This window comes from Lissotriton vulgaris, chromosome 5 (assembly GCF_964263255.1).
Source record: "Lissotriton vulgaris chromosome 5, aLisVul1.2, whole genome shotgun sequence".
Taxonomy (NCBI): Eukaryota; Metazoa; Chordata; class Amphibia; order Caudata; family Salamandridae; genus Lissotriton; species Lissotriton vulgaris.
Genome location: NC_141693.1, coordinates 1,379,857,036 through 1,379,929,124, shown reverse-complemented (window position 1 = coordinate 1,379,929,124; position 72,089 = coordinate 1,379,857,036).

Sequence of the window (72,089 nt, the reverse complement as noted above, 5' to 3'; positions counted from 1 at the left end):
CAATGCCAGGACTCTACATGGTGGTCAGGCGGCGTAAGCTGCAGCGAGCAGCACAGAACAGGGGTAGGATCCAGGAGCGGATATTCCGGCAGCGGGTCACCCTTCTGGGCCAAACCAGGGAGCACATCTATGCCAAGTACCGGCTAAGTGGCTCAATGATCATTAAGCTGATCCAGGACCTAGACCCCCTGCTGCAGCATCCAACAAGGAGAACCAATGCCGTCCCCACCCATGTACAGGTATTGTGCAGCCTGCACCTACTGGCTTCCGGAAGCTTCCAGGGGATAGTTGCTGTCGCTGGGGGCATATCCCAGCCCACCATGTCCCGCTGCCTCAATAGTTTTCTGGATGCAATGCTGACCAGGCTACACCACTACATTTCATTCCCAACCACCCAGCAGGACTTAAATGACACCAAGCTGAAATTCTACAACATTGCACATTTTCCGCATGTAATTGGATGCATTGACTGTATCCATATCCATATCTGCCCACCAGCACAAACGGAATACATGTACCGCAACCGCAAATCCTACCACTCCGTCAATATCCAGATTGTGTGCAACGCCAAGAATATCATCACGGACATAGTGGCACAATATCCGGGCAGCACACATGACTCCTTCATCTTCGGCACAGCGGCATTCACACACGACTGGCAAGGGGAGACTTTGGCGAAGGACACCTACTGGGTAAGTACACAAGTCCCCATATACTATACTTTCATCATGTATCTGCGCAGAATAGGCAATCACCCTGTGCTCATTACCCGCAGGTGACAGCACCTACGGTCTACGTGAGTACCTCCTCACCCCATACCTCAACCCAGCCACACCGCAGCAACGGCGTTACAATGCTGCACACATACGGACAAGAAATTGCATTGAGAGGACATTTGGCCTATTCAAGAGCTGTTTCCGCATACTGCACAAGACTGGTGGGCCATCAAATACACACCTGAGGTCTGCTGCTGCATCGTGGCCGTGTGTGCAATACTCCACAACATTGCTACCAAGCGCAGGATACCAGTGGAGATATCTGGCAGTGAGTCTGAAGGTGACAACCGGCCACCTCCACATGTAATGTCATGCACGTGGACAAGATCCTGCTGAAGGACACAGGCGCCACAACCACATCACTACGAACTGTTTCTAGTGCACACATTCCACTATCACAACACTACACCCATGCATGACGAATGTAATAATGACATGAGTGTGTATCAAGTTTGACCATTCATCTTTATTGTTAAATCACAATAAATTGGCCTTTAAGTATTAAATTGTCTGATGGAGAGAGTATTGCTCCATACCTCCCCATGCTGGGGTAGGGGGTTTGCAGGGGTTGACTGCATGGCCTCCCTCTGAGTGTTAGAGTCCTCACGGATGGTGACGACGAGACGCCCCAAGTCGTCTCTCCGCATCCTGAGGGACGGTGTTGGCCCTACTTCCTGATGTTGGCGGTGGTAAGGAGTTGCTGCTGTTGGTCGACGCAGCCTCACTTGCATCGTCAGCCCCCTCTGCTTCTTCCTGGGCAGTGGCCTGTCTGCTGAGCACAGCTGCGGTGAGTAGGTCGAGTGACCTGGCCACATCCTGGCAACACTGCACCATCTGGGCCTGCATGGCAAGTGACCTTCGTGCCAGCTGAGATGTAGCATTGCCAACTACATGATTTGACCTAGTGTAGGCCGATAGGCGGGCCAGTAGTTGGCGGTGGCGTCGATGGGTCATGTCTTGCTGGGATACAAGCAGCTGGTTGTTTTCTCGCACTGCTGCGGTCATCTGGGCAATGTGTTGGCCGTTTGCCTGCATCTTTGCGAGCATTGCTGCCATTTAGGTCGCCTGTGTGCGATGCACCGCCAGCGTTCGATGGCCAGGCCTGGGTCGGGTGTTTCAAGTGCCCTGGCAATGCCTGCTGTGCCCTGGCGCTGCTGGCGCCTCAGTGCGCAGGTCTGTGACCTGGAACCAGGTGTGCGCCTCGTCTGCCTCCGAGGCGCTGGTGGTGGAGCCTTTACCACTGCTGTGGCTGTTTGCTGTGGGGTTGGCTGCACTGCTGTGGCTGCAGGGGTGGCCCTGTCGGCACGGGGTGGTGGTGGTGTTGGTGGTGGTGGGTGCACTGCTGTGGCTGCAGGGGTGGCCCTGTCGGCACGGGGTGGTGGTGGTGTTGGTGTAGTGGGTGCACTGCTGGTGGCTGTGATGTGCCGGGCTGTTGGGAGGACTGGCCCTCACCCTCAGTGTCCTCCTGGCTCTCAGCGATGTGCAGCACCTCGCTGTCCGTGCTTGCTTGATCACCTGCACCTGTAATGTGAAAGGTTGCATGATTAAAGTTATGTATCTTGCACAGGCAATGTTGATACATGTATGCAGCCTTGCTTTCCCTGACTGGCTTTTGGTTTGACTTTGCATTGAGTGCTCTGGCAGTGTTGGGCTAACTGCGGGTAAATGATTACACTACAACTTCCACAATGCATTTGGGCTTTTTTGGTGAGCACGGTCTGCATTGTTGGGGATGCCATGTTGCTAGCTCAGGACTTAAGGGCATTGTTAGGGGACTGGGTCGCAGTGGCATGGCACTTACCTTCAGTTTGTTGTTGGCTGGGTTGAGATGAGTCCAACTGAAGGACCCCCACGCAGGCTGCTGGCGCAATGGTGTCCTCAATCAGGTCCTCCAATGGGGTGTTAGGTGTGGCTACAGGTTCCCCTCCACCGGTGGCCAGTTGCTCCCCAAGCCTCACAGAAATCCGCTCCTTGGAACGTCCTCTCAGGTCGTACCAGCGATTTTTGATGTCGTCAATGGAGCGCTGGGTCACACCGACAGAATTGACCTTTGCGCGGATGCGCTGCCAGATCCTGCGCTTCTCGGGCTCTGGCACCCTCTGGGAGTCTTTTCCAAAGAACCTGGCATAGTCCTTGCAGACCCCCTCAATTAGGTGCTCCAATTCGGCTTCAGAAAATTTTAGTTTCCTCTTCCTCTCCTGCCCACTGCTCCCTGCTGCATCCTGGGACATCTTGGACACTTTCTTTCAGGCTGGGGTGCTGCAGAGTGTTGGTTTTAGTGCTCCTCAGTTACCTGCTGCCACTCCCTGGCTCTGTGTTCTGTTTGGTGGTGTGGTGAGCCTACTTCCTGGTTGTGATGTCATCAGTGGGCTCGAAATGCGACTTCCCATTTTTGCGATCTCGCAGTTAGCAAGATCGCTATTTGCGATATCGCAATTTCGGCATAGGAAATTGCCGATTCAGCGATTATTTTGCGATTGCGGAAAGATCGCAATCGCCAATTGCGATCTATTGCGATTCACTTTTTTTCCTCGCATTTGTACATGAATACCATTCTGCGATTCTCAAAATGTGATTCGCAAATTTTCGCAATTTTCTAATCGCAGAATGGTAGCTTCATGAATCTGGCTGTTAAGGTGGGTGTGGGTAATAAGGCTGAACTTAATATCTGGGTAATTCTATGTTGAGCAATATCTTTAATTTGCCTAGTTTGAACATAGAATGTGACTGATTTAATATTAAATTGCTTTTATCTTTAGCTGTAATGAATATTTTAATGCAGGAAAACTGGTAATATGAAATTTGTATTTCTTCCATTTGTTCAGATCTTAGTTTTTTTATCACGTTTTTTAATCATTTGGACTATGTATAACCCAGCTAAGAAATTTTTAACTGTGTATAATTAAATGTTGTTTGTTTTGTGCTTTTATGATTTTATCTTGAATAAAGGTGTTTTGGACTGGGCTGGACTGGTTCCCTTTCCTTTGGTATTACTGAATTTCTGAAAACGGTCATAGGGCTTCAGCTATTTATAAGTATTTCTCCCTCGCTGACTCCTCCAGAACCAAATCCAAGTCTGAGCTTCTATGGAAAAGAGATCTAGGAGTTTCTTGGACTACCCCTTTTTGGAATAAGGTATGGGCACAAACATATAAAATCTTGCGGTCTGCTGTTATTATACAATCTCTTTTTTGTTTATCATCGCCTATATTTTACTCCTTTGCAGTGCTCCAAATTCTCCTCTGATACCCCTGCTAAATGTTAGTCTTGCAATTTTTCTAATGCAGATTTAATGCATATCCTATTTAATTGTCCTAATACTCGTAATTTTGGTAAAAATGTGACCTTAAATTAGGAGGATTTTTAATTTTGATAGCCCCTTCAGTATTCTTTATATTTTTCTGGGAACATTGTCCAATTCGCTCATTCCCTCTTTCCCTATAAATAAATTATTGGACAATCTGTTAGCGATAGCTTTTCCTCCAATCAGTTTGAAATGGAAAACATCAGATCAGCTTTCCTATAAGGTATGGTGGGATTCGTTGAGTATCCATAAGTTAGATACTATATATACTATACAAAATGCATAATGCGCAATTGTTATTGTTACCTCTTAGCTCATATCTCAACCAAGTAGATAGTAACGTATCAAGTATTGTATCCATATCTGTATCTTCTGAAAGTTTTCATAACCCATGAATTTTTTCTCTCTGTCCTCCTTTTATATTAAATTACATTTTATGATATGTGTTTGGAAAAGATTTTTATGATATGAAGTTTTGCTAGAAGCAAACTGATGTTACTTCTGACAAATATTTCTGATTCATCATAATGTTCTTTCATTATTCCTCCCTTTCTGTCCTCTCCTCCCTTTTCTCTTTCTTTATAAATACTTGTATGTTTTTTTATTGATATCTAATACTGGATATTCATTTTTAGGTCAAGCATAGGGACAGCGCAAATTTGCTGCTAGCTCTTTGAGGCACCCCGTAATAGGGAATGCACAGGAAGCCCTGCCCACCCTCCGCCCATATTTGTCATTGGCTTGTGTCATTGTCCTTTGTAAATGCTGGCTTCTGATTCGTAAATAGACTTGTGAGGCCCTCCTTGGTAACGCCTTGTCTGCATTTGTTACCACCGATAACAACTGGACCTTTTACTTGGCTTGACACACGGTCTGCATTATAAGTGGGTGAGCACCATTTTAATTATTGATAGTGATGGGGACAATGGCGGCTGATTTTTTTATACTGTGCTATTCCGCTCTAAATTCTATGCTGAGCAAGATTGTTGTTTTTAAACTTTGAAGTTGTGCACGGCACCCGCTTCAGGTACACCGCGCTCCGTTTATTATTTTTGCTTTTAGACTTTACCACTGAGCATGACGCCCACTTCAGGGACACACAACTCAGTTTCATGTTTTAATATTTTTAATTGCAGTGCAGTGCATTTTTGTGTAACATCGCATGGAATAGGAAATTACTGTATGGGGCCGATATGTTTTTCTCTGCTGTAAAACCACAGGGAATCCCTTATTACATGCAGCTTACCTGCATACATTTCATGTGCTTGGAGTTTAGGAAATGGGTATGGGTGAGTAGAGGAGTTTTTAGCAGAAGGAAGCATTGTGCCGGGGCATCTGTCTCCTACTGTCACTGGTCAGGCTCTTCCAGATCTGGTAAATCCTGGTGTGGAAAAATTTAACAGCAAATAATTGGGCAGAGCAAAATGAATGTCTGACATGTAATCAGGTCTGTGGTTAGGGAACATTACCGAGCATGAACCATCCTGACCTCATTGGTTCAATCCCTTTTAAAGTGATCACTTTTTTTAAATAAAGAACTATTCAGTAGTAATGTTTGTCAACACTGGCATCTTGTGGATGACAACCTGCCAAAGGTGTCTTGTATTATATGGATATACAGAGGTTTCTGTGCCTCTTGCGAGGAGTATGTCCGGAAACACATATACTCATCTGCTCTGTAATCCAGTCTAGCTTCTGCTTTCTATAGATTCTGTGTTGGGCTAAGCCCCTACTTTAGATGTTTCCATTCACCAGGCAAAGCTGTGCCACTGTCCTGGATTGCATCAGAGATGCACGGGTCAGCCCATCCTCAGAGGTTTTTTAATGTCAAATGTACAATTTTGGTGCATTGACTTCCTTCTTTTCTCAGTCTCTTTACTTTCAAAATGGATACTGCAACAAATTTGATTCAAGAACTTCAGGCCTTCCAAATAGCGGGCATTTGTTACATGTCCTTCTCGCTGATTTGCCTTTATTGCTTTGATGTCTGAAACATATGTATCATTTTTTTTCTACTTGCCGAAAGGTGGCCCATTCTTCATAAACTGATGCCAGAGCATGGCCTGCTATTTACCCGTAATCCTCTCTGAGTACTAGACTTCTCGTCACGTTCATCACAAAATAAGGGTGAGTATTAACCCTGCAGACAGAAAATTTACCTACCCCATCCCTTCCTCCTCCATTCCCCCAGAGGAGTAGACAGAAAATGTAAATACCCCCCACTTCGAACTAAAGCTCTTAGAGTACCAAGCAAGTGAAGCAAGCCATCGTGGCCCTTCCCAGAAGAGCTCTCTCTTCCACCCACGTATCTGACTGTTCATCCTTTTATCCACCCACCGATATTCACCATTTCACCTGTGCATTCTGTCTTCCATTTAGTCTTTCATCCATCAGTCAGCCTTTAAACATTCCATCCATCTACCCATCCATATCCAAATCCATCCCTCTATTACCAATCCTATCCATCTATTCTTCCATCCCTTTTTTTACCCATCTGTCGTTACATCCATCTACCTACTAATTCCCTCACACATCCGTTCAGTTCCACATTCATCTGTTCACTCACACATCCATCCTTCCACTCACATCCATCCTTCATCCGTCCTTTCATGTTAATTTTGAGCTTTCGTTTGCCTAGTTGAAGACAGAAGAGGCCTTCAAGACCTCCAGCTCCACCCCTGCTGTGACAATGCCCCTACCCCCATCCTTCCACTCATCCGCTGAATGACCAAAATATAGAATCCAAAAAAATAGACAGGACAGAATATCGACTCCAAAATATGGATAGGGCAGAATATTGAATTACCAAAATATAGTTAGTCCGAATATCAAATTTGGGGTAGGAAATATCGATTTCCATAATATCGATTTTTTTTTTAGTATTATGTATGGTAGTATATGTGCTAAAATTATGTATTAGTTTTGTAATGTATGTTTAACTTTTTTGAAGTAATTCATGTTATGTAAATACAATAGGGTGGGAAGTAATTTAATTATAGTAAATTAAATATTCATTTTTATTCATATTTATTGATAATTACTTGCTTGCTAATTAATTTTTAATTGGTAATTACTTTTTGTTAATTGGTAATTCATTTGTATTAATCGGTAATTAATTTTTATTAATTGATTAATTGGCATTTATGTTAGTTTTCTTATTTATTATTTGGAGCGGGTAGTAGGTTTATAGGGGAATAGGGTGGGAAGTAATTTAATTGTAATACATTTTAAACTTTTATACATTAATTTAAGTATGTTTTATGTAATTGTTTTTAATATTTAATTACTTTTATATTATTTTGAATACATTTAAAAAATTTGATATCTTAGTTAACTATATTTTAGCTTTCTTTATTTTGGATTCAATATTTTAGTACTTACCTGTTTGTAGATAGGGATTCTATATTCTGCACTTCGATATTTTGGAGTCAATATTTTGGGCATTCTATATTGTGTCCCTCGATATTTAGTCACTGAGCCCACTTATCCATCCTTTCACTCACTCATCTGTCCGTGTTTTCACTCATCCGTCGATCCATCCATTCACCATTCCTTTCAATTATACATCCATTCTTTAACTCATCCACCCACCCTTTCCTCAATCCACCATCCCTTTCACTCATCCATCTGTCTGCACTTTCATCCGTCCGCGCTTTCATCCGTCCACTCTTTCATTCGTCCAAGCTTTTACCCGTCCACGCTTTCATCTGTCCATCTGCCCTTTCATTCATCCACCCTTTCATCCATCCACCCTTTTACTCATCAATAAATGTGTTCACTCGTCCATCTTTTCACATATATACACATCCTTTTACTCACCTATTTGTTTGCTCATTCCTTCAACCACACCCTCACTCCATCCATCTATCCTCCCTTTCACTCACCCATCCATCTTTCTCTCATCATCCACCAACTCATCCATCCAATCCGTCATCCACTGGCTCTGTGAGGCATGCTGTATTAGTGTATGCACTGGAAGACCTGCCTACTCTCTGCCATATTTGTCATTGGCTTGTCCTTCGAAAATGCTGGATTCTGATTCGTAAATAGGCTTGTTAGTCCCTCCTTGGTAACGCCATGTCGGCATTTGCTACCGTCCATAACGACTGGGCCTTTTACTCGGCACGTTACACTGTATTCATTATAAGTGGGTGAGCACTATTTTGTTTATTGACAGTGATGGGGACAATGGCGGACGATTTTCTTATGCCGCAATATGCCCCTCTAAATTGTATGCTGACGCCGAATGCTTTAGGTACACCGTGCTCAGTTTACATTTTTTTTTTTACTTTGATGTTGAGCGTGGCGCCCTCTACAGGGACACAGCGCTCTAATTATTTAAAAAAAAATGTTACATTATTACTGAAGACAGCGCCTGCTTCAGCGACACCACGCTCGGTTTAATTTATTTTTTAAACTTTAATAGTGAGTGCAGCGCCCGCTTCACAGACACCACGCTCTGCACTGCAAAAGGTATTGTTTTTGCAAAACTTTGAACTATTAGTAACCTCAATGACAATGCCTTTTAATATTATAAAATCTTATTGGAATATTAAAAGCAGTGCTTTAAATGGGCCGGTACTCACCGGTACTGAGTACCGGCACTTTTTCTTTTTTTCCCCTTGAGTACCGGCACTTTTCCTAGAAGGAATAGAGTACCGGTACTCATGGGACTTGACTTCAACCCAGGCAGCGCTTCCATCATCCCTCCAGTGATACCTTTTGCAGCACCTTTAACAAGCACTGCAGGGAGTTAATCACAGACACGGGAGCGCTTGTCACCAGGAACCAGCGTGAGCTGATTTGGAAGTTTTCAGAGCGGGCGAGGGAGGGGGTCTGCAGACTGGTTATCGGATCCATTGTTCTTTTCACAGTTGTGCTGAGAGGGGCTGAAAATTCAAATGGGTGGCCGGGGAGGGGGCACCGTTCTTCCGCTTTTATAAAGCAAGTGCTTCACTGGCTGCCATTACAACTTGATTTATATTCCCAGAGTCCCTCTTCATTCTAAAACCGTATCTTGTTGTGAAATGTGTTATTTCTGTAAACTATGATAATGCCTCATACGAGTAACAGTAACTCTTTCCAGAGTGCAATCACGTAGGGGGACGACGAGGCATAGCGTCTTTATTTATATCAGAAAAGGGCCAAGTGTTTGTATACCTGGTTGAGAAAACAAGTTGAAGGAAGGAACTGAACTCTGGCTGCTGTTTTAGAATGAGTAACAGGAATGAACACAGCTCATTTGGAAGAACACACTCTTCGGATACCCTTCAATTTTACTTACATTATTATTTTTTTAAAACAAATGTTCATTAAATGCTCGATGTCACTGTTGCACAAATAAAAGACACACTCCACAAATAGACAAGCACCTAGGCAAACACAGTAGTGACGCACACAACACAGTAACGGATACATGCACACAAACGATAATGCACAGACATAGATGAGTGCATACTGCACAGATGTACATGCACCAAAGATTCATGCCCAAGCATGCACACTCAAACACTTGCGAAAACCACGAGCACGGACACACAGCACACACATTCCATCATTAGACACACACATACAACATGCACACGTACAATTAAACACATACCAAACGCATACCAACTCACACAAGAAATATGGAGCTTCTATTGGTCACCTTACAGAATCTTGCTGCACCTTTCTTTACAGCATAACATTTGATAACGTCACATTTCCTTTATGGTTATCTTGATAAATAAATACCACCTATAGTGTGTGCTGTACAAACTGAGCAAAATGCACACAATTGATGGACGGAATGCAGAACAAATCAAAACATTACTGTTTTTGTTACATAAAGCTTTGTGCTACCTGCAGGTCAAAAGTTAAGATCCTTGTAATGTAGCTTAGTGAGTTATGACCCTGCAGCAAGGACCTGCCTGCAAACAAGAAGTCATATGTTTAGAACCTCACTATTATTTCCTCAATCTTTTCCTTTTTTAAAGATACTAAAAAGGCTACTTTGGGTAGTAAGAAACACTTATCAGTAAGTGCCATATATATAGTGATTAGTGAGATAACTAATGGACATATACATCCGACATTCTAATTATGCGGGCAGATTTTGCGCATACAACCATGGCAAAATCAAAAAGCTAACCCCTCCCCTTGTCCCACCTTAGCTCCTCCCTTAACTCCGCCCACTGCTCCTTTTGGTGAGTACCTGCACTTATTTTTTTCCATTTAAAGCACTGATTAAAAGACATGTGTGTTCTTGACGTACTATTTGATGGGTATGGAATCAAGATATCCGCACATTTTAGAACATAATTGTATGATTTACTAGCACAAGATCACTGGTAGAGCGTTTAGATGGCTCGAACAAAATACTTTTTCGGAAGTCTTTTAGAAATCGACAAATAAAACATCATTGACTGTGCGCTTTTTTACAAGACCTCACAGCCAGCGTTTACATTCCTTGCTTAAGCAGTAAAACGCATTTACTTTCGTGATATAAATACGATTATGTGCATGGAAAAGAAGAATGTATACATATGCTAAACATCAGATAGAAGCATAAAAGTCATAAATAATAACAAAATCAAGATTCATTAAAACACATCATAACACAATTTAATTTATTTTATGTGTTTCCATATGTATTAGTCAACTAGTACAATATGAATGAGAAAGGGCAGCAGACAGCTCCTAATAGTTTAAATGTTTGTTGGAGACGTCTGTTTGCCATTTATTAATTCGAAGTTAATTAACAATTAAGTCATGTTTTGGTAGCCGAGCTGTGAAGCAGCAGCCATTGTGTCTGTACCGTGGTTGCATTGAACCCAGTTGCAAAAAAATGCTCAGGACACTAGTAACCTTGATCGCCCACGAGGCTTAACAAGTATACGAATATGTTTCACCTATGTGAGAGCTATTGGCTTTGCCAATGTCTGTTAGCCATGTTGTACAGCAGCGTGGCAGCTGTTTAGCATGCCTACAAGTTATTAGAATGGCGTAGGGGAGAGTGGAGTACAGTAGAGTAGAGTAGGGTGTCATAAATTAGAGTTGTTTAGAGTGGCTTAAAGTAGACTGGCATAGAGTGGACTGGCAGAGTAGAGTGGTGTAGAGTGATGTAGAGTGGCATAGAGTGATAAAGAGTACAGCGGCGTAGAGGGACGTAGAGTGCAGTAGAGTGGCAGAGTGTGTCATGGCATGGAATGGCGTACAGTGGAAGGAAGTGGTGTAGAGTGGAGTGGTAGAGAATGGCGTAGAGTAGAGGGGAATGGTGCACAGTAGACTGGTCTGCTGTTGAATAGATTGGCATAGAGTAGAGCGAAGTAGAGTAGTGTAGAGTGAGTAGCATACACTACACTTGAATATCATGGAGTAGAATTGTGTAGAGTAGAACTGTTCTTGGTGTACGCAACTAAAGCATCAATAGAGATGGCGGATAGGGTGAAAACATCATAAATAAGAATCTGTAAAAACTCTGAAAATGTGTACTTAATGAAATAACATGCAAATACACAGCAGTGCCATGTATTGATTAATTGTAAAGAAAACCCCACGTAAAATGAAAGTGCATCTTTTGAAAGCAAGAAAACCAATCTAAAATAAAAGCACACATTTTGAAAGCATACTTTAAAAATAAAAATGTATATTTGTAAGCATTACTCACTAGGAAGAACATGTACTTGGTCCATGATCCAGGTAGTGCGTACATAAGAAAGGAAGGGGAACCTATTGGAGACAGGCAATGGAAAGATTGCAAAGGAAAGTAACAATGAAAACAACCAGTTGTATGCTGTGGTACGCTGTGTAGTATTAAACAATACATCTTGCAGCACAGGGACTGTGTAAGAGAGACCTAAAAATGACATTGATTCGAATGCCTGCGCTCAAACACCAAGGATCTGGGCAGGTGTCAGGTATGTTCAAGCAATTACACATTCACCTTTTCCTTTTTTTTCCGAAGGCTTTGCTGGAAGAATCTGTAATGTGCATAAAGGTCAAGAACACTGGCATTTCAAGTGGATTGAGCTGTAAGTGTGAAATTATACCAAGCTTTGTATTACTTATGGCCTCTTTTTTCTAATGACATTTCATTAGGATGCAAGTGAAAATTGTTCCTTCTAATCAAAACGTGAAGTTCAGCTTTGAGAACTCCATTGATTGCTCTAGTATTAATGTATTGTGTTTTGTGAAAGATAATCAATCACGCTGTCAAAAGAACAAAGATGAGGCCAGCCAATGAAATTGTGGAACAAATGCAACCCACACCGTCTATTCATCTACTTTTACTGAGTATTTAATTTCCCTCTGTTGCCCTCTGCTGGATATTTTAGATGTACTATCTAACGTAGGCACTTCAGAGAACTGCCTAGGACATTGCATGAATGTGCATGTATTTGACAGGGTTCTTAGGAGTTTAAGAACACAAGAATAGCCTCTGCCATTTTGCATCCGATAAAAAAAATATTGGTACTATAGGCACTACACAAAAATTCAACAGCCTCTGTGGCATTACTTTGAGTGCTTGTTAGTACAAGATGCTAATATTGTCACTCCTAGAAGGGAGAAATGCTGGTCTGGCATTAAGGTTTGACCTTGGGTGCAGTAGAACTATCTATTGAACAATTAGGCACCCACCACTTTATATTTTAAGGTCATTTCAGCTAATTTGACCATTGCTGCAGTAAAAAGGCAGCAACATACAATACATTTTTTCTAATGCTAATATGAAATACAAAGCAGCTTGATCTTAACTATGCAAAGCAGCATGTTGCTTGCAGTGATAAATGGAGGATCAAAGGATGAGTCCACTTTTGGACTGTGGCCCACAGGTTACAGACAGACATTGTGGTGTCGGGTCAAGTTCATTTAGAACCATTGTCGAAAATGTTGATCCATCTGTTCAGAATAGCACAATTGAAAACGAAATTGTGTGAAATGCGCCCAGATTAGATGCAAAACCTCTAAGATAAAATGAAAATATGGCAGACCTGACCTCTAGAACCTCTACTGATGGATTAAGTGCAGAGTAAATTGCACGGATTTGGAAAATTTGAATCCTATCTACCTAAACAGAAAGATAAACATTCTGTGTGACAGCATGCAAGGTGGTATGAATACAGATTTTAGAACAATGTGACATTTTCCAGGAGAGCTGCGTGCTCACTTGATCAATTCAGGCGCCGAAATGTGAAGACGGTGCACGTGGATGCGTCTAGGTCAGAAGAATGGTAAGCAAAACACAACCTGGAAGCAACAGCACTTGCCAAGAGAATCATGAGATTGGCCTGGTGGTAATAGTGGGTGACAAGTTAATCACGACTGCCCTGGCCACTGCCTGCGAGGCTAGGCATGGACCTGCATGCATAAAACGAAGGACAGAGCGCAGCTGTAAGCACAGCAATTCTGAAATAGAAAAGAGGCCTTCTTAAGGCGATCGTCCAACAGCCTATGCAACATAAGGCCTCTTGTTCCAGAAACCCGAGGTGTTTGATTTCTTCCCTGCACAATATGCCACTGCACACATTAAAGCTATTAACATTTCACTAAAAACTCACATTTAATAGAAAGAATTTGAAGAAAGCAACTATTTGCTTATCACCCCAAAAATAATTCGTGCTCATACGGTGCGAAAATATTTCTGTTATGTATTTATGATTATTTAAATGGTGTGCGAACATCCCTTAATCCCTTCGTTAAAAAGATGTTTCTGTGCACCAGGCCAACGGTATCCTAACACTTCCGGTAAAAAAAAACATAGTAAAAAAGGTATAAAAGTACGAATTCATGCAACATAAATATAAACAAAATACAGTTAAAAAAAATGAGCTTCAGATCTTTAGATCCTGAGTCACTAGACTAATTGTAACTTAACACTATAAAGACACAATGTAAAACAAATCCAAAAGTATTTATTTTAAGATAAGAAACAGAAATAAAATGTAATCACAAAAGGAAACAAATACAGTCAAAGTGAACATACTGGAGTCAAAATACCGTTAGCATTTCAGATACAAGGTGAAAAGATAATTCCCAAAATAGTGATCAGCAGAAAAAAGTAAACAACGGAAATTATAGGCTGACACAGCAAGCCTTCTCCCACCCACAACTGGGTTACTTTTAGGGGCCCATTTGGATGATGGGAGGATCGCCCCCCTCGGGCCGGTTTTAGTTGCCGCCGCCCCGTTGGGGGCGATCTGCCCGCCATCCACACAGCAAAGACCCCCACTATATTATGATGGCTAGGGGGTCTCCACCGCTTTTCCGCCGGTCGACTCGTCCCGTGCCATCCATATTACGATGCTTGCTGTCAATGGCTGTCTGTCAATGGCCTTTCCACGGCGGCGTTGCCATCATGGAAAGGCCTTCGGTCTTTGCTCTGGGGGCCCGTTGCGGGCCTCCAGGGTGAAGGAGGGTGGGCAGTGCACATGGGGGGTACCTAGGGTACACCCCTCATTGCCATTCACTACGTGGCAGGCACCATGTGGTGCCTGCCATGTAGTGCATGGCAGTGCTGTGCACAGTCCTTTTCCGTTGCAGGTGGGTCTGCAGCCATCAGAGCCACCCGCAATCGAAAAGGCCCAGGATGAGCCCGCCAGTGTGGTGGGCGTATCCTAATGTGCATGGCCGGACCGCCGCAGCATTGGCGGGCGGTCCCGTGCTCCGTTACGGTTGTGGGTGGACATTATCCACCAACCATCGTAATAGGCCCCTTAGTCTCGACGAGTAGCCAGGCAGCAACTTTGACCATTCTAAGATTATTAAGCAGATACATGTTACCTCAAGAGATGCCAGGGGGATAAGCCTCTTCCTGGAAACCAAGGACAACCACTACTGCCTCCCACTCTCTCCCATTCCCTGCCAATTAAACCTGGGCCATTGGCGAGCGCATATGACAGTGGCAATGATTAACTGAGGGGGCACTTTTCCACGCACCGCGTGTGTCGAAAGGTGCTCTACTAGCCTCCACTGGCGAGCTTAAAGAGAGACTGTAATGGATGGTCTTCTAGGATATGCATGCAACTGAATGAAGTTTGTAGCTGTAGGTGCAAGTCTGGGGTACGGAATAGCCAAAATTGGGAGAAGGGAGGAAAATACCTGACGGACCCCATCCAGATTCCCTGTCAGTGGGTCCATATTCCTGCTTGTGACTCTGTAGCGCAATCATCTCCTCCAAATCCCCAGCACCTTAGCTGATTCTAGATATGGCACTTGTTGCCTGTTAAAAATGCCTGAAAGTTAAACATTAGTTAGTCCCACCCTAGGAAAGAGGTTAGGTTCTGGTAAAAACCCGAGAGAAATTGCCCTCTGTATGTGACATAACACCACTTAAAAACAGTGATGATTGGAACACGTGCTTATCAGTCTTTCGAGGCTAAGTACTCCCTCTGGCTTCCTAGTATTAAAATTAAGCTTATGCTAAACTATAGTCTGTGATGTAATGGATTTCTATTCATTCTTCACAGTGTGCATTACTAGGCACCATCCCACCTTCGGTCTAACCTGGGGCAACAGCTCTCAATACAAGCAGTCCAACGTGTTGTGCAAGCAATCCATTGTGCACCTTCTGGGCTAAAAATCAGCTCTTAGTGAGGCTGCAGTGACCCAGGACGTCACCCAAAGTGGAAATATGTGGGACAAGCCTTTAGTGGGGAAATCAGCGAAGGTCACACACAAACATGTTGTGGGGGGACCAGAGAGGTTGGACCCAGTGAAGGGAAGAGATGTGTAATAACCCAATGTATGGGACAGGAAAAGGGCAGCCAAAACACCAGGACATAAGGGATTTTCTTACCACGTAACCACTTCATATGATCTAAAAAAGAGAGGGTGTAATATTTGCCAAAATACTATTCCTTTGTACTAGGTGGAGAATGCTGTATTTTTGTATTTCGTCCAAAAACACACGATAACGCCATTTCACGATATTCTCAACAACCAGCCAGATCGGCGATGCGGCCAAAAAAAGGTGATAAAGCACGTTAGCAGCAGGCCAATCAATCAGGTGTTTGTTCAGCGCGACTACACACCCTACTTAAGACCTGCTTTTTCTGGTCTTAAGTAGGACAAAAACCTGCAGTATAAAGGGAGCCCAGCCCAGAGCCACATCTAAAGACCAACAGATGCCATGGAGCTACTAATCATGTAGATTGGAGTCCCGAGGGGGGTTACAACACCCATCACCACCACCCCCAGGACCACTCCCACCCCCACGACCACCCCCCCGGACTACCACTGAGGCAGCGCAGAACAAGACAGCGGACCATGCAAAAATGCACCAGCCTCAGAGACTTGACGCCAGAGAATGTCATTGCCCACTACAGGCTCAAAAGGGCAATCCTCCACATCCCAACACACATTGCCCACAGGCTGACGGTACCAACACAGCGGACAACCAACATCCCTCCGCAGACAAAGCTGCTGGCTGTTCTGCACTTGTTGGCCTCTGGTATCTTCCAACCAACAACTGCCCGAGTTAGAGGAGTCTCACAGCCAGCCATATCAAAGTTCCTCACACCTGTCTTGGATGGCATCATCAGCTTGATACTCCAGCACCTTCATTTCCTCCACAACGCGCAGGAAAAGCTGGAGACCAAGCAAGGCTTCTACGTCATAGCTAGCTGGCTTTCCGCACGTGTTGCTGGCAATTGACAGCACACATGTCCTACTTGTGCCCCCTGCCGACACTGCACACAATTACTGCAACAGAAAGCACATGCATTCCATCAATGTGCAGGCAATAGTGGACCACCGGCGACTGTTCACCAATGTCATTGCCAACTTCCCAGGCAGTGTGCATGATTCCTTCATTTTCCGACAGTCCATCATCAACCAGCGCTTTAAGGATGGCACCTAAGGAAATTTACTGCTCGTTGGTAAGTACCAACGTAGCATACCACAACCCTCAACTCCACAATCATACAACTCACAACTCTGGGAATGCACATTTAACAAAATCAAATGCAACATGCTGAACAAAATGCCCACCTACCAGACACAACAACACAAGTAACTGGGGTAACAGAGGCCAGACATGTAGACCAACCATCCACCAATGCATAGCCCCTCAGCAACACAATTGCAGATTGTGGAGAGAGGTGGGAACCAAGACTGTGCGAAGGAGGCAAGGGACCCATGCATAAGAATGTATACAATGACAAGTGTGGCGGTGATGTGCTGTACAGTCTTGAGTATGCAGAGCAGAGACATGTCCATGTGGACATATACTGCTGGTGTTTGTAGAGTTGTGGACAGTGGACGCAACCAGGTTACCTTGGGCAGTAGGGGAAGTCCTTGGACATGTAGCTATGTTACCACCCTTTTAAGTGTAAGCATAGTGGGCTGGGCCGGCGTACGCCAGTCCAGCGTAGGAGTGTGGATAAATACTCCGGGGCTCTGGGAATGGTCCACTTCCGGGATGGCCACCAAAGAAACTCAGAGTCACTAAATAAGTTCAAAAAGTTTATTTTGACTATAATGATTCATAAAACAGTATGCAAACCACAACCAGCATCAAAATGAATAAAGCCAGCATCATCAGTACTGTTACAATACCATAAAATACAAAAGGGGTCGTCATTTTATAAAGACTATGAAAAAGGCAAAATAACTAGGCCTAATTACCCTCCCCTTGGCAGTAAGAAGTTATTTTATATAAAAGAAGATCTCTAGGCGTTATTAGCGGACCCCCTATATGAAAGCCTAAATGCAAAGGTAGATAGGAACAGCAGAGCTCAACTCCATGGAACAGCTTTATTCTAGTGTGTTTCAAAAACATGCAACCATGTTATATCAAAGCACGATTCTTCCATATTGCAGCTGTTGCTAACATGTTTTGTCTAGGTAATAGGGAACCGAATAACTAGAGACATTGTTGATCGACCTTGCACATTATGTTCAGACAGAATTTTAAGGGAAAGCTGAGAACATGAAAAACAATCTGTTACCATGTACAGGGCACAGGCAAAGTGTTGCGAAAACAAACTCTAGCAGAGGCATGCGCAAATGCAGCAGCATAGGGCAAGCAACTCATGCTAACTTAGCAATGTCGACAATGTATCCACAGGGCCTCATATCCCCATATAACACCCTCCCCCCTGGTAGGTCAATAGGATATAGACAGAAGAACAAAAACAGAGTTCAAAAGTCAGGCAGTGTTCAAAATATCAGTGAGGAACTTCCCAAAATAAAAAAAAATTTAATCGGAAAAAAAATGGAAAGTTTGTAGAAAAAGCTAAAGGGAAATCTAGCTTTTGAAAAAAGAGTAATTAACGCAGACAGCGAAGTTGTAACGACCTAAGCAGTTTTTCCACGAAGTTACGAGTGCAAACAAATGTAATTCCCTCTAACAGTTGATCCTTGTCATTGGTAGAATAAAGCGATGACATCTAATTAGTAAGTAGAAGGAACAATCATGGTCCTCATAAACAGGAGCATCCAAAACCAGAAATGGGTAACTTGTGTGATATTCAATGAAACTATGTTGTAGGAAAGTCTGCGCAGCCACACAGATATTCCTTTGAGCCATGATTCCAAGTAAAGCTGCACGCTTCATTTGACCATCTAATGTAAGCAAGCCTCAGCTAGGCTTACCAATGCAAGGGGTTCGCCCTTCTCTGCACAGAGTCCTTAGACCATAGGAAGAAGTTGGCACGGAAACTGGAAAATACAAAAGCAAAGTTTATTAAACCTTTAAAGGTGGTACTACAATCCACACAACACCCTTCAGTATTGTATAGAGTAGCACACCGAACTAAAGCACATGGCCCCTTTTATACACAATGAGGGGGCTCAAAAGAAGGCGGTACAAAATACAAGAGCAGTTTTATGTACATATAAGGACATATTGGAAAGCACAATCGATGAGTGGGCGGAGTTAACAGTCTTCAGAAACTAGTAAACACATTCCTATCTGGAACTAATTAGTAACAGCCGCAGACCCTACTGGGCATTTCTGGGCATGCTGGAAGTGGGGGATACTAAATATAGCCCGTTGCCGGGCAGACTTCAGGTGCAGTTAACAAGGAAGTAGGACAACGCACATGATGAGCACATGGCAATGTATAGCATACAAAATGGCAGCTACGAATACAAAATGGAGTCGGTTCATTTAATACGATAATGGTCAAATACAGCATGTCTTCGGCTAATGCTTACCTAATCGCCGTTGATTTACAACAGACGACCCTTTCAGCATTAGCTGAAGACATTCGACTTCCTAGGATAAGCTAGATACTTATCCCCTATATCAATGACCATCATATCAGCTATCTCCTTGTTTAAATCATTCTGCAGTTTAACTTCTGCAACATTTCTTTTGGTCGGTATGCAAGCAGTAATACACATAGAACATATCATCGGACTACACTGGATACACATACAACAAGGGAAGATTATTTCAATTATTATACATAGAGCAGTCAGTACTTTCCAGTCCCAAGCAGAAATTAGAGTCCAAAACCATCCTGCAAAAGTCCACGTACCATTTTCTGTATGGAGGTCTGCAGCGATCTTATGAAGTTTGTTGATCGCTTTATACACTGATGGCGTATGATCTGGAATAAACACGCAGCAACAACTACCTATAAGGCGACATGCACCACCTCTATCTGCTAACATAACATCCAGAAGCATTCGGTTCTGTAAAGCAACAATTAAAGCAATTTGCAATTCTTCGGTGAGGTTTCCTAGGGCTATAGCTTCTTGATCTGTAACAGCTTCTACAACTCTAGTTAATCGTCGCACTTTTCTACTATTTAATGCAGCTCCCACAAAAAAGAACAATCCTAAATTAAAATCTATGTATTGTTGTCGGCTAGTATCTGTTTGATCGATATCATCAGTATTCAAGGTCCTCTGATATCGATTTACAGTAATATTGTTGAATAATTTAAGATCTCGATGATACAATGGAGGTGCCAGAAACACAGGGGGCAACAAAAATGACACATAGCAAACACCTGTCCATCCAGCTGGCAATTGATAATATCCACGATTCCCGCACACAAAGTAGGTGTTATGTGAAGCTAAAAAGGGACTGTTATCCAACCATCTATATTTAAAACAGTAATACAGTCGCTGATCCCAACAGGAATATGTCCAATGCTCTGTACACATAATTCAGCTTGTGCTTGAGTAACAGAGATAACAACATGTTCACTTTCAGCAGAGTCTCTTGTATTAGTGAAGATATACGGCGTTGAAATATTATCCGGTCGATATTCCTCCAACTCCCATTTAGTTCCATTCGCTTGGAGATACCCATTTTTGTCTTGATGACACTCTTTGTTCAACCGGAAAAGCAGTCTACCCACTGTGGGCTTCCTAGTGGCAAAAAGCAGAGTATACCAGGCTCGACAGGAGCCATTATGCGAAAAAGGAAGAGGTATAAATGGTGTACCTCCTTTCTTTTGATGTGCAGGCATCATCCCACAAATCCAACAGTTTGTGGCATTTGTAGCAATGTGGTATGGGAGCGTATAGAAATCTTGCTCCTCAGGTGTCGGTGTAGTAACAACAAACAACTCACGAGCAGGAGTTGTCTCCTCAACAGACCATGTTATTGTTGCCACAATCGCCAAGACAAAAATAAACCCTACAGCACAAAAAATCTTCTTTTTTTCCATTTTAACAAAGCACAAAACAATTCTTCCTGAAACTAAAGTAGTTGTCAGAGCTCTTACCACTGGGCAGCCGTTGATTTCTTCACCACGGGCCAAGACGGGTGTCACTACTCCAATGCAGGGCTGATACCCCCCTTGCCACATCGGCTCTCCGTTTCACTAACCCAGGGAATGCTCAGACAACTTTCACAAGCACTGCAGACCCTTTTCTCGGTCTCAAATTATATCTCGTTGCTACAGGGATTGTCTGGTCCGGGAAGAACTCCTCCGATTCATCAGGTGTCACAGCACAGCCTTTCTCCGCAGTCAGAACCTCTCGATGGTCGGTCAACACAGCAGGCTCCACCAAAGTAGGAAATACTGGTCGACAATGGGTACTGTAGATCTAATTTTTCCGGTTCGTGACTCGAACTGCTGTCCTCGTGGGGAGTAGCACTTGCTCTGGTCCACGCCACCTCGGCTCCAAACTGCTCGACCTCTCAAAGGACTTCAGGAGAACGAAATCACCAGGTCGTAGATCATGGCCTTCACCTGTAGATCTGTCAGGAAGTACTTCTCGAACCTGTTGATGAATAGAAACCAAGTTATCAGTTAACTGTGCCAAATAGTCATTCATTAAGACACAAGGTACATCATACACAGAACTTGGTTTAGGAATTCCCCAGATATTCAGAGGTCTACCAAACAGGATCTCATAAGGGGTGAGACCTGTTTGAGAATGAGGCACTGATCTAATAGACAACAATGCCAGTGGCAACGCATCTGGCCAAGTCAGAGAAGTAGAAGCCTGTATCTTGTCTAATTTCAGCTTCAGAGTAGCATTGTATCTTTCCACTAATCCTGCTGATTTTGGGTGGAACACTGCATGAAACCTCTGTTTGATCCCTAATCCTTTCAGGACATACTTGATAACGTCCCCTATAAAATGACACCCGTTATCACTCCACAAAAATCTACAAACACCATAACGAGGGAAAAATTCCTTCAAAAGCACCTTTGCCGTAGTAATTGCAGTATTGTCCTTTGTAGGATACGCCTCAATCCATTTACTGAAGGCACATACCACCACCGAGACATACTTCAGATTATTACAGCGTACAAGCTGAATATAATCCATCTGTAAAACATTAAAAGGTCCAGTTGGTGTAGCAAATCCTCCTGCTGGAGTTCTTGTCCCTTTCCCAGGATTGAATCGCAGACAAATCATGCAGGACTGTACTACTCTCTTAGCTGTGCTAGCAATTTCTAGATGCTCCCAAACTCCGTAAGCAATTTTACTATTGCTGAAGCTCCAACATGTGCTAGCCCATGTGCCATCTGAACCATAGGTTGTACAAAAGCTGTAGGCAACTTCCATCTATTCATCTGTTTATTTCGCCAAAAACCTTCATCATCCAACTCTCCATCCTTGGACCATAGGGAGCGACCGTTGACCCTGCCTCTAGGCTAGATCACCCCCACACGCTGCTGTTCCCAGCCTGCCTCCTCGCCCAGCTGATCCTGCCGCTGCTGTCACCTTGGACGACCCAGCCACCGCCGAGCCGTCCACCGCCTGATTTTCCAACCGCTGCCTCCCTGTGGCCCCGCCCCCCCTCCAGCCTATTCGCCGCCCCGCTCCCGCCACCTAGCTGCTCCTCCCTCCCGGCTCCTTACTTATGGAGACCACGAAGCGACCGCGCAGCGGACGCGCGCAGCGGACATGCGCAGCAGGTGTGCCGATTGTGCGCTGAAGGCGCGCCAAAGGCAAGCCTGTCCGCGCCCGTCCATGCCTGGACCGCGCACAGCACCAGGACGCCTGGCCCTCAACGATGCCAAGTCACCCGACGAACTTACGACACCGCCACCCTCCACACACTCAAAGCCAGCCGGAACCCCGCCTGCTACTGAGCCAACCCGAAACGCACCCACGGACCCTTCACCTGCCAAGCCTGCCAATTCACCTGCCTCTGAACCTGCACCGCACCCGCCAAGCTGAGCTCCAGCAACAATCACATCAAGTGCATCCTCCTCAAAACCCTCTCCGTCCACAGGCATGCCGTCGAACTCTGGAACCTCCTCGACACAACATCACCAGACGTCGCCCTCCTCACAGAAACATGGATGAACGCCTCCTCAGCCCCCGACATCGCCATATCCATCCCGGAGGTCTGCAAGATCACCCGGAGGGACCACGTCAACCAAACCGGAGGAGGCATCGCCCTCGACCACAGAAACACCATCCGCATCACGACCAACTCCGACAACACCCTCACCGCCGCCGAGCACCTTCACTTCCAGATTCACACCGACCCCAAGACCACCCTCAGAGGCCCCCTCATCTACAGACCCCCGGGACCACGCATATAATTCAGCGAAGCCATTGCAGACTTCGTCAGTCCGCACGCCCTCACCTCCACAGACTCCATCCTCCTAGGGGACATCAACTTCCACCTGGAGAACAACAAGGACTGCACACCGCCGCCCTGCTGGACAACCTTCCCAACCTCGGACTCAAGCAACTGGTGAACACCTCCACCCACTACGCCGGCCACACGCTCAACCCCATCTTCTCCTCCAGCAAGCACATCTCCTTCAGCCACTCAACTAGACTACACTGGACAGACCACAGCTGCGTCCACTTCAACTTCCACAAACCACGACCACCCACAACAGGTTCCCTGCAGAAGCTGGAGCAAGATCACCGCCGACCAGCTCACCACCGCCCTCAGCCAGAACCCTCCCACCAACACGACGGACCCCAATGAAGCAGCCTGCAACCTCACACAGTGGCTCACCAACTGCGCCGACGAACTCGCACAACTGAAGAACCCTCCCAGCAGGCCCGGCAGCAGGAAAGCCTTGTGGTTTACCAACGACCTCAAAAACTCCAAGAAAACCTGCTGCACCCTCGAGAAAGCCTGGCGCCACGACCAGACAGGAGAACACATGACCGCCCTCAAGAACGCCACCCGCAAACACCACCAGCTGATCCGCACCACCAAGAAGACAACATTCAAATAACGACTGGACAACAACACCCACAACAGCAAGGAACTCTTCAGCATCGTTAGAGAGCTCTCCAACCCCAGGGCCTGCAACAACGACATCACACCCTCGCAAGACCTCTGCGACTCATTCGCCTTGTTCTTTCATCGCATGATCGCCAACATACACGATAGCTTTGGTGCGATGACCACGCACCCAACCACCGAACCAGCGCCCCCCACCACCACCCTTTGCACCTGGACCCCTGTCAGCACCAAAGACACCACCCGCCTGATGAACACCATCCACTCCGGCTCCCCTACCAACCCCTACCCACACCACATCTTCAACAAAGCCGACTCCATCATCGCACCCCAACTCCGGAACATCATCAACAGCTCCTCCGCATCTGCCACCTTCCCGGTGAGTTGGAAACATGCCGAGATGAGCGCCCTCCTAAAGAAACCCACCGCGGACCCCACGGACCTTAAGAACTACAGCCCCATCTCGCTCCTCCCCTTTCCAGCCAAAGTCATCGAGAAGACGTCAACAAACAACTCTCCGCCTTCCTCGAGACCAACGGATCCCTCGACCCCTCACAGTCCGGTTTCTGAGAAAACCACAACACCGAGAACGCCCTCATCGCAGCCACTGATGACATCAGGTCCCTGCTCGGCAACGGGGAAACTGCTGCCCTCATCCTCCTGGACCTCTCAGCAGTCTTCGACACCGTATGCCACCGCACCCTGATAGAACGCCTCAGCAACACCGGAATCCAAGGAGCGGCCCTGCAGTGGATCATCTCGTTCCTCGACGGAAGAACCCAGAGAGTCCGCCTTCCCCGTTCCGATCCGCGGCCACCAAAGTCATCTGCGGCGTTCCGCAAGAATCCTCACTCAGCCCCACTCTCTTCAATGTCTACATGAGCCCTCTTGCAGCCGTCACACGCCAACACAACCGTAACATCATCTCCTATGTCGACGACACCCAGCTGATCCTCTCCCTCACCAACGACCCCGCCACCGCCAATCTCCAGGAAGGAATGAAAGACGTCGCGGAATGGATGAAAATCAGCCGTCTGAAACTGAACTCAGACAAGACAGAAGTCCTCATCCTCAGACCATCTCCCTCCGCCTGGGACGACTCCTGGTGGCCCCCTGCCCTGGGCACCGCACCCAAGCCAACGGACCATGCACGCAACCTGGGCTTCATCCTGGACTCCTCCCACATGATGACCAAGCAAGTCAACGCTGTCTCGTCATCCTGCTTCAACACCCTGCGCATGCTCCGAAAGATCTTCCGATGGATCCCCACCAAAACTAGGTCACCCAGGCCCTCGTCACCAGCCGTCTGGACTACGGGAACACCCTCTACGCTGGAACCACAGCCAAACTCCAGAAAAGACTCCAGAGCATCCTGGACATCCCTCGCCACAGCCACATCTCTGAAAGACCTGCACTGGCTCCCCGTCAACAAGAGGATCACGTTCAGACTCCTCACCCACGCACACAAGGCTCTCCATGACACAGGCCTGAAGTACCTCAACAGCGGCCTCACATTCTACACACCCACCCACCAGCTCCGATCCCCCAGCCTCGCCCTCGCCTCCGTCTCACGAATCCGCAAATCCACAGTCGGAGGAAGATCCTTCTCCTACCTGGCAGCCAAGACATGGAACTCCCTCCCTACTCACCTACGGCTGACCCTGGACCATCTCTCCTTCAGGAAACAACTCAAGACCTGACTGTTTGAGCAGTAGCGACACGCCCTTCAGCTCCTTGATACCCTATGGGTGAATAGCGCGCTATACAAATTCTGTTGATTGATTGATTGATTGATTGACCATTGCTCCCGTTCTTTGTCAGAAGCGGTCCTCTGTATCTCTAATACTTCTTTCCTAGCATTGTGCCACCGTTCAGCTTGTGACTTCACTACATACATGGAAGTAGTGTCAGGCTGCATCGCAGTCTCACGTGCCACTCGATCTACAAAAGCATTTCCTTGTCCCACTTTATCAGTCACTTTCTTGTGTGCACTATATTTCACTATAGCTATCTTCTTTGGATATGTTAATGCAGTCAAAAGATTTTGCACTAGTTCTCCGTGCATTATCTGCATCCTGTGTGATGTCAGAAAACCTCTTTCCTTCCAGAGCAGGCCAAAATCTTGCGCCACTCCAAAAGCATAGCGGCTATCTGTATAAATGTTCACACGCAAACCTGTACTAAGCTCACATGCTCGTGTTAAAGCTATAATTTCTGCTGCTTGAGCTGATTTCTGTGGTATGCGAGCTGTCTCCACTATTGTATGAAGCGTAGTAATTGCATATGCGGCTGAAGTTGTACCATCCGGTAACTTCAGACAGGACCCATCAACCCACAGTTCTCCATCTACATCTGGAAGGGGCGTATCTTGCAAATCAATACGACCCTTTGTCTTTTCCTCAGTCAGGAAAATACAGTCATGGGTTTCTTGCGCCTCAGGCTGAGTCGCCGGAAATGGCAACAACTTGGCTGGGTTCAGTGTTGCACATCTCTTCAGTGTAATATGAGGAGCTAACAGCGTCAGCTCATATCCTGTCAGACGAGCAGTAGTTAAATGCTGCGTCTGTTTGATTCAAAAGGGCATCAACAGCATGGGGTAGCAGCACTAACAGCTTATGTGATAAGACTATCCCTTCACTCTGGCGTATTGACACAGCTGTTGCTGCAACCGAGCGAAAACATCCAGGCAACGCTCGAGCAACGGATCAAGTACTGCTGAAAAATATGCACAAGGGCGTTGCTTATCACCATGTGTCTGTACTAAAACCAACAATGCACATCCATCTCCCTCGTGTACATACAGTATAAAAGGCTTTGTGTAATCTGGAGTACCTAACACTGGTGCTGAACAAAGGGCTTGTCGTAACTGTCGAAAAACATTCTCACATTCATCTGTCCATGGAAGGGGTATTGGAGTGTCTTTTGTCAAAAGTGCTAACAAAGGTTTAACAATGTATGAAAATCCCCAAATCCACTGCCTACAAAAAGAAGTAAGACCTAAAAATGCTCGTACTTCTTTCTGTGTAGAAGGTACTGGTGTGTCTAGAATTGCCTGAATGCGATCTGATGTGAGTGCACGCCCCTCCTTAGACAAAAGGTGACCTAAGTAGGTTACCTTTGGTCTACAATACTGTAATTTCTCTGTTGATACTTTGCGATGATGTGAAGCAAGGAAAGAAAGCAAGGACAAAGTGCATTGTTCACATTGTTCAGGAGTATCGGCTGCCAACAAGATATCATCAACATATTGTATGAGCGCCACACCTTCAGGCAGAACAAAAGAGTCAAGTTGTCTTTTTAATGCTTGGCTGTAAATACTAGGACTCTCAGTATAGCCTTGAGGAACTCTACAAAATCTATACGATCGATTATTGAAAGTGAAACTGAACAGATATCGGCTATCAGGATGAATAGGGATCAAAAAGAAAGTGTTCTTCAAGTCTATAACAGAGAACGGGGTTGCAGCAGGTGGAACTAAAGTAAGAAATGTTGTGATGTCAGAAACCACTGGGTATTGTGGCACCACTATCTTATTCACCTCCCGTAAGTCAATTGTAAATCGATAAATCCTAGTATCAGTATCTTTCTTCAAAATTGGGAGGATCGGACTGTTACAAACATTAAATGGAACTTCTTCAACAACCCCAACTTCAATAAGATCTTGTACAATTCATGTGAGTGCTTCTTCACCCTCCTGTGAAATTCTATCTTGAGGCAGACGTGGTAACACAGCTCCCTCCTTTACAATAATATGCACTGGAGGAATAACCATCTTTCCCACATCAGTATCTGAAGTAGCCCACAAAGTTTTAGTTAGGGAGGCTAATGCAGTATCCTCTTTAGCAATGCAAACTCTGTCCTTTACTGGATAATTGTCATTCAAAATCACACGTACTCCTTCAGGGGAACATCTTATTGTGGCTCTGAAATACTTGAGCATATCAAGACCCACAATATTGTCTGGTGTATTTGGCGAGAAACATGTTGACCGGACTTTAACACACTCCAGAAGAGAGTGGGAAACATCACTTTCCACTACTCTCCTCTAGGATATCGTTTTTAATTAAAGCAGTGGCCCTCCTGAATAAAATTGTCTCCGGTACCACTAGCTTTATTTTACTTCACATAGTTACATCTACCTTGAATCCTGGCCCCATACCCACACTTCATCTATACGGCAGTTGGAAAAAGATCTCCGCCAAAGAGCCCCTCTATGAGGTGTCGCCCGTTGGGTATTGCACCGCCGACCTAACGAGGAGCAAGCCCAAATGATGAAGCATGACACCTGAAAGGGTGTGTGAGGGCATTAAATCCAACAAAATGGATTCCCAGGGTGACCACCAGGTTACCCTGTTCTAATCCGCTTGCACTACAGACTGCATAAACTCCTTCCCTTTCATTAGGAACACCGCGACAATCTTTTGCATTCCATTGTCTGGACTATGACAGAACAGAGTGGGTGATAAAAATCATATCACCCAATAACAAATCATTCCATGTTGTGTTTAAAATTTGGGATAGGCCAAAAAAAGAAGTAGGAATAAAGGCTCATAATGCTTGTGATATATATATATATATATATATATATATATATATATATATATATATATATATATATATATATATATATATATATTATATATATATATATATATATATATATATATATATATATATATATAGCCTCGTAACACGGCGTTCCTCACGAGCACTCAGGCGCCAAAGGTACAGACCACACTCCACGTATAAGTCTAATAAAGTCGATTTATTCACTCCATAAATCCACGTGACGCGTTTCGCACTCCATAGAGTGCTTGATCACACAAGTTGCAAATGTTGATCTACATCTTTTATGTTTACATGTCGATCATGTTCAAAGATGGACTACAATTACGGGTGTAACATTATCAGTTTGTTCAAATGTCGCCATATTGGAACGGTATACATGTCACACCGAATTTGCTAATATTCATTTCATATTGAGTTTATCATTCAAATGTCGCCATATTGGAATGGTATACATGTCACACCGAATTTGCTAATATTCATTTCATATTGAGTTTATCATTGGATTATTAGGGTAAATCATATATTGTTTCAAGTCCATCTACCAAATATTCACTCATATTCGCCTAGTTGTTAGGATATCGTAATGAATTACTCGTGTTTACAATATGCATCATATCGCTACCCTTGTGTCCTGGTTGCCGATACGTAAGATTAAAGCCAATAATGGTGGTATTGGTGACTAAGGGTTCTTTATTTTGCCCGGTTAGTGTCCGGGGAGACAAGGTAACCGGGTCAATGATTGGAAACCGCCCTAGGTTCAGGGCGGAGCATGAGGTCCCGGTTGCCGCGGTAATATGGAGATGCCGATGTAATCGCGGAAGTGTGATCACCAGGAGAAGTCATGTCCTAGTTAGTGGATAAATGCTCCCTTAAACCCAGTTATGGAATGGGAAGTTGTTGAATTAATGCTTTGGCAATAATGGGTGTAGTCGCAAATAGTGCGATCGCAAGGGGGGGTAGTCCTATTAAATACATATTAAATACATAAAGGAGAGAAAAGAATCCTGGTTAGTGGATATAATCTCCTTGCGAGTAAGGGATCAAATTACATCTCTGGTTTCACATCTTATGTATCGGCCAAGGACACAGTTTGAGGGTATAACTTAGTATATTCTTATGAATGCAAATAGACCTATGTATATATTTCTTTTGTTCTATACATTTCGGTTGGTTAGCTTGAGGCAACACATGCAACTTATCCATATATTGTGAGATAAAGTAAAAAAAAAGAAAATTAAAAATTGATACTTTCGTCCAGATGGATGAAGGAAGACCACAGTGAAAGGTTTAGGGTGATTTCTAGACACATCCCTCCCTTTGTATCTCTGGGAAAGAAGGAAAAAGAGAGACATTAGTCAGGAGGATCATTGTACATGTGAATGAGATGTACAACTGATTAATTGGTTACAGCTGTTTATAATAAACATAATTCTTGCAAATGTACATTATATCCTTCATCCATGTTATGGCCTTTAGGATAACGGGTACATAAACTTATGATAAATCTGGATTCTTTTTGTCTTAATTTCATAAGACGGTTCCCACCTCTAGGGCCAATATTCACTTGCTCTAATACATAATAGGCTAGTTTTTTGGGGTCTGAGAAATGGTGACTCTCGAAGTGGCGTGCTATAGGATATTGTTGATCCAGATTGCTGATAACACGAGTATGTTCAAGTACTCTTTTTTTGGCCATATGGGTTGTGCTGCCAATATATATCAGTTTACATGGACAAGTCAATGCATAGATAACAGAGGACGTGGTACAAGTTAGAAACTGTTTGATCTGTTGCATCTTTTTACTACTGGGATTCCAATATTCTTTTACCATGTGGCTTTTTGCACAATCCTTGCAATGGCCACAAGGATAAAAGCCCTGCAGGTTGATACCTCTAGAAATTACATTTGTGCTTACATCATTGTGCACTAGTAAATCCCTAAGGGTGCGTCCTCTTTTATAGGTTATACTGGCTCGACTAAGTAGAGTATCCCCTTTGATGGGATCATTTGTGAGTAAATTCCAGTTCTTAACCAAACATTTCTGTATTTGTTTAGAATTCCCATTGTAAGTTAGAATGACTCTGGTGGTGCCTTCATCATTCTCGTCTTTGTTATCCTTCTCTCTGACAGTTAGTAAGTCTTCTCTTTTAGTTTCTGTCACCTTTTTGCTCGCTTTTTTAATCACCCACATAGGATATCCTCTATTGAGAAATCTTCGTATCATCACTTTTTCTTCAGCAAGGTAGTCTTGATTGTTACTACAGTTTCGTTTGGCTCTTAGTAGCTCCCCATAGGGGATGCTCCATTTGAGATTATCAGGATGACTACTCTTTGCGTGTAGCAGAGAGTTGCCTGCTGTGCTTTTCCTAAAAAGTACAGTTTGGATGGTATTTTGTCTAATTTGGACTTTGGTGTCTAAGTACTCTACCTCTTTCTCACTGATATTACTTGTGAGGGTGATGTTTCTTGTGTTATTGTTCAACCTTTTGATGAATTCGGAGGCTTCTGTTCTATCACCTTTCCAAATGACAAAAATGTCTACTATGTACCGTAGCCATAATTGGACTTTATCAAAGTCCTCCTTAAATTGAACATCATTTTTGATATCCGCCTCCCATGCTCCCATGAAGAGGTTAGCCAGGCTCGGTGCAAAAGAAGTACCCATCGCAGTACCTTGGGCTTGTACAAAGATGTTACCATTAAAACTAAAGAAAGTTTTCTCTAGGCAGTGTTTAATCATGCCAAGCAACATGGTGGTATGTCCCAGAAATCTTATGTCTCTCCCTTTAAGGAATCTAGCACATGCTTCCATCCCCTGTTTATGTTCGATTATGGTGTAAAGTGCATTTACATCCATCGTTATTAGGAGACATTCTTTGTCAATAGTAACTTTATTAATTTTGTCCAGGAAATCCTTCGTGTCTCTCACATACGTCGGAAGTCCCATGACAAAATCTCTTAAAAAGTGATCTATGTACCGTGAGATATTCTCTAATACACACCCTCTGGAAGAGATGATAGGTCTTCCAGGAGGGTTCTGAATGCACTTGTGGACCTTGGGGAGGAGGTATAGAAGAGGTAGAATAGGATGGTCTTTTTTAAGATAACAAAATTCTTCCCATTCAAGCAAACCCTTATCTCTCCATTCACTTAATTTCTCCCATATTTCTTTGATGCTACAGTTATACTCATTACGATTAGATATTTGTATGTTTTTCCATCGTAAAGTTGTCTTTCAGCCTCAGCAATGTACATTTCCCTAGGCATTATGATGATATTCCCGCCTTTGTCCGCAGGTCTAATGAGTATACTCTGATCATTAGCAAGGTCTACCATGGCATTCTTCTGTGTCACAGTCATGTTATACTTCACTTTCTTCTTAGTTTTAGTCCAGCTCTGGCTACGTAGTTCTAATAGTTCTTTGCCCATCTGTTCTTGGAAGGTATCTATGCTGTCATGGTTCATTTTGGGAGTAAAGGTAGACTTTGGTTTAAAGTTGTACCTGCCGCTTGATTATGTTTTATTTCTAGTGCATCCAGGATTCTTCTAGCTTCACTGCTGAGGTTTAGTTCATCTTGTTCGCTCGTTAGTTCATCGATGGCAACCAAATTATCAATGTCTCCTATGATCATGTTGTCATTCTCCGTGGCTGAGTCTTTGTTCCACTGTCTTTTATTTTTATTTGGTTTCAATTTGTGCCATTTCTTCAATTTAAATTTTCTACAAAATTTAAAAATGTCTATCTTTTCTTCAACGTAATTCATGGTTACTGTAGGGCAAAAAGATAAGCCTAAACAAAGTGTTCTTTTGTCCTTTTGACTTATATGTCTATCTGACAGGTTGATTATAGTTTTATTTACCTGTGCGTCATCCATAATTATTTTCTCTTCTGTTGTGCCCCTCTGGTTCCCAATGGCAGTTGATTGTTTGATCTGTTTGTTCCTTTGTTTGCGTTTCTTCCTCCTCTTGATCTGGTATTTCTTGGTCTTCCTCTTGCATTTGAGGGTTGTGCTTTGTTCTTCTCCTGTAGTCTCGTTGATGATCTGGTGGCTTCCCGGCTCTGTTTCATGAGCCGGTATTGCACTAAAAAAGTATTCTGTTTTGGCATTGCTCCATCGTTTGATTTGATACTCTCTAAGCTTATCGTTAGATCTGACATGTCAGCTAGTGAGTCACTGTTTTCATCCTCCTCAGTTGCAATTTCATCATTGGGGTTTTGGATCTGATTCGTTTGTGTTTGAGTATCATATAGATGGTCATATTTTTTACTACGCGTGAGTATTCTGCCAGACTCATAATCACCACAATCTCGATGCAGTTTTTATTTTTTCCTCTTTTTATGTCATCTTCCAGAGTTTTTAAGCGTTTCTTCATTTCCTCTATGAATTTGATGATTATTTCATGGTCATCATGTTTGTTGAGTTCCTCAGTTATCTCTTCGATTTCTTTTTTGATTTTTATTCTATCTGCCCATGCATATTTGATAAGAATTTGCATCATCATCCTGGAACTATTAGTTGTATTCTCCGACCAATCTTCTAACATTTGCGGATCTAATGAGTCATAAGATGGTATGAGGTACAGTCTTAAGCCTCTTGGTATCATATTTTTATCCAGATAATCTTGTAGTGAAGTTGCTTCCCACCACTTTGAGACTTCACGTTTATGCAGTTTTTCATATCTGCGTAATCTGTCCATGATCGTTTTGTCTGCCCTGGTGGGTGTAGGGAGTGTTATTGTTTTGCCAGGTGCTCTGGCGAACAGGGACATAGCTGCTTCCCTTCTTTCTTTCTCATCATCCATCTTGTTTACTGGGTAAAGTGTTTTTTTTTACCCTTGGACTTATTTTGTGGTTAGTGGTACTGTGTCCTGTTGCCTCCCTGTAAATACAGGGTTCCCCAATGTCTGGAGCAAAATAAATCAGTAATCTGCTGTACCTGTAAAGTTCTTGTTTATAGGGTAACTGTGCATTTCTCGATTCAGTCTTGCTGTTATCTCAGGTTCCTTCACAGTAAAAAACGAAATGCTTACCTCCAGTAGAAGTATTCTCCACACAGAGGCGCTGAAGTCGTTTTTACATATCCCGGAAGATCCGATGAACTTCTGATGGCAAGACAAGCTCCCCGACCGCGTAGGTTGCCTTCCTTTACTATGTCAACACAAAACGCTCCTGCTGGCAACCCCTTGACTTTGGCTGGGGTGGCTCGAACCGGCGGAGCAGCTGGAATTAATATCCTCGTAACAAGGCGTTCCTCATGAGCACTCAGGCGCCAAAGGTACAAACCACACTCCACGTATAAGTCCAATAAAGTCGATGTATTCACTCTATAAATCCACGTGACGCGTTTCGCACTCCATAGAGTGCTTGATCACACAAGTTGCAAATGTTGATCTACATCTTTTATGTTTACATGTCAATCATGTTCAAAGACGGACTACAATTACGGGTGTAACATTATCAGTTTGTTCAAATGTCGCCATATTGGAACGGTATACATGTCACACCGAATTTACTAATATTCATTTCATATTGAGTTTATCATTCAAATGTCGCCATATTGGAACGGTATACATGTCATACCGAATTTGCTAATATTCATTTCATATTGAGTATATCATTGGATTATTAGGGTAAATCATATATTGTTTCAAGTCCATCTACCAAATATTCACTCATATTCGCATAGTTGTTAGGATATCGTAATGAATTACTCGTGTTTACAATATACATCATATCGCTATCCTTGTGTCTCAGTTGCCGATGCCTAAGATTAAAGCCAATAATGGTGGTATTGGTGACTAAGGGTTCTTTATTTTGCCCGGTTAGCGTCCGCGTAGACAAGGTAACCGGGTCAATGATTGGAAACCGCCCCAAGTTCAGGGCGGTGCATGAGGTCCCGGTTGGCGCGGTAATATGGAGATGCCGATGTAATCGCGGAAGTGCGATCACCAGGAGAAATCATGTCCTAGTCAGTGGATAAATGCTCCCTTAAACCCACTTATGGAATGGGAAGTTGTCGAATTAATGCTTTGGCAATAATGGGTGTAGTCGCAAATAGTGCGATCGCAAGGGGGGTAGTCCTAATAAATACATATTAAATACATAAAGGAGAGAAAAGGATGTATATTGTAAACACGAGTAATTCATTACGATATTCTGACAACTATGCGGGAGTTGACATATATAAATAACTGTGCATAAGAGCCAGTGAATGTGTGAGTGGCTGTATGGATCATTGTGAACTTGTATCAGGGATTGTATAAGAGAGTAAATATGTGTTAGAATATGTTTGAATTAGTAAGGTGTGTATAACTGTATAGTTGAGGAAATGGAGGAGTGATTGATTCTTTGCATGACTGACTAGATGTATGAGTAACTCCATGGATGAGTGACAATCTGTGAGTGTCTGTTTACACTGATTGCATCTAAGGTTATATTAGAGTCTGAAGAGGTTCATCGTATTATCACATGAATGATGTCATCTGTGATGTTGTCAGTGATGTCATTTGAGTTGTCATCAGTGATGTCATCAGTGATGTCACTGACCATGTCATGAATGATGTAATATGTGACATCATCAGCAGTGGATTGCGGGTGCGCGATATATAGTTAGTGCAACTAACTATATATGCGAATTTCAATGGTTTTGTGTGAGTAAAATAAGGTTTTGTAAATGCTAATCCCTAACTATATATGGTCTATAACCTATGGTTTTTTAATTGAATTTTCAAGGTTTTGTAAATGCTAATTCCTAACTATATATGGTCTATAACTTATGGTTTTTTCAGTGAATTTCAATGGGTTTTTAATAGCAAATATCAAAAGCTGTAAAATGTATTATTCTTTTAAATGAAAAATATATTTTATATGTTTTAATAAAAAAATGTATGCATCTGCCAAACCCTGACCTCTTAATAGTGCACTGTGGTGGAAATGATTTGGGCACTATGACTGGGGTTGGTCTGGTAATGCTTTTAAAGAACACCTTTCATCAATTGATGACACTTTTTCCCCAAACTGCCTTGGTATATTTCAATATATGCCAAAGACAGAAATGGAAGAGGTCCAACCAATTTTTTCCACAATTTGAGAAAGCACGGAAACATGTGAATAAATCTGTTTCTGCTTACATGAGAGACTATGGAATGTTTTTTTTTTTTGCATATATCAGCGTCCTAAGCCCCCCTCAGAAAACCTAGAGGGTCACAAAGTGTCTACCGTGCCCCCTTCTACCCATTCCGAACATTGTTTGTCCTCCATCTTGTGTCTCAATTCTACCGATACACAAAACGGAGGACTCCCGTAACGCTGCCGGTAAGCGCTCGATAAAAAAAGGTGGGAAAGTAATTTACAGAAAAACCACTACAGACACTTTCATCAAATATAGAATAGGCCCTACTGCATAGCAGCCCCTACCATTTACCCAAATGTGATGGAATTCCATTGAGAAAATTATGCTGTAAGCCTGACTAAATATCCTGAGGTAAATTACCTAACAAAAACACTTATGAAGTGTTAGAATTGACAACCAATTAAAATGCTAATTTCAATATCTTCTATTATTTCATGACATTTGATTGGTTATGTACCTGAATATATATAAAGAAAGAGAGAGAAACACTGCCATTTTGACTACTACTTCCTGAAGTACATATCAAGTGCATTTCAACTGAGAACTTAAACTTCTTTTTGAAAGGTAAGATGTTATTTTAAAAACTGAAGTATGTTCTGCACTTTAAGTTAATTAGGAAAACATTTTCTGATAGTTATATACTATCCCTCTGTAATAGTTATAGAATAAAATAGACTTCTCTGTTTTAGTTATGGATGGAGTTAGGCTTGTCTTGTATAATTAAGAATTTACTTAGGCTTTATCACATACATTTTATTATATTTCTACTTCCAGTCTGATACCATACACTGCCCAAAGATAAAATCACTGTTTAAAAAACCAAACTACCTGTCTGTACTTAAACCCGACAGTGCCCTATCTGTACTGATATATTTTTTTAAAATTCAATTTACAGCAGAAAAATGGAAGGAGAGCAAAAATATACCATCAAAATTGATCTGGAAAGCAACAAAGATACAGAAATTGAACCCAATGACTCTGAATTCTTTGATGAATCACGGGACTTTGATCTTCTGCAATGTTTACAATCAGTAGATTGCCTGATTGAAAATGAGAACATTTCTGACAATCAATTATTAGAAGTTCTTTTAAATTTTGAAAACGAATCAGAGAAATAAATTTATATTTAATAATTCAAAAATTGTTTGAGACATTATTCATTTTTATATGTATTTTTTAAACTAGTACCAAATTGATTATAATGTAAAATCAGACTTTAAATATACTGTGCAACTTTTTTGTGTTACATAGTAAGTTTGCTCATAGTTACTTCCTTTCTCCCACTATATTATCTCCAATGTGTATTTAACATCTCTTTATCATCTCCTGCCTCCATGGTGTTTCTGCTTTCCTGACAGATTACGCTATGAATTCCATATACCACAATAACTTCTGAAACAACATGCAAGATATCTACAAAGGAAACGGTGTATTTTTATTTTTAGACTCTGCATTGGTACCTACATGTTGGTACTTAAATAAAAAAAAATAAAAAAATACAACAAAAAGAACAATCAATATACATACATTATTTGAACATTCTTTCATCCTATTTTCCCTATATTACGCTTCCCGGACCGCTTCCCGGTGCGTGTACCGAGCGCTCCCCCCGCAAAAAAAAGATAATATTTTTTTTTTTCCCCGCAGGGCCCTTTTAAAGCCCCCTCATCAAACCTAGGGGGTCAGGGAGGATGTACTCTGCCCCCTTATGCTCATTTCCCCCTTTTGTTTTTGCCACATCTTGTGTCTCGATCCTACAGAGACACAAGATGGCGGCCTCTCCAGACTGTTTAGAATGCTCACAGTCACCGGGGAGCCAATCCGCTTCTCCTAGCAAAGTTCCGTTACGCGTCAGGTACGCGAACCGGGGCGCTAACCGGGACGCTGTCACAGATATATCTGTTTTTTAAAACGTTAATTTATCAAAATCCACTGGAGCACATATTTTAAGACATAGCAAAGGCACGTCGGGCAAACCATATCTACATATCATATTACATCACTCATGACATGGTCAGTGACATCACTGATGACATCACTGATGACAACTCAAATGACATCACTGACGACATCACTGATGACATCATTCATGTGATAATACGATGAACCTCTTCAGACTCTAATATAACCTTAGATACACTCAGTGTAAACAGACACTCACAGATTGTCACTCATTCATGGAGTTGCTCATACACCTAGTCAGTCATGCAAAGAATCAATCAAACCTCCATTTCCTGAACTATACAGTTATACACACCTTACTTAATTAAACATATTTTAACACATATTTACTCTCTTATACAATCACTGATACAAGTTTTCAATGATCCATGCAGCCACTCACACATTCACTAGCCCTTATATACAGTAATTTATATATGTCAACTCTCGCATGTACTGTGTTTTACATATGTACTTACTTTGACATGTAGCACTGAGAAACCAATCACTCACCAATACACTCATGCACACAGTCAACTACCCATAGAGCTGTTTCCACATGCAGTTTTGAACCCATACATCTAGTGAATCAACTGTTCACACATCTATGCACAGAGTCACACACCTCCCAGACACCCACACACACACACTCAGTCTCCCATACAAATACAAATCACTAACCCATATAGTTACTCATATAGCTACTGATCAACACATGCAGCAGTTTACAGAACAACAGATATAATGATGCAAAAATTAAGACAGTTTAGTCACTAACCCATGCACTCAGTGAGACACATTTAATCACTCTCTCATACAGTCAGTCATGCACCTACTAAATCCTTCATCCAGACACTTATACATCCACTCATTCTTCAATATGTAAGACATATTTTAACTTTACAGAAACATACAGTCACTGGATGATGTCAACAGTGATGTCATCAGTGATGTCACTGACCATGTCATGAATGATGTAATATGTGACATCATCAGCAGTGGATTGCGGGTGCGCGATATATAGTTAGTGCAACTAACTATATATGCGAATTTCATTGGTTTTGTGTGAGTAAAATAAGGTTTTGTAAATGCTAATCCCTAACTATATATGGTCTATAACCTTTGGTTTTTTTCAGTGAATTTTCAAGGTTTTGTAAATGCTAATTCCTAACTATATATGGTCTATAACCTATGTTTTTTTCAGTGAATTTCAATGGTTTTTTAATAGCAAATATCAAAAGCTGTAAAATGTATTCCTATTTTAAGGGAAAAATATATTTTATATGTTTTTAATATAATTTTTTTTTTTTTTTTAATAAATATTTTTGTTTTGCTACCGGTCCGCGCACCGGGTAGCTTCCCGTTAGCTTAATTTGGTACCGCGACCCGGTCCGCGCACCGGGAAACGTTCCGTTAGCGCAACTGCCGCGATCGAACACAACATCGTGACGCTTCACGCAAGAGTGACGTCTTGCAAAGTCGCGTGATGCATCCTATGACGCGCTGCGTTCGCGTACCAGGAAGTGTTCCGAGGCCCAACCCGGAGAGCGTAAAGTAAGCGCAACGAGACATATGACCTGAAAATAACACTTTTCATTGGTTCAGAACATTTTTTTTTCCAAATGATGAAAGACCCCTCCTTTTTTCCTCATTCTTACTTTCTACTTTGAGAGAGGAAGACATATTTTGGAGAACAGAGAGGAAGAGCCATTTTGGACTTGAACAATGGCTAGTGTTGTTGCTTCAGCTGGTGCACCACCACCACCACCACCTCCACCACAGCAAGGACCACCACCACAGTACTTTTGTGGTCAAGAAGAGGAGAATGAGGAAGAGGAGGAGGAGCAGGAAGTGACCTGCTTGGCACAGGCTCAAAATATTGAACTTGCCCAAAACCTTTCAAATCCTTTACACAGCACCTCCACTGGACAAGCCACTCAATCCAGACCTGAAGGAGACAACATGGTCCTCAACATACAAGAAAATTTTGGAGATTTGAAATTTATTTGTATTTTTTGTGGGGCAATACTTTGTTTTGGTGAAAAAAATATCACCACAATCAAGAATAGAATTGAGAAACATAATTGCAGTAAGAAAAAACAATTATTAATTTCTTTTTTTTTGCTCCTGTTGAGCCATTTATAATTCTCTGTTTTAAGTTTGTTGCCTTTTTTTAACACAAAAAACAAAAAATCAAAAAACGTTCAGAAAATCAAAAAAACATATAAAACTACAAAAATAAAAAAAACAGTTCTTTTCAGAACTACCTCCCATTTATAAAAATTTCCATAAGTTTTTTAAACTCTGTCATTCTTTTTCCTCTTTGGTGAGCTTCCCGGTTCGCTTCCCGGTACGCGAACCGGACGCTAACCACACGAAAAGTTTAAAAAAAATGTTTTTCTTTCGCATATATGGGCCTCCTCAACCACCCTCAGAAAACCTAGGGGGTCAGGATACGTCTCCCGTGCCCCCTAATACCCTTTTCCCACATTGTTTTTCCTCCATCTTGTGATTAAATTCGACCGTAACACAAGATGGCGGACTCCCGTTACGCTACCGGTTAGCTACCCGGTTCGCGTACCGGGTAGCGCCTCTACCGCGAAAAATCGCAAAATGTTTTGTCTTTATTTTTTTGCCCCGCGGGACCCTTTATTAGCCCATTCATCAATTCTAGGGGGTCAGGAGGGGTCTACCTTGCCCCCTTTCATTAATTTGCCCCTTCATTTTTCTTCACCTCTTGTCTCTTGATCCTACCGAGAGACAAGATGGTGGCCGTTCCGGACTGTTTAGAATGTTGACAGACACCGGAAAGCCAATCCGCTTCGCGAAGTTCCGTTACGCGTCAGGTACGCGAACCGGGGCGCTAACCGGAGCGCTGTCACAGATATATCTGTTTTTTAAAACGTTAATTTCTCAAAATCCACTGGAGCACATATATTGAGACATTGCAAAGGCACGTCGGGCAAACCATATCTACAATTTTGCCAAGTTTCGTGTAAATCCATTCAGCCGTTCGAGCTAAAAGTGATTCCAACCGCCCTATGGAAAAATGAATGGGAAAAACGCGTTTTGGGACCCCCCTTTTTTCTCGGCCCCCCCTTGACAAAACCCCCCCGAACTTTTAGGAGCTGCTCAGAAACGAAATGTGCCATTTTCCTGAAAATTTCAGCCAATTCCGTCCACAAACGCCAAAGTTATTTGACATAGAATTTTCAGTAATCCCGTAGGAAAAAAATCCTAACTATATATACCTACTGGCGACCGCCAGTAGGTAATATATATATATATATATATATTTATATATGTATATATTCACTGAAAAAATCATAGGTTTCACACACGTTATAGTTAGGAATTAGCATTGACAAAACAATGCAAATTCACTGAAAAAACCATAGGTTTCACACGTTATAGTTAGCTGAACATTTCTCTCGTACAAAACCTTTGAAATTCCTCTGTTATAGTTAGCTTAGCTAACTATAACTTGCGCGCCCGCAATGCACTGCTGATAACATCACATATTACATCACTCATGACATGGTCAGTGACATCACTCATGACATCACTGATAACATCTCATATGACATCCCTGATGACATCACTGATGACATCATCCAGTGAATGTGTGTCTTTCTGAAAAATATTTTTTTTATATATGTATATCTAAAGGTCGATGGAAGAATACATGGGCAAATAGGTGTCTAAATGGATGTTTTTTTGTGTGAAATTGATTGTATAGCTGACTTATTAAGTATATCTTCGTGAATAGGTGTACTAGCGAGTAATCTTTGTCTCACTTTGTATATAAATGGCTGCATGGGTTGGTGATTAGCTACATGCCTGTGTATATGGGTTGTTAGTTGGTTTTATGAGTACCAAAATGAGTGTTTGTACAGTTCAGTGGGGAGTATTACTTAGCGCACAGATGCATGAATGACTGACTCACTGTTTGCATGTGTTTTGAAGACAGCATGTGTGCAGGACTGTATGGGTGGATGAGTTTGTGTATGGGTGCATTAGTGAGTGAATGACTGTCTGAATAGTATCTTTATGACTAACTACATATGTTTTAAACTGGTATATGTGAGTATTGATGTATATAACTGAGTATATCTGAGAGCAAGAGATTCTAAGACTTCCTGTATAAATAAGTATGTGTTACTATAAGTGATTGTTTAAGAGAGTAAGTATGTCTACGATTCTGTAGAAATTAGTGTAGTGGTGGGTATACAGCTGTATATGCAAGTAAATGGATATTTGATAGTTTATTTGCATGTGTGAGTATGTGTGTGAGTAACTCTATAGATGAGTGTAGGTGTATAACAGGATATATAGGTGTATGTGTACATATGATGAGTGAGTTCATGTAGGAGTGACTATATAGAACTCTTGGTGAATGAGTGGATGTGTATGTAGATTTTGGGATTACTCAATACGTTGTTCTAACTGGAATTGGTATCTCCATTTTTTTTAAAGTTTAGTTTCTATTTTTGACTAGACTGCAACATATGGCGGTGGATAAGTGTTATCCCGTTTTACCGTCAAGTTCTGATAAGAAGGGAGAAGAAGCGGTAGATGACCCTTTGTTGTCTTATCTACTGAAATCACCACCTCCATACGCACAGGATACTACAGCTCCTGTGATTCCTCCTGTACCTCAACCTGTTGTTCCGGCAGCTGCTGGTCAGCCTGCCGTTATTCCTGTCCTCCCGAATCCTCTTGTTCCTCAAGTTGTTCCTGCTCCTATACCTGCCCTTCTTCCTACTGCTCCACTGCATATACCTTCTCAGTCTATTGTTCCCGCTACTTCTGCTCTTTTGGCTACTCCTACTGCTCCTACGTTTAGCCCTCATGTTGTTGCCCCTGTACTTCTCTCCTCTTCTCCTTCTGTCCGTAGTCGCATACCTAATGCTGTTGCTAATCTTTACTCTCCATTTGGACCGATCCTTGGGTCTGATGTTTCTGATGTCTCTCAGAGATGAAGTCAAATTCCTGGTGGTAGGGAAAGTGAGACGTTAGTGAAAATGACGCGTAAATGGATTAGGCATCCTGCTAAGTACACCCCGCGCATAGTTTTCGAGACGTTCTCTCAATTTAATGAGCCCACACAAAGATTTGTGTTTGAGGAAATGTGTAAATCCTTACGAGAGGAGTGGGATAATGATGAGGTAGACCATGTACCGCCCGAAATGACTGAACTCCAGAATCAGTTTTCGAACGGTATGATTGTGGGTAGTAATGTGCTTTAGAGCGTCTCTTATCATTTCGATCTACAGTACAACCTCGAGTATTGTTTAATGACGCCACTGAGGAGTGGATGGCACAACCTGGTCAGTATCCCATGCGAGAAGTTCCGCCAGTGTGGATGCCAGGTGATGCCGCTGCTAACCCTGCAATTTTGCCACACTTCCAGAGAGTCTGGATACACCTCCCATGGAAGCGTTCGGAAGTTTTGCAGGTGAAACAAACTTTGCCTGACCCCCGCAAAAATCCGGCAGGTTATTATAAGGAGTTATCCCAATTAGTGGACGCTACTATTATGAACCTTGCCGATATTGACATGTTGTTTGGTAATGTAGTACCTCAACCAATTTGGGCAAAAATCCATCAAGAGAATCACGTAGCTGAGTTAGGCGGTGATTGGGCTGCTCTTGCGGCGGCTGACGGACGACAAGTTGGTGGGGCTAAGCCTGAACAGCTCATTACTGATCTGCCCCAGAGGATTATTACACTTATGAAAACACTTATGCCGGCAATGAAAGTTAACTGGGATAAACTGTCTGCGTGCAAGCAAAAGAAGGACGAGAGTGTCTCTGATTTCTTTACCAGATTTGAGGAGGCATTCATCGATCACAGTGGTCAGGATATGAGCACTGAGGGAGGTCAGCGACTGTTTGTCGATAAATTTGTGTCGAATCTGTTGCCTGAACTAAGCAACAAATTGAAAAATTCTGAAAGTTCGTGGGCTGTTTCGACCACTGCCCAAATATTAGCCACGACTCAATATTACGAAAACAGAGAAAAGGAAGAAAGTGATTGTGCAGATAAGAAAACGAAGGATCTTAAAACTAAGGTTCTGTTGCAGCAAGCGTGTCCTCCGCGCTTGAATCAAAATGACTCACAACAGCAAAATCGATCGCAATCACAGTCTTCTAGGACTCAGTCGCGTACTGACTCTTCTACACCGAGATCTATGCTTGGGTACAATAAATGCGCATACTGTAGAGGTGAGGGCCATTTGAAGTTTAATTGTCCAGTTTTGCGTGACCGAAACAATGGTGTTTCGGCTCGAGGAGGTCGTAGTGGTCCTCAACAGGCATCTCCCGGTAGAGGTCGTGGTGTCACTCAGACTCAGAATGAGCGTTCTACCACTTCGTCAGATTCGAGCAATTGCTTTGATCAGCGCGATTCATCATCAGGTAGATCTGCACAGTATCATGTGGATGACTATTACGTCGAGCATGATATTGATGCTGACGGTAATTACTAGGACAGCCACAGACAAAGAGAGGGAGTAGTATCAGTTCCGGTTGATCAGAGAGGGCCTTACGTCGCATTTGCCACATCGGGCGTAGTTGAGCCTTTTCTGTTGGACACTGGTGCAGCGAAAAGTTCCATCATGCATTCAAAACTCCCTGGCGCACCTTTGTCTGGCTTAACGAATGTTTCCGTTGGATTCTCTGGCGCCCCTGTTAGCAATCCGGTTTCTAGCCCTTTGCCCCTTACAATTGGGCCTCGTGAGCTAGAAGCTCCTTTGATTTTAACTACTGGTTGTGGTGAGAATCTTTTGGGCCTGGATTTGTTGAAGCGGTTATATGCAACTCTGTATTGTTCTCCTGCGGGAGTGGAGTTTACATTGGGTCAGAGAGTGATCTCTCCTATGTACTTGTCAACTGATAAGCTTCCACCGGAATTGAGTTCTCTTCCTGAGTCTTTGTGGGCAACAGGTCCCAATGACGTGGGCCTGCTGGACATATCACCCTATGTTGTTCAATTGAAATCGAATGTGCGATTACCACGTATCCCCCAGTATCGTATCTCTCTTGATGGTGAACGAGCGCTGTTAGTGATCATTTATGACTTGATCAATAAGGATGTTACTGAGGAAACTCGGGGTAATGTGTGTAATAGTCCTGTGTTACCTATTTTGAAACTAACTGATCCATCCAAGCCTCCTGTATACCGTTTTGTCATTGATTTACGGGAGGTGAATAAAATTGTGATTCCACAATTTCCTGTGGTGCCCGATATTAAGGCTTTACTGACTCTGATTCCAGCCTCTGCCTCTTGGTTCTCGGTAATCGATCTGAAGAATGCTTTCTTTAGCATTCCGATTGCTGAGGAAAGCTGAGATCAATTCGGCTTCTCATTAGGTGGTCGCAGCTTCAGGTTTAAACGCGCTCCTCAGGGCTACTGTGAGAGTCCATCGATCTACAGCCAAGCTCTTAAGAGTCAACTTGACGCGTTTGTGTTACCGGCTGGTGCGGCTTTGATTCAGTTCGTTGATGATCTGTTGGTGGCTGCTGACACTAAGCAGATTTGCAAAACTGCTACAGTATTGCTGTTATAGCCTTTATGTGACTTACATCACAAGGTGTCACCTTCTAAGCTTAAAGAAGAAGGTAGATCTGCCCCGTGTTTGATCAGGTATAGGCTCAGTAAGAGTCCAGAATCTTCAAAAGTCTTTCTTGCACGTATGTGCGAGGCTCCGCGCTGCTTAAACGCTTAGCTCTAATGATGCACCTTTTCCGACAGATCTTGAGGGCACCGCCTGGTGAAACCGCCGCTTTGCCTGCCCTTCTATGAGAATGCAGATGTGGAATGTGATACATCTAGCGCCCGAACACCCTGTCTCATAGAGGATTACAAGTTATGGTATCATCCAAACCATAAAACGCTATCTAGAAGGTAACCCACGATTGCTCTGTGCTTCCTATCCTTGTGAGTGAAAGGAGAGGCTGTTAATTGATCTTTTTGTTTTTATCCAGAACGCAACTTTTGATTCTATCGCATCTCCATACCCTCCCACCTTAAATATTTATTGAGGTAAGAAGGCAGTTGTTTAAATTTAAGAAAAAAGCGGTCTAATAGGTGGCTAATGTGACACAGGGTTATGACGTTCATCTTTTGCATAGGACCCCAGGAAGGTGCCAAAAACGTGCCATTTATCGAAGCAGATTGGTCATCATTTCTCCACAGCGGACTATACGCTGAGGTGTTGCTGAATCCAAGGTAATGGCACAACGGTATATTAATAAATGGTAGATGATAAGGAGTCTAGAAATACACTTCTATAGCTTGCTACCCGCAGATGTATTCTGGAATGCCAGGCTATGCCTACTATGTATAAACAAAAACGACTTGCTATGGGGTCCAGAGAAACACTAAAAGGATCAGTGTCTGAAAAACCAGGTTGTCTGTGATGGATTATGTAGGGGTGGATATCCACACACACAAAAGTTGATGAATGAATGCGTATATGAGCTAAGCGTACTGCATAAGAGTAATGCACCAGATGAATTGGCGTGTGTGTGAGGGTCCACTGCATTGATTTGGAATATTTCCTGTATGTTTACTATTAAGTGTTTTTTAGCTTTATCCTGTATGTCACCCATTTTCCTAGCTCACCAATGCCCCCTGCATATGAATTAAAGCATTACAGAATTATTTCTCCTATGTATTTTGAAAACTGTGTAAAAAGGAAAAAGATGAAGATAACTAATAAGTGTATCTAATACTTGTGAAACCTGACTATGATTAGCTATTATGCGACCAGCACTGAATATATTAATATAAAATGTTGTCTGAAACGGGGGTCAAACACTATACTAAAAGATGTGTTTTTTCTACAGAGCACTTGGATATCAGATATATTTCACTACAGAATACAACCCCTCCTTCCCCTTTCTTGCCCTGACGAAGGTGCGGCCTATCTTTGGGGCCTGGCACCGAAACGCGCGTCGGCGTTGAAACCATCTCCCCTGAACATTGTACGATCTATCCCCGGCCTATGGCTGAGAGGAATATTCAGGATGTTCTCAGAGCAATTTACCTCAAAGTCCATCTGAGCAGAATGTTTGAATGAGCCTTGTATGAGTATGATTGGTTGCGATGTATGAATTTGTTGAAGTTTGAATGTTGGAAGGATGACGGGTTGTGTATATTTATAGATGTTTTTATCTTATAATTTTTCAAAAAAATGAGTTTGTACAATTATGTTATGTATAAAAATATATGAATCAATCAAGAATAAAAATGATATATTTTCTATAAAAGTGCTTCTGCTTAAATTGTATGCGGTCTTGAGTAATTGGTGAGCGCTAAAATGGGTGACTTTTGAAGATTCTGGACTCTTACTGAGCCTATACCTGATCAAACACGGGGCAGATCTACCTTCTTCTTTAAGCTACTTACTGTCCTCTCCCCCGCAGATCTGCCTCACATCCTACCCCCGGGGGGCCCCTCACTTTGTGATTTAGTAGATACTTCTCCCAGCCCTGTGCTGTGGGGTGTGTGTGACTGTGTATGCAGGGACCCTCCCCTAATTGTTCTAAACATCTGGTGTGTGATGTAAGTGGAGTGAGATATATATCTACTACTGGTGTGTGAATGTATATGTAACCTTAAACAGAGACTGATTCAATTTTGTTCTCGCTGACTCTCCATAGTAGTCAGTCTCCCTAGAGGTTCCCTCGGTCGCGCCTTCTAAAAATGGACAGCATAAAGTCCTTTGGTTTTTCTGATGAAGAGTTCTCTAAAATGATTGGGGCAGAGGGAACATCCAATACTTTTGCTCCAACTAAAAAGATTGATGGTGAATGGGATAAACTGTTTAATTTAAAGAAGAAATCTATAAGAACAGAAGCCCATGCTAAATTCATGCTAGATTATTTGAAGGCAGGCACAATACCTATAGGCCTAAGGGTCAGAAACATCCCCGGGCTATTTGTGGAACTACGGCACTTCATTGAAAAGTGGACCTTAATTTCCAACAGATGTAGCAGGGATTATATGATGCTGATTATTGAGACCGCACGTGAGGTCCTGTCTATGCTAGCCAAGGAGATCCAAGAACTAGAAGAAAAACTTAAGAAGGAAAATCCTTCGGATCTAGGGAAACAGATTCTCAGTGAAATAAACATCGAACTGGACTCTTTTTCTGAGTACCTGTTAAAGAGAAAAGTTGAAAAGTTCAGAAAAGATGTTAGACTTTTTTCGCAAGAAAAAGCATATCCGTACCTGAACCCCCAATTTTATACCATCAATGAAGGGACCAATCACTTTGGTAACCAGAGAGATTCTAAGAGACGAGTCCAAACGTTCTCTAATTCAACAGATTCAGAAGGTGAAAATGATATGAACAATGACCCTAATTACAACTATGGGTTCCAACAATACCCTGAACAGTTCGATAGATCTAACGGACAGGACCATTTTTTAGGCAATCGCCGAGGCAACCATCGTCCGAGAAATCGGAGACCTCAATTTGCCCGAGGCCAGGGACCTCCGCAGAGATACATCCAAACCCGCCAAACACAGTACTGGAGGAGGTAAAAGAAATCCCGGTCTTTAATCTATCTGATCTCGACATCTCTGAAGAATCATTATCAATACTTGCACATGGTCTAACATATGTTCCATCTACCCAGGTAGATAGATTCGGGATATTCAGAGATTTACATGCTTTTTTTAGAAAGATTCGTCTAAAAAAATTCTTTCTAAATAGACCTGATTGTGAGAACACCGATAATATGTCTGGGCTTAAACCCCCATCTAATTTCACCCCCGGTCTTGACACTGTGGGGCCCGAAGTAGGGGTCTTTGAAAAGGCGGTTGTCCTCAAGCTGACGAAGGCTCTGAAATTCACCCCCTCCCCCAAACATAATCTTACTGCAAAGGAAAAAATGGGCCTGAAAGCCCTAAAAAACAATTCCAACTTAACGATTAAGCCATGTGATAAAGGCGGAGGAATCGCGGTCATGGCGACCAGTGATTATATCGAAAAGATGGATAACCTCCTGGCCTCAGATGCTCACTACAAGCGGATCCTTAGATGCCCTGAGGAGAACTTGAAGCGACAAATCTTAGCTATTGTGACAGAAGCAGCAGATGAGGGGATAATCTGCACTAAAGAAGCAGAGTTTCTTACCCCTACTCATACTAGAATGCCCATTATATATGGGCTCCCCAAAGTGCACAAAAGCCAAACTAACCCGCCCATGCGTCCAATTGTTTCTACTATCGGATCTGCTACGGAACCGCTGTCAAAATACATTGACAAGTTCTTGAAACCCCTAGTATGTAAACTCAAATCGTACATCAGGGATACGGGCGACTTTATTGGAAAAATGGAAAACTGTGCATTCAATCCGGACAAAGAGATTATGGTTACCATGGATGTGGAATCATTATATTCTAATATTCCACAGGAAGGAGCCATTATGGTCTTGGAGGAACTGCTTCTGAAGGAAGATGCCTTACCCAATGCTCAGCTTCTTATCGAATTTTCGAAAATTGTGCTGAACGAAAATTACTTTGAATTTAACCAACAGTTCTACCATCAGGTCAAGGGGGTGAGCATGGGGGCGTCATGTGCACCGAGTATAGCCTGCCTGTACATGGGTCAATTCGAAAACAAAAACATCTATAACGAAATGGCCCCGTTTTCGGAAAATGTGAGAGCCTGGTCGCGCTTCATTGATGACATTTTTTTCATCTGGAGTGGCGACCAGGACTCTTTAGATGAATTCATTAAATGGATTAATCTAGCGGATGAACATATCAAACTCACTGCCAAGGCCAGCAACATACAAGTAGAGTTCTTGGACGTATGGGTAAGACATAATGGTGAATGCCTATATGTGTCACTGTACACCAAACCCACCGCCAAAAACACGCTCTTGGAGTACGGAAGCTACCACCCCCGCTGCCAACGGGACTCTATCCCTTTCAGCCAGTTCTTACGACTAAGAAGAAACTGCTCCCGGATGAGTGACTTTCTAGAACAATCCGACCTGTTGAAAGTCAAACTCATGAAACGAGGGTACCCTCATCGTTTAATCAAGGAGTCCTTTAAGAGGGCTAGATACTTTAATCGTGAAAGCATGTTTCAGACCCAAACAAAAGGTGAACTAGACAGACTGGTCTGCATCACCAACCATTCCACGGTGAACGACAAGATCCGCCAAGCCATAAATTCTCAGTGGCATATTCTGAACGGCAATGAGGGAGAGGGAATTCTCACCAAACCGATCTTTGCCTTTCGGCGCAATAAGAATTTGAAAAATCACCTTGTACAAGGGGCTATTCGGAGCCAAGCTGGCCCCAAACAATTAGGCATATTTGGCCTACCGCCGGTAAAAGGGAACCACCGATGTGGCAGTTGCCATATATGTCCCAATGCTATTGTGGGCGAATGCCTCAACATCGGACATCGCCAAATAAAACTGAACTCCATGAGCAATTGCCGATCATCCAATATAATCTACGTGATCGTCTGCCCTTGTGGATTGCCATATGTGGGTGAGACCAGTCGAGAATGTAGAACCAGAGTAGGTGAGCACAAAGGAAACGTTCGAAATGAAAGGCATGGTGCTCCCCTGGTAGCCCACTGGACCAAAATGCAGCACACTGAAGATGACATTAGATGGTCCATTTTAGAAAAAATCCGAGAAGTCCCAGGCAAGAACACTACCTGCATTCGGAAAAAGAGGGAGGTCTTCTGGATCTTTTTATTGGATGCGGCAAACACTGGCCTGAATGAGGCTTGCCCGTGGGAGAATGCGATGTACTGAAACCCCATCTACAATCTGAGTACCCTGTAAACCCTGCCAGCTACTTCAGCACTTTTTTGACATTAAAATCCAAGATTTGGATTGGCTAACTCCATCCCGGGTTTTGCGCAATACCCGAAATCCGACCCAGGTTTTATTACCTGCATGGACTGCTCAATATTTGAGCACACCTGAGCAACGTCTGGTATTGATTCCTCCCTTTAAAAATGGCGGGATCAGGGGACTGAGCTGAGTTCCACCGGCTGCCGGACGTGAAACGAAGAGGAATCTGTACCATTCCCCCCATGTAAGTACCCCACGCTAATGCTCTCTCCTGAGAGGCGATTGAAACTTTGATAAGTGGAAGCGCTTTTGAAGGTGTAACACCCACTTAGTTTATCGAGCCTTGTTTATGCCAGAAGCTTTCTTTGGTTAAACGTCTGAAATGCGGCATTTGTTTATCTTACCAAATGCAGAGAGGGGAGTAAGCGGCCGTGTGTTAAAACTATTGGCATGCACCCATGTGCGAGACACCGCGCTGCCTAAACACTAACTTCATATTGTGCATTTCCCCACGAGGAAGTGGCATTTATTTTTCTACATAATCGAGTAGGCAGAGGGAAGTGAGCAGCCGTGTTTTCAAATTACTTTCTTGCACGTATGTGCGAGGCTCCGCGCTGCTTAAACGCTTAGCTCTAATGATGCACCTTTTCCGACAGATCTTGAGGGCACCGCCTGGTGAAACCGCCGCTTTGCCTGCCCTTCTATGAGAATGCAGATGTGGAATGTGATACATCTAGCGCCCGAACACCCTGTCTCATAGAGGATCACAAGTTATGGTATCATCCAAACCATAAAACGCTATCTAGAAGGTAACCCACGATTGCTCTGTGCTTCCTATCCTTGTGAGTGAAAGGAGAGGCTGTTAATTGATCTTTTTGTTTTTATCCAGAACGCAACTTTTGATTCTATCGCATCTCCATACCCTCCCACCTTAAATATTTATTGAGGTAAGAAGGCAGTTGTTTAAATTTAAGAAAAAAGCGGTCTAATAGGTGGCTAATGTGACACAGGGTTATGACGTTCATCTTTTGCATAGGACCCCAGGAAGGTGCCAAAAACGTGCCATTTATCGAAGCAGATTGGTCATCATTTCTCCACAGCGGACTATACGCTGAGGTGTTGCTGAATCCAAGGTAATGGCACAACGGTATATTAATAAATGGTAGATGATAAGGAGTCTAGAAATACACTTCTATAGCTTGCTACCCGCAGATGTATTCTGGAATGCCAGGCTATGCCTACTATGTATAAACAAAAACGACTTGCTATGGGGTCCAGAGAAACACTAAAAGGATCAGTGTCTGAAAAACCAGGTTGTCTGTGATGGATTATGTAGGGGTGGATATCCACACACACAAAAGTTGATGAATGAATGCGTATATGAGCTAAGCGTACTGCATAAGAGTAATGCACCAGATGAATTGGCGTGTGTGTGAGGGTCCACTGCATTGATTTGGAATATTTCCTGTATGTTTACTATTAAGTGTTTTTTAGCTTTATCCTGTATGTCACCCATTTTCCTAGCTCACCAATGCCCCCTGCATATGAATTAAAGCATTACAGAATTATTTCTCCTATGTATTTTGAAAACTGTGTAAAAAGGAAAAAGATGAAGATAACTAATAAGTGTATCTAATACTTGTGAAACCTGACTATGATTAGCTATTATGCGACCAGCACTGAATATATTAATATAAAATGTTGTCTGAAACGGGGGTCAAACACTATACTAAAAGATGTGTTTTTTCTACAGAGCACTTGGATATCAGATATATTTCACTACAGAATACAACCCCTCCTTCCCCTTTCTTGCCCTGACGAAGGTGCGGCCTATCTTTGGGGCCTGGCACCGAAACGCGCGTCGGCGTTGAAACCATCTCCCCTGAACATTGTACGATCTATCCCCGGCCTATGGCTGAGAGGAATATTCAGGATGTTCTCAGAGCAATTTACCTCAAAGTCCATCTGAGCAGAATGTTTGAATGAGCCTTGTATGAGTATGATTGGTTGCGATGTATGAATTTGTTGAAGTTTGAATGTTGGAAGGATGACGGGTTGTGTATATTTATAGATGTTTTTATCTTATAATTTTTCAAAAAAATGAGTTTGTACAATTATGTTATGTATAAAAATATATGAATCAATCAAGAATAAAAATGATATATTTTCTATAAAAGTGCTTCTGCTTAAATTGTATGCGGTCTTGAGTAATTGGTGAGCGCTAAAATGGGTGACTTTTGAAGATTCTGGACTCTTACTGAGCCTATACCTGATCAAACACGGGGCAGATCTACCTTCTTCTTTAAGCTACTTACTGTCCTCTCCCCCGCAGATCTGCCTCACATCCTACCCCCGGGGGGCCCCTCACTTTGTGATTTAGTAGATACTTTTCCCAGCCCTGTGCTGTGGGGTGTGTGTGACTGTGTATGCAGGGACCCTCCCCTAATTGTTCTAAACATCTGGTGTGTGATGTAAGTGGAGTGAGATATATATCTACTACTGGTGTGTGAATGTACATGTAACCTTAAACAGAGACTGATTCAATTTTGTTCTCGCTGACTCTCCATAGTAGTCAGTCTCCCTAGAGGTTCCCTCGGTCGCGCCTTCTAAAAATGGACAGCATAAAGTCCTTTGGTTTTTCTGATGAAGAGTTCTCTAAAATGATTGGGGCAGAGGGAACATCCAATACTTTTGCTCCAACTAAAAAGATTGATGGTGAATGGGATAAACTGTTTAATTTAAAGAAGAAATCTATAAGAACAGAAGCCCATGCTAAATTCATGCTAGATTATTTGAAGGCAGGCACAATACCTATAGGCCTAAGGGTCAGAAACATCCCCGGGCTATTTGTGGAACTACGGCACTTCATTGAAAAGTGGACCTTAATTTCCAACAGATGTAGCAGGGATTATATGATGCTGATTATTGAGACCGCACGTGAGGTCCTGTCTATGCTAGCCAAGGAGATCCAAGAACTAGAAGAAAAACTTAAGAAGGAAAATCCTTCGGATCTAGGGAAACAGATTCTCAGTGAAATAAACATCGAACTGGACTCTTTTTCTGAGTACCTGTTAAAGAGAAAAGTTGAAAAGTTCAGAAAAGATGTTAGACTTTTTTCGCAAGAAAAAGCATATCCGTACCTGAACCCCCAATTTTATACCATCAATGAAGGGACCAATCACTTTGGTAACCAGAGAGATTCTAAGAGACGAGTCCAAACGTTCTCTAATTCAACAGATTCAGAAGGTGAAAATGATATGAACAATGACCCTAATTACAACTATGGGTTCCAACAATACCCTGAACAGTTCGATAGATCTAACGGACAGGACCATTTTTTAGGCAATCGCCGAGGCAACCATCGTCCGAGAAATCGGAGACCTCAATTTGCCCGAGGCCAGGGACCTCCGCAGAGATACATCCAAACCCGCCAAACACAGTACTGGAGGAGGTAAAAGAAATCCCGGTCTTTAATCTATCTGATCTCGACATCTCTGAAGAATCATTATCAATACTTGCACATGGTCTAACATATGTTCCATCTACCCAGGTAGATAGATTCGGGATATTCAGAGATTTACATGCTTTTTTTAGAAAGATTCGTCTAAAAAAATTCTTTCTAAATAGACCTGATTGTGAGAACACCGATAATATGTCTGGGCTTAAACCCCCATCTAATTTCACCCCCGGTCTTGACACTGTGGGGCCCGAAGTAGGGGTCTTTGAAAAGGCGGTTGTCCTCAAGCTGACGAAGGCTCTGAAATTCACCCCCTCCCCCAAACATAATCTTACTGCAAAGGAAAAAATGGGCCTGAAAGCCCTAAAAAACAATTCCAACTTAACGATCAAGCCATGTGATAAAGGCGGAGGAATCGCGGTCATGGCGACCAGTGATTATATCGAAAAGATGGATAACCTCCTGGCCTCAGATGCTCACTACAAGCGGATCCTTAGATGCCCTGAGGAGAACTTGAAGCGACAAATCTTAGCTATTGTGACAGAAGCAGCAGATGAGGGGATAATCTGCACTAAAGAAGCAGAGTTTCTTACCCCTACTCATACTAGAATGCCCATTATATATGGGCTCCCCAAAGTGCACAAAAGCCAAACTAACCCGCCCATGCGTCCAATTGTTTCTACTATCGGATCTGCTACGGAACCGCTGTCAAAATACATTGACAAGTTCTTGAAACCCCTAGTATGTAAACTCAAATCGTACATCAGGGATACGGGCGACTTTATTGGAAAAATGGAAAACTGTGCATTCAATCCGGACAAAGAGATTATGGTTACCATGGATGTGGAATCATTATATTCTAATATTCCACAGGAAGGAGCCATTATGGTCTTGGAGGAACTGCTTCTGAAGGAAGATGCCTTACCCAATGCTCAGCTTCTTATCGAATTTTCGAAAATTGTGCTGAACGAAAATTACTTTGAATTTAACCAACAGTTCTACCATCAGGTCAAGGGGGTGAGCATGGGGGCGTCATGTGCACCGAGTATAGCCTGCCTGTACATGGGTCAATTCGAAAACAAAAACATCTATAACGAAATGGCCCCGTTTTCGGAAAATGTGAGAGCCTGGTCGCGCTTCATTGATGACATTTTTTTCATCTGGAGTGGCGACCAGGACTCTTTAGATGAATTCATTAAATGGATTAATCTAGCGGATGAACATATCAAACTCACTGCCAAGGCCAGCAACATACAAGTAGAGTTCTTGGACGTATGGGTAAGACATAATGGTGAATGCCTATATGTGTCACTGTACACCAAACCCACCGCCAAAAACACGCTCTTGGAGTACGGAAGCTACCACCCCCGCTGCCAACGGGACTCTATCCCTTTCAGCCAGTTCTTACGACTAAGAAGAAACTGCTCCCGGATGAGTGACTTTCTAGAACAATCCGACCTGTTGAAAGTCAAACTCATGAAACGAGGGTACCCTCATCGTTTAATCAAGGAGTCCTTTAAGAGGGCTAGATACTTTAATCGTGAAAGCATGTTTCAGACCCAAACAAAAGGTGAACTAGACAGACTGGTCTGCATCACCAACCATTCCACGGTGAACGACAAGATCCGCCAAGCCATAAATTCTCAGTGGCATATTCTGAACGGCAATGAGGGAGAGGGAATTCTCACCAAACCGATCTTTGCCTTTCGGCGCAATAAGAATTTGAAAAATCACCTTGTACAAGGGGCTATTCGGAGCCAAGCTGGCCCCAAACAATTAGGCATATTTGGCCTACCGCCGGTAAAAGGGAACCACCGATGTGGCAGTTGCCATATATGTCCCAATGCTATTGTGGGCGAATGCCTCAACATCGGACATCGCCAAATAAAACTGAACTCCATGAGCAATTGCCGATCATCCAATATAATCTACGTGATCGTCTGCCCTTGTGGATTGCCATATGTGGGTGAGACCAGTCGAGAATGTAGAACCAGAGTAGGTGAGCACAAAGGAAACGTTCGAAATGAAAGGCATGGTGCTCCCCTGGTAGCCCACTGGACCAAAATGCAGCACACTGAAGATGACATTAGATGGTCCATTTTAGAAAAAATCCGAGAAGTCCCAGGCAAGAACACTACCTGCATTCGGAAAAAGAGGGAGGTCTTCTGGATCTTTTTATTGGATGCGGCAAACACTGGCCTGAATGAGGCTTGCCCGTGGGAGAATGCGATGTACTGAAACCCCATCTACAATCTGAGTACCCTGTAAACCCTGCCAGCTACTTCAGCACTTTTTTGACATTAAAATCCAAGATTTGGATTGGCTAACTCCATCCCGGGTTTTGCGCAATACCCGAAATCCGACCCAGGTTTTATTACCTGCATGGACTGCTCAATATTTGAGCACACCTGAGCAACCTCTGGTATTGATTCCTCCCTTTAAAAATGGCGGGATCAGGGGACTGAGCTGAGTTCCACCGGCTGCCGGACGTGAAACGAAGAGGAATCTGTACCATTCCCCCCATGTAAGTACCCCACGCTAATGCTCTCTCCTGAGAGGCGATTGAAACTTTGATAAGTGGAAGCGCTTTTGAAGGTGTAACACCCACTTAGTTTATCGAGCCTTGTTTATGCCAGAAGCTTTCTTTGGTTAAACGTCTGAAATGCGGCATTTGTTTATCTTACCAAATGCAGAGAGGGGAGTAAGCGGCCGTGTGTTAAAACTATTGGCATGCACCCATGTGCGAGACACCGCGCTGCCTAAACACTAACTTCATATTGTGCATTTCCCCACGAGGAAGTGGCATTTATTTTTCTACATAATCGAGTAGGCAGAGGGAAGTGAGCAGCCGTGTTTTCAAATTACTTTCTTGCACGTATGTGCGAGGCTCCGCGCTGCTTAAACGCTTAGCTCTAATGATGCACCTTTTCCGACAGATCTTGAGGGCACCGCCTGGTGAAACCGCCGCTTTGCCTGCCCTTCTATGAGAATGCAGATGTGGAATGTGATACATCTAGCGCCCGAACACCCTGTCTCATAGAGGATTACAAGTTATGGTATCATCCAAACCATAAAACGCTATCTAGAAGGTAACCCACGATTGCTCTGTGCTTCCTATCCTTGTGAGTGAAAGGAGAGGCTGTTAATTGATCTTTTTGTTTTTATCCAGAACGCAACTTTTGATTCTATCGCATCTCCATACCCTCCCACCTTAAATATTTATTGAGGTAAGAAGGCAGTTGTTTAAATTTAAGAAAAAAGCGGTCTAATAGGTGGCTAATGTGACACAGGGTTATGACGTTCATCTTTTGCATAGGACCCCAGGAAGGTGCCAAAAACGTGCCATTTATCGAAGCAGATTGGTCATCATTTCTCCACAGCGGACTATACGCTGAGGTGTTGCTGAATCCAAGGTAATGGCACAACGGTATATTAATAAATGGTAGATGATAAGGAGTCTAGAAATACACTTCTATAGCTTGCTACCCGCAGATGTATTCTGGAATGCCAGGCTATGCCTACTATGTATAAACAAAAACGACTTGCTATGGGGTCCAGAGAAACACTAAAAGGATCAGTGTCTGAAAAACCAGGTTGTCTGTGATGGATTATGTAGGGGTGGATATCCACACACACAAAAGTTGATGAATGAATGCGTATATGAGCTAAGCGTACTGCATAAGAGTAATGCACCAGATGAATTGGCGTGTGTGTGAGGGTCCACTGCATTGATTTGGAATATTTCCTGTATGTTTACTATTAAGTGTTTTTTAGCTTTATCCTGTATGTCACCCATTTTCCTAGCTCACCAATGCCCCCTGCATATGAATTAAAGCATTACAGAATTATTTCTCCTATGTATTTTGAAAACTGTGTAAAAAGGAAAAAGATGAAGATAACTAATAAGTGTATCTAATACTTGTGAAACCTGACTATGATTAGCTATTATGCGACCAGCACTGAATATATTAATATAAAATGTTGTCTGAAACGGGGGTCAAACACTATACTAAAAGATGTGTTTTTTCTACAGAGCACTTGGATATCAGATATATTTCACTACAGAATACAACCCCTCCTTCCCCTTTCTTGCCCTGACGAAGGTGCGGCCTATCTTTGGGGCCTGGCACCGAAACGCGCGTCGGCGTTGAAACCATCTCCCCTGAACATTGTACGATCTATCCCCGGCCTATGGCTGAGAGGAATATTCAGGATGTTCTCAGAGCAATTTACCTCAAAGTCCATCTGAGCAGAATGTTTGAATGAGCCTTGTATGAGTATGATTGGTTGCGATGTATGAATTTGTTGAAGTTTGAATGTTGGAAGGATGACGGGTTGTGTATATTTATAGATGTTTTTATCTTATAATTTTTCAAAAAAATGAGTTTGTACAATTATGTTATGTATAAAAATATATGAATCAATCAAGAATAAAAATGATATATTTTCTATAAAAGTGCTTCTGCTTAAATTGTATGCGGTCTTGAGTAATTGGTGAGCGCTAAAATGGGTGACTTTTGAAGATTCTGGACTCTTACTGAGCCTATACCTGATCAAACACGGGGCAGATCTACCTTCTTCTTTAAGCTACTTACTGTCCTCTCCCCCGCAGATCTGCCTCACATCCTACCCCCGGGGGGCCCCTCACTTTGTGATTTAGTAGTCACCTTCTAAGCTACAATATTGTTGTCAAGAAGTAACCTATCTAGGTCACTTATTGTCAAAGGAGGGAAGAAGGTTGACCCCAGAAAGAATTGCAGCGATCGCTCGAATGACTGTGCCAACAACTCAGAGAGATGTGCGTGCCTTTTTAGGTATCACGTCATACTGCAGGCAATGGATTCCAAATTTTTCATTGCTAGCGAAGCCATTGTTAGCCCTCACTGCAAGGATGTTCCGACTCCTTTGCCATGGACTGAAGAGTGTCAGAAAAGTTTTTCTGAATTGCGTGATGCGTTGTGTTCGGCTCCTGTGTTAGGTACTCCTGACTACAGCAAGCCGTTTACACTATACGTTCACGAGAGAGAGGGTTGTGCGTTGAGTGTTTTGACGCAACAATTTGGCGGTAAGCAGCGTCCATGTGCATATTTTTCCTCGACCGTGGATCCAGTAGCTAGAGCATTGCCAAGTTGTCTAAGAGCGACAGCGGCAGCTGCGGTGTCCATCCGGCAATCTGCAGTACTGGTCATGGATAATATGCTTACGGTAATGGTTCCGCATGCAGTTGACACTCTTTTAAATTGTACAAAAACTCAACACTTGACGAGCGCAAGGTTGTTCGGTTATGAGTTGACGCTTTTGGCAAGTCATATACAAATAAAGCGTTGTAATGTACTGAACCCGGCGGCACTGTTGCCGACTAATATGGAATCAGATGATGTACCACCACATGATTGTTATCTAAGAACCGAGGAAGAAACGAAGGGTCGTGTCGACCTAAAAAATACTCCATTGGCAGACCCCGATGGTACTTTGTATGTTGATGGTTCGTGTTTCAAGTTGCCGAATGGCGATGTGACGACTGCATATGCTGTGGTGACTTTGAGTACGGTTGTGGAAACTGAGAGATTGAGTCAGAATTCGGCCCAAGCGGCAGAGTTGATTGCGTTGATGAGAGCATGTGTTTTGTCTAATGGAAAGCGAGTGAATGTGTTTACAGATAGTCAATATGCGTTTGGCGTTGCACATAGCTTTGGTCGATTGTGGAGAGAAAGAGGATTTATGACATCGCATGGCACGAAGATCCAACACGGGCAGCTCGTGAACGATCTTTTGGACGCACTTACATTACCTAAGCAGGTGGCAATCATCAAATGCAGCGCGCACCGAAAGGTTACGGATGATGTTGGTCGTGGTAACGTGTTTGCGGATGAGATTGCTAAGGAAACAGCTAAGAATCTTGCAACCCGAATGTACGTTACGAATTCAGTGAGGTGGCCGGCGGAGACTGGTATGTGTGAGGACACTGTTGAGAGTGTGAAAGCGATTCAGAATGAGGCCACTGAAACTGTAAAGACTAAGTGGAAAGAAAGCACGGGAAAGTTAGATGCGCATGGATGTTGAATTGATTTGTCGGAATATCAGAGGTGGATGTTACAGGATGCATATGTGCTAGCCGTTGTGACTATGGCTCACGGCTTGTCACATATTAGCGTGAAAGGTATATGTAAGTTATTGTCTCCTGTATGGAAGAATGATGGTATTGCTAAGTGTGCTGAGAGGGTGGTTAAGAATTGTATGGTATGTATGATGTATAATCCTGGCAAGGGCACCCCCACTCCACCTGGCCATTTTGCTCCTCCTACATGTCCCTTTGAAGTCATCCAATTGGACTTCATCCATATGGAGAGATGCAATAACCTGAAGTACGTTTTAGTTGTGGTTTGCGCGTTCTCCAGATGGATTGAGGCCTATCCTCTTAAAGATAATACTGCTCTGTCCACAGCGAAAGTCCTACTAAAGGAATACTTTCCTCGGTATGGAATGCCACGGATTGTATGGTCAGATAACGGAAGTGAGTTTGTGGGAAGTGTGATGAAGAGTGTGTGTAAGGGCCTTGGAATTCGACAAAAATTCCATAGCGCCAATCATCCCCAGTCAGCGGGTTTAGTTGAAGGGTACAATGGTACTCTGAAACTGAAACTTGCTAAGATTCAAGCGACGACTGGCTTGTCATGGCCTGATGCTTTGCCTCTAGCTCTCTTGTCGACCAGGGCGACTGTGCACTCTCGAGTAGGGCTTAGCCCATATGAGATTGTGTTCGGCCGTCCTGCGAACATTTGGGGAGTCCCGAGGCCTAAGGCATTTGATAGTCTCGAATACCCAATGTTGATTGATTATCTTTATGATCTGACAGCTAAACTGAGGTTAATTCATCAACAGGTCTTTGAAGCTTTACCGGCACAGACAGAGGGTCCTGGACATCGGCTCCAACCGGGTGACTGGGTTGTCACCCGCAACTTTGGGAGAAAACGTAACCTGGAGCCGAGATTTGTGGGTCCCTTCCAAGTCCTGCTGGCTACAAGGACTGCAGTTCGGTTGGAAGGCAGAAAGAATTGGGTGCACGCCACCCACACCAAGAAAGTCCCGATCCCTTTGCCAGCAGATTCTTGGGTTCGAACTGGGATTGCCGCAACCGAAACAGAGACCCCAATATTTTTTGTGCCGTTTAGTGATGCTCAACCTGTAGGAGACACTTCATTGCAGCCAGGTACAATTGTTGAATCGCCAGCGTTGGAGAATTCGAGGCTCAAACTGTCACCTGATCAATTGAACACTTGTTCGCAACCTGACCAATTATTTGAAGAGCAGACTCGACCTGGCAGAAGTCGATATTTTCTTCGTTCACGTGACAAAGACTAATAAAAATCCTTTTTGTTTTTCTTTTTGAATTCATCTTACCCCCTTACTGTTGCCACGAACATTATGAACAATTGCATCCTTTATTTATTTTTGAGATTCTTTTCACGTGTGTTCCTCTTTTTCCACAGCTAGGAGATTTGCATTAAAATTGAATGTTTGATTAAAGAAAACCTCTCATCCGGGTTGACCGTAGGGCCGTGCGGGTACTTCCTTCTGTTTAGCAGGTTCCTGACACTAGGTCGGTTACTTTTGTCGATTCCTGGGAACTCCTGAGAATTGATAATCGCTACTCAGAACGAAGTGCGTCAAGAACGTTACGGACGGTTTTTAGAGGATGGATTTTTCTAAGTTTTTGGAAGTAGAGAGGATGTCAGCTCAAAGATCGAAATTGCATAGGGTTGTACGAACAAAATGCTTTCTGTTTCAGGTATTCCTGCTATTTTTGACTGTTTCTATGCTATTAGTGGGTGGAGTATATTTTGGAATACAGTCATTATTGCTTTCCGCTTCACCTACTTCTCCTTCTGAACTGAATGCTATTTCCACTATTTCTCCACATTCCTTTCATCCTCTGCCCCAACATGAACAGGTTAGACGTGCGGAATTCATGAACAACTCCTTTGTCCAGCTCCTACATCAGCATCAGTTAGTGATGAATACTACTAACTGTTGGGTGTGTGGGTTAATGCCACATACCATGGATAGGGGTATTCCGTATTTGGTTCTTCCTTACAGCTCCCAGGGGTCAGCTCGAGCATTCCAAACTATGTTCCGTAGTACACTAGATTCCTACCCCCATCGAGAGCCACGCTCTGCCGATCCTGGTCCTGGCCCGTACCACAAGACTTTGGCAAGAGCAATTGTTGACTTGGATAGAGATATTTTTGATGCATCGCTTATTCCAGAGGAAGAGGTGCGAGCATACAAGGATCTGAGTGAGGCTGAGTATAGCATGTCAGTGGGTGATAGACAGCTTAAAAGCTCATCTCCGATCTGGATCGTACCCCATCTCAGTAATTTCTGCTTGCAAGGTCTTGGTCGAAATCCGCGAGCTCAGCTTGGGAAGAGTGCTTGTACTGAAACGTATGTTTTACCAATGCTCTCTTCCCCTGTTTTCCTGACTGCCAAGGGTACATACTTTGTATGTTATGATCGCGCATATACATGGTTGCCCCGTGACTTCTCGGGCACCTGTTATATTGCGAATCTGTTGCCACCGACTTTCACAGTTGCCTCGGACTATCACAAGACTAGAGTTGTGAGAGGTGTTATTAGCAAAGAGGACACTGCCGGTCAAGAAGCAGGAGACTTCTTTAAGGGTTTCCTGCCGTTTTGGGGACCTATGGTTCATAGTAGGAACCTGAGACAGTTGACTCGTGTGGTAGAATCGACTGCTAATATAACTGCAAGTGCTCTTGGTAATCTGACAGCAGAGCTTCAGGCAGATAGGCTTATGACGTTGCAGAACCGTATGGTTCTAGACGTTGTTCTTGCAGATAGAGGTGGTGTGTGCAAGGTGATCCATTCGAGTTGCTGTATTTTCATTCCTGACAACGCTCCAACTGTATATCAAGCCATCTCAAAGTTGCATAAGATCTCCGAGTCCATACACGTGGACGTAGGTGATTGGACGCTACTAGGATGGTTTTGGGGCCTGATGTCGACTTGGGGTTGGAAGATTCTGATGATCGTAGGGGTTGTTGTAGCGTTTCTGTTCACGTGTTGTCTTTGCGTGCAGTGTGGTCCTGCCTTATGTGGCCTTTGTGCTACAACGTGTATAAGACGGCCATCTGTTACCAAAGAAGCATTGATGGATAGAATAATGTTGCAGCAACATCTGAACGATTTGATGAATATCGAGATAGATTCTGATATCGACTTGTGCTTGCCTACATGAGGGCAAAAGGAGCGTCTGAGGTTCCGTGAGAATCGTAATGACGTTCTCGAATATGGACGAGTTTGGTATCTATGAACCGCAAATGACGAGTTTAGTGGGTGTACGCGTTTTCGCTATTCTACGTTACACCATTCGTCTTATTCGTGGGCTTCTTCTTCTGAACCCACGGGTTCTATTTTAGATACGGCATCCATTTTGTTTCTTGCCCTCAAGTAGTCCGCGAACGGACACTGTCCGCTTCGTGACCCTGGGATTCCCAAGCTCTTGCGGAAGACACGTGCTCCTTTGAGGGTGTCTTTATGACGAGGGGGATGACACTGCAAAGGCAGATGGCTCCGCTCGAGGCTCATCTTGCCGTGCCGGTCTATTGTTTCAGTCGTGCTTGCATTAGGCATGAATCCTTTGATCCTGCAATTGTGCTTCCGATATTGCCCCCCTACACTCTTTTTCAATCTGTTGTCTATCTTTGTCTTCCTTGCACCTGTTTTTGTCTCTTTTCTTAACTAGTTTACAGCCAGAATGGAATGTACTTAATGATGAGATAACGTACTTTAACAGTTGGGAACCGGCGATGCTACTGTAATTATGTTCCGGGCTCTTGAATACATGAAAGCAACCCTTTTGAAGTTTACTGTGGGAACTGAGTTGTTACCTTTTGTTCGCCATGTTGTGCTATGACTTAAATATGTATGAAAGGAGCGATCCACTGTTGCAATTCGAAGCAGTCGCTCAGAACCTACACGTAGTGTACTTCTTGCGATTTCTGTATCCCTGCAGTAAATAAACCTTGATCTTTGACGCCGAAGGAAGTGTCCCGTGTCTCTGTGATTTGTACGCCGGAACAGGTAACCCACGAAGGTTTCAGATGTTGTTCCCTGGCACCGCTGGGCCTTAGAATAGCCCAGTCCTTCACACGCGGCAGGTCTCTTGGTGTTCCCCTGGACTCTCACCTCTCTTGAGCACAATCACAGCATCCGCAGTGCCGCACAGCGTTCACCGGTTCTGTTCCAGTAATGCTTCAGAAAATGGTGCTGCATAGGGGTCTTGGTAAGCGTGATGGCAGGAGGCGGTCCGTCTGTCCCGTCTAACGGTACGACACATGTACAACAGGTCTGTGTGGGTTTCACCGGGCCTCCAGTATTACCCTCACCCGCGCTGGGTTGGGCGCCATTTTCACAAGAGCCGGGGTTCCACCATTGGGTTGCACCGGCGCAGCTGGAGGGACATCGGCAAGGAGTGAAACCGCTCAGTGTGCGCCCCACAGGTTCAGCTTGCCATCGGTGTTACTCTCGACTGTAGGATCGCTGAAAAACAGCAAGTGTCCTCTCTGGAGTTGTGCGCCGGCCGGGTAGCCGAGATGGCTTCAGAGCTCATGAAAAGCGCTCCAATACCTTTAGGTCATCCACAAACACTTTGATCAGTGTACGAAATTGGATTATTTGTTGAAGGGGCTCAGAACCCACTGCAAATAATAATCAAATCCTTGTCAGGATGAACCACAAATATCAATAATTGATCCTCTGCTTAACGCTGTGGTGGCTTGGCACAAAGAAGTCAAGCTTAACTTACAGGCAATGTATAAAGTATTTCTGAAGCACTCAAGCTGTAATAATGTGAAAACACAACAAAAGAAAAATCCCAACCATTTTAGAAAATAGAAACTATTTTACTAAATAAAATGACATCCAAAATTGCAAAAATCAAACTAGACCCAGTGATATGATCCACTAAAGATTTAGGTGAAAACAGCTTCAGAAAGTGCAAAGCACCAACCAAGGTTCTATGGTTTTGCTAGACTGGGTCAAAGTCAAAAGCAGTTCACTGAAGAGTGGGGTTACAGTGCGGCCTTTGATGGGGAAGGAAAGTTCCGAATGAGAGAAGACCAAAATTCATGCCCAGGAAGGTGTCAACATTAGTTGGATGTTGCTTGACGTCCGTCCCGGAGAAGCCCTCTACATTCAGACTTAAGAACATCTTTGAAAGTTGGATTTCCTTCAGATAGGCAAACCTCCAAGTTGATGTTAGTGATTGTGGCTTTGGCATTTGTTCCAGTTTCCGATGGCTCTCTAGGTTGAACTGGTATGTAGATAGCATCACAAGATGAAATTATACTAAAGGCAGAGTTTATTGTAGAGTCCTTGCATCACCACAAACAGCTCATTTGTCCCCAACAGCTCAACTCCAACTGCCACTCATGGAACCCTCAGGAGTTCTAGACCAATCCTCACATTCCAAAATATTAACAAGCCAACCCAATAAAAACGGTATTCTACCATTACTTTGTGGCCACTACTATAACTTATCATTACTACGCATTTTTTACTTAGCAGGATCTTTTACTTTGCATGCTTTAACATTGCATGCTTCAACTTCGCATATACCGTTACTTCACAAGGTCAATTACTTTGCTGACTATTCGCATTGTTGTTTGGAAAAGGAGGCGCTTCCGTTTCCAAACAACAACATGCAGCTCTGACGATGCTTGAAGCAGGAGAAGAGAGGAAGCACAGTGAAGCGACGGACCACGAGGAGAGTGTGGTAAGTGGGGCAGTGTAGTGTTTGGAGTTGAGCACAAGGTGTATTTTAGGTTTTAGGGTTGTATTTATGTAGTGTAGAGTAGTGTATTTGGGTTTAAGGTAGTGGTTGTGCAGGGGGTTGTCTTTTAGGTTTTAGGGTTGTGTTTAGGTAGTGTAGAGTAGTGTATTTGGGTTTAGGGTAGTGGTCATGCAGAGGGTTGTCTTTTAAGTTTTAGGATTGTGTTTATGTAGTGTATTTCGGTTTAGGGTACTGTTGTGGTGTTTGTGTAGTGTAGAGTAGTGTAGTGTTTTAGGGTTTAGGGAAGTGACGGTGTGTTCAGGATAGTGTTTGAGTGTAGTGAGCGGAATGGGAAAAGGGGAAGGGTCCTGCAGGGGGTAGTGATTTAGGGTTTAGGGTAGTGTTGTGGTGTTTGTTTAGTGTAGGGTAGTGTTTTAGGGTTTAGGGTAGTGGTGTGGTGTTTGTGTTTTGTGTAGTGTAGTGGCTCGTGCAGGGTAGTGTAAGATTGTAGGGACAGGACAGGGGAAAGGGGTAGAATGTGTAGGGGGTAGTGTTTTATGTTTTAAGGTAGTGTAGTGTTGTTTGGGTAGTGTAGGGTAATGTAGTGTATGAGGGTAAGGGTAAAAATGTAAAAAATGTGTAGAAGTTGTATACTTAGTAATATACTGCGAAGTAAATGCATATTTAATACTTTTAAATGTATTTGCTAACTGAAAGCATGCACAGTTAAATCTTGCGTAGTAATGGTATTTGTGAGGTAAACAATCAAACCCCTATTTGTACTTTTGTTAATAACTCTCATTCCAGGACCTTCTCACCTCCATATTCACAACAGTAACGCCTCTGCCAGAAAGATTCCTGGTTTGAGCTTCCAGTTTGTCACTCTTGCATTAAGTAGCTCAAAAGCGACTTATGGGTTACATAGCTGCGAGAAATGTGATGTGCCCACAAGTCTCCCTATGAACAACCTTCAGAGATCACCTAGAACCCATAACCATCTGAACACACAATTTACTCCACACGGTTCATCCTTTCAGTGAGGCCATTAGCTTGTGGTATATATTAAGCAGTTTTCTGGTAACTGATCCCTAAGTCATTCAACAAACTTTGCATTTTATCGGACATAAATTGCACCTCATTGTCTGTCACCAAACACTTAGGCACCTCTTCACTTACAAATTCATCCTTCAGAACGTTAAGAACCAATCTGGTACATATCGGGATCACACACCTGGTTGTAACCCATTTGGATGTGTAGTCAATTAAAACCAAAACATATCTCTCTGTTAGTTGAAACAGATTAAATGGATCTATAATATCCAAACCTAGTTTCTCCCAGGGTTTGTCTGGTTACTCAACAGGAGATGAGGTAATATGGTGAATAATACTCGACTTTTCACTAAAAGCACACAGGTAATCATATTTAACCAATTCTTCATCTTGACGGTCAACCTCTAGCCACCAATATCTTTCATTCTCACCTTAGTCAGATTCCTTCCTATGTGCCCTTCCTGTGCTAAACTAATCACTTTACTTCTCATTCCCTCAGGGGGAATCATTCTTTCACCACTTAAAAGTTCACTAACCTCTACCATCAACTCATCCTTCACAACTCCAAAGGAATGCACCAAGGGTCATTGATCAAGCCAGCCCTGGAAAAAATATTGATAATAAGTGGCTAAGTGGCATTTTTCATTTTACACTCTTCCCATTCCAGCTGTGCGAAGGCCCTCTGTCTAACCCAGCAGGCACTATGGGCATTCACAACTTCACTGGTGTCCTCAACTTTCAGTGGCAGATGAGAAAGAAAATCATTTGGTCTGTTCCTGACTCCAAGTAAATATTACACTTGAAAATGAAACTCTTCCAACACTTCACTCCTCCTCTTCAACCTAGGAGTGAATCTTTCACTTCCATTGCAAGAGAAAATCTGAACTAAAGGACAATGGTCCATTGTAATGTAAAAGAAAGATCCCCAAAAATAATTTAAAATGTTGTTTCTCTCATTACTCAACCAAAACTTCCTTTTCCATCTTGAGTAGTGACTCTCAGCCTTTTTAAATGCCTTATAGGCAAAATCCACAACTATTTCTTTGCCCTCAACCATTTGAGATAATATGGCTCCAGCCATTTAAGACTCTCATTAGTAGTCAAAATGGTTTTCCTTTTCACAAGTGTCCAAGTGTGGATTACAGTTTTGAGAGAAGCAATGTAGTTGCCAACCTTCTCATATATTCCTTGGGTTTGGGTGAAAAGTGTGTGCTGTTCTAGCACTACATTTATATGAAACCCAATATACTATTCAAGCATCTTCAATTGGCATGTTATTACTGTTGTTCTGGCTCTCGCTCTCCATTACCAGTAAGTATTTAATCAATACTGTGCGGTTTGTTGAGTTAACCAAAGAGAGGCTAAAGGGACTTTGCTGTGTGCTGTGTCCGGAAGTAACGTATCCCCAAGGTCCCAAGGAGAGCTGGCTCCTTGTTGTGGAAACTCAGTAATCATAAACGTTTCCAGGTGTATCTCAGCGACGCTGTGCGGGTGCTTTTTGCAGCATGAAACCCTCCTAAGAATTGCCCTTTCATGGTGGGCACCTGGAGTCCAAGTAAGTCTCAGCGACGATGTGTGCCTGTGCTTTGTGCAGCCTGAGACCTTTGTGAGGATTGTCTTGTGATCGTGTGCACACAGAGTCCAAGTGAGTCTCAGCGATGATGTGTGCTTTGTGCAGCGTGAGACCTTCGTGAGGATTTTCCTGTGATCATGTGCACCCGGAGTCCAAGTGAGACTCAGCGACGCTAGGTGTGTGTGCTTTGTCCAGCATGAGACCTTCATGAGGAATGCCCTGTAACCGTGCATCCTCGGAGCTCAAGTGAGTCTCAGTGACACTGTGTGCATGTGAACTGTTGCAGCCTGACACCTTCGTCATTGCCATCGGCCTGGACCAATCCCCAGAGAAGCTGTACCACCGGCCTGAGCTTGCCTTTGCCACGGAGGGACCTCGACCCATCCCGGTAGGGAGAGGGCCTAGTTCCACTGTCCAAAATCAACTAAGTCGCATCTGAGGCCCACGTCACGAGGAGAGGAGAGCGAAGTCGCACCCCCCATGGAACGCTCAGCGAGCATGCATGTGTTGCTGCCTGGGGCGGGGTGCGGGCTTCAAGAGAAAAGCTCTCTGTCTTTCCCATTCTCGCAGTGTGGGCCTCCGCTAAAGCTCGTATCTTGGCCCGTACTTGCCGAGGAGTGGCAGCACAAGGGCTGGAGTGTGGAACGGCACTTTTTTTCTACCATACCAGTGTTGGGGGCATATTTTGGCAGTAGCTGTCCTTGAGTCAGTAAGAGTGGCATAGAGACCGTCCAGAGCACTGTGAGCGGTCCCGGAGTACATTATTGTTGCATTACGAATTGCATTCTTTTTGCATAACGAACTACATTATTGTTGCATTACGCATTGCATTACTCATGCATTACAAACTTCCTGATTGTTGCATTAATCATTGCATTATTTTTGCATAACGAACTGCCTGATTGTTGCATTACGAATTGCATTATTTTTGCATTACGAACTGCCTGATTGTTATTATTATTATTATGTTTCTTATATAGCGCCTGAATCGACCCCCGAAGGGGTATCTCCGCGCTTGCCTTGGGAACCCGTCCTGGCTTTTCCCTGTGAGATAGCCCCTACAGGGCATCCCCAAGGTGAAAGCCAGGCATCCCGCCGCGGGGGGGCCGTTGTGGAGATTAAGCAAGCTTAATGCCCAGAGTTGCAGAGTGTGAACCCATGATTAGGTCAGGCACCGAAGCGAGAATTATCGAGTCCATGGACATTTGAGCTCAAGACCCTGCCGCGTCGGGAATTGAACCCTGGTCCCGGGTCTGACCTCTGCTTCAGGGTCTGCCTGCTCTAACCAGTGAGCCACACTTCTCCACTTTGAATAACGAACTGCATTATTTTGACATTCTGAAATGCTTGATTCTTGCATTACAAACTGCATAGCATTTCATTAGAACTGCATAGAATCATAGAGAATTGCTCATTAATACTGCCTAAAAACCGGCAAGGTGAAAAATTACAAATACGCATATGTTGATTTTCATTGTGTGGTCTCATCATATATCTTTTCTTTTATGAACATATAATTGTTTTTTCATGAAACTCACGTGGGTCAATTTGTGGTGTCATCATTGGGTTGCTGAGAGCGTGGTTGCAAATACTTTACAAATTTGCCTTGAAGATAAGCCTGGCTGCTCGTGCCAAGCTACCGAAGGGGGAGGAGCGGCTATCTTAGAAGGTGTCCTTCCTTTCCCTGACTTAGAAGCAAGAGTCTTTATTTGGACTAGGGTACCTACCCCAGCCAATTAGTGACCCCCAGTTCTAACAATGCTCTTTACAGGATCATTTGCTACATTACACAATGATACATTTATATTTTTGATAACATAAAAAGATTGACTATTTTGATCCTAATGACAGGATGTTACATTAACATCATAACTTGAACATTGCTCTACAGTACCAAAGTACATAGCTGTTGCTGTTATGGCACATCGAGTTATGGGTGTGCTAGTGAGCATCTACTCAGCAAAACAAAAGAACGTTTGAATACCTTTTCAAACGAACATTTAAATACCTTTTCAAGGTTATTTTTTTCTTTACTTTGCTTGCCATGAAAACAAACGCACACACTTAAAACAACTCCATTTAAAGGCCAAAAAATAAGCACAAATTGTAAAAAGCACCAAAGTGCATACATGTTGCTGTTATGCCACATGGGTATGTGCTACTGAATATCTCCTCAACATAGCAGTGGACAGAAACAAAACATAATAGCAAAGCAAATGAACCTTTAAATACCTTTTCAAACGAACGTTTAAATACATTTTCAAGGTTATTTTTTTTTTATTTGTGTTCAATAAAAGCAAACACAAACACTTATAACAGCGCCCTTAGCCCAAAAGTACATATATGTTGCTGTGATGCCACAGGGACTAGTGTGTGTGCTACTGAACATCTTCTCAACTTGGCAGGGGACGGAAACAAAACCTAATTTCAAAACAAATGAATGCTTAAACATTTTTTAAGGTTACTTCTTTATTTTGCATACCCTAAAAAGAAAACAAACAAACGTTTAAATACGTTTTCAATGTGTTTTTTTTAATGTGCCATAAAAACAAACACAAACCCGTGTAACAACGCCTTTTAAATGCAAAAAGTAAACACAAATCATATCAGCCAACACAAAGTATCAATTGAATGCCTTTTCAGCCAAAAAAGCAAAACAAGAAGTTCTGAATCCAGAGGCTACAAACTTAACTCGTGCAGTAAGATTGTAATTACTGGCTGCCCTCGGGGAGGGGCAACTGTAAAAGAGGCATAAAAAATTAAAATGCAGAATGTACGAGCCAAAATGCAAGCAGCCAATAGCAATGAGATAACCTGACTGCAAGCCTACTGAGTAATTACAGTAGGTCTCAGAAGAGACAGTGCATGCGTTGCCTAGCTCGACCTAAAAAATCACCTAACATTCGGAAATCCACTGCTGCCACTATCCAGGCACCTACTTACACCACATTTCGAAATTTAAATAATTCCCAGTCCATGATGTTTTGTCATCCACCCTCCGTTGTTGCCCTCTCCCCGCACCTCCTTGTGCTGACAGTGACTCCCTGAGAGGTGTGTCAATGTGGTATTATGTGCCAGCGCCCTCAGGTTCATCATAGCACCAGGACCTGTGCTACCCGGAAAAAAATGTCAAGCTGGTACAACAACTCTAAAATTGGGAGGTAAGCCCCACCCAAGCCAATTAGTAGGTCGCCCACCATGTGCTAATTGAAACTTAGGGGCATATGTTCAAGCCCCAATTGCCCAGGAACGTCACTTTTTGTGAAATTCCAGTGGTGATAGGGGCCTTGCCTTATGTACAAGGCAGCGTTAACCCACTTAACGTGGCTTAATGCTGCTTTGTACATAAGGCACCCTTTCACGCTCTATTTAGCATGAAAGCGGTGTGAAGTGGGTGTTGTGGTGGGTGTTCCACCACAACACACATTGTATTTGATACTGCCCCCTATGTACAAGCCATGGCGTACATGGGAGGGAGCTCCAAAATTAAGACCAGGAAAATCCTGGTCTTAAGTTGGTGAAATGAGGAGAAATGCATTATTTCTCCTCGTTTTTGCTTTTTCCATGTGTGCTGCGTTGTGCACATGGAAAAAGCAAATTGCCATGGTTTGTTTATGTACAGGAAGGTGCCTCTTCCTTTATTACATAAACAAACCTTTTTAAAAGCCATTTTGTAACTTTCCTGTGGGAAAGTTACAAAATGGCATTTTAGGATTGCTTAAGAGCAAGAAGGGACACCATCCTACAAATAACCAGTCCTCCCCAGTACACAGACACCCTTGCACTCTTGTGCAAGGGTGCCTGTGGTGCCACTAAGTTGGTAAACTTAGAGCCATCGCAGGGGGAAACGCGAGACTGCACCACATTCTTGTGTAAATATGGTGCAGCCTTGCGTTTCCGAAGTGGCGGAGCGTGTCATTAAGCCCAGGAGCCTAACAACACGCTCAGCCACTTCATTGTACATATCCCCCTCTGAGTCTGCTGTTTCTCGTCACAATGGTTCTGTGCACCTTATCTTCCTATTGGTGAAATTCAGGCAAG